The 72,089-nt window shown below is 38.1% G+C and overlaps 1 non-coding gene across 1 annotated transcript; it reads left to right on the forward strand.

Moving 5' to 3' along the window:
* The first annotated feature begins 16,256 nt into the window (after positions 1–16,256).
* Positions 16,257–16,420, forward strand: LOC113837725. The gene has a single exon (XR_003488448.1). It is a non-coding gene; the product is annotated as a U1 spliceosomal RNA (small nuclear RNA).
* The last annotated feature ends 55,669 nt before the right edge of the window (positions 16,421–72,089 follow it).

The raw sequence follows: 72,089 nt of genomic DNA on the forward strand, positions 1-72,089 counted from the left end.
TCTCACCAATTTATAGGACATAAGCTTTTTGGCAATTATTTTCAAGATATCTTTACCCATTGTTCACTGTCTTCTGACTTCATTTCCTTTTTCTCTTTCAAAACTACCAACTAGTTGAATGAAAACTATAATAAATATGTGCCTGCTTTTTACCCAACTATAAAAACTGATTATCAGTCTGCCATGTTGTTTCAGAGACTTTGTATCCAAGGGAAATGGATTTTCATGAAAAACAGACTAGTGGTGTGGGAGTAGAAAAGGAAAGCAAACTATCTGTGGGTTTTTTGTTTTCTTTTCTTTTCTTTTCTTTTCTTTTCTTTTCTTTTCTTTTCTTTTCTTTTGTTTTTTGAGACAGGGTTTCTCTGTGGCTTTGGAGGCTGTCCTGGATCTAGCTCTTGTAGACCAGGCTGGTCTTAAACTCACAGAAATATGCCTGCCTCTGCCTCCCGAGTGCTGGGATTAAAGGCGTGTGCCACCAATGCCCGGCTCTTTATCTGTTTTATGAATTGTATAAAATGATAGGCATTGTTGTGGCATCGTCAAAGATGCGTATAAACTCATCAAATCTTAAATTTTAGAAACTTATTATTGTGTGTGTGTGTGTGTGTGTGTGTGTGTGTGTGTGTGTGTGTGTGTGTGTGTGTACATGAAGTGGGTGTTGAGGGTGGGGTTCCACATATGCTTCCCTATGTATATGGAAATCAGAGGACAGCTCTGTGGAGTCAATTGTCCACCTTTTTGTGTGCCCTGTGGATGGAACTCAGGTCACCAGGCTTAAAGTGCCTTTTCCAGCTGAGCCATCCCGAGTGTGTCAATATAATTCCTAGAAAGAAGTTGTGTCTACAGAGACTGACTTATAAGAACTGCAGAGATGTGGAGAGGTTGGAATATTGCAAGTCCAGAGCCCAAATACCTTATCTTGAGGTAGCTTCAGCCTCCTGCCTTGCCTACTTCTCTGTGGGAATTAATGTCCTGTGACTAACAGATCAGAACCTTTTAGAATATACTAACTTAGAAGACACCTAACTTCCACCAACCCAAAAGCTAAGAATATTACAGATAGTATCTGAGGCCTAGAAAAATAACTCCCCTATCTTGCCGGATCTGCCTCTCTGATGCACCCTCCAAGAGTATTTTAAACTTGGTTTATGACTTTCTTTGTTCTGTAAGTTTATAAAAGTTCATGAAACTGCTCCCAGGTTAGAATATAGAATTTGGGGTAACCTAATTCTGTGTTCCCCGGACTGTGACCACCCAAAATGGCTCCCAGAATAAACTATTTCTTATTCTCTTTAAGATGGCAGAGGGGGTTTGTGTTGTTTGGTGTGAACACCAGCAAAGATAATTTTTAACAATAAAAGAATACTAATAGACTTGAACGTCCTGTATTAGCTAAGCTCATTACAAGCCTTTCCTAAAGCTATCTCCCTGCTGATTTTTATGTTTACTGCTGCCATGCTCACTTTTACACTGCTTCTGTGAGGGATTCTGCTTGGATAAATGATGCTATGTATACACTTTTCTGTCTTCTTAACAAATATGTCATTTGGGGTGGTAAATGTAGAGTTTTATATGCATCCATTTGCTGAAACAGCTCGCTATTCAAGTCATATATCCCCTTATTAATTCTTTGTTTAGTCAAAGCATCAGTCACCAAGAACCTTGTTAAAAAACTTCCCATTGTGAGCAGGCTCTATCTCCCTTTTAAACTCTGTCACCTTCTATTTATATAGTTTGAAACTTGGCTAACAAGTTCACGCAAGTGTAGAGTGGTTAATTAGAAGTTTTCTCGTGCAGTGCTTTCAAGCTCCTGTTGGAGTGTCTTAGGTGTGCTCCTCTGGGCAAGCCTGACCTTTCCTTTGTTTTTTGTTAGCACTCTCACAAATGAGAGCATTTTTTGTATCCTTTTACTTTCAACCTACTTCCTAAAGTTTTAGTGTCACTCAAAAACAGCATTTTGCTGAATTTGTTCCTGTCCCTCGTGTATATCTGAGCATGTCTGTTTTATATTTGGCAGATCTGGTTCATTGAAAATTCTGTGGTTTCAAGTGAATCAGTATTTACTGTTAATGCTTTGGTTTGCATTTTATGCTTACTAGGGCTTTATTTTCCCCGTAGGCTTATTTTTCCTTTCCTGAGTTCTGTTCTCTCTGCTGGCTTGAAGTCTTTCTTCTCCAGAATGGTTTTCCATTCGATCTTGTCATCTGGTCGGGAGCCTCAGAGTCATCACCAGCCTGTTATTGCCCTGTCTGTGGTGAGTGTGGGGGAATGGGTTATTCTGTAGTTGCCTAATTGAAACTCAAACCATAAATTCATCATTTAAAAGCTTGTAGATTCTTAGAGGAGACTCCTTACTGCCCCGCCCAGCCACAGAAAATATGGCCATGCAGACAATTATCATCATTCCCTTTATGTCCGAGACTCTTCCATTTCAATATCACACTTATCATGTACTCTGCTCAAATTGTAAATATTTAAATTTTTTAAACTGTTGTGACTTGCAAACAGTCCCTAACTCTTCTGAAGTATCAATTATTTTTATTGCATTTAGTATTTCTCTCTCTCTCTCTCTCTCTCCCTCCCTCCCTCCCTCCCCCTCTCTCCCTCTCTCCTCTCTCTCTCTCTGTCTGTTGTCTGTTCTCTCTCTCTCTCTCTCTCTCCTCTCTCTCTCTCTTCTCTCTCTCACACACACACACACACACACACACACACACACACACACACGTGCTCATGCATGCGCATACCATGGTAGATGTATAGAAGTCAGAGAACACCCAGGAGTCAGTTTTTTCATTTCCAAATTTTGGGTCTTGGGGACCAAACTCGGTTCATGAGGCTTGGTGACAAGCACCTTTATTGACTGAGTTATCTTGCTGGCTTTCAACGTGTTCTTAATTCATTGCCACTACTGATTGCTTGCACTGGAATATATTTCAGCACTTGAAAGGATAGTGTTTATGTTATCCAGAACTTCTGTTTATTGTTTGTAGATTGTTAGGTTATTTAGCCCGACATGATTGTAAATATGGAAGGTCAACTTTAATTTTTCTTCCTTAATAGTTTACCAAGCCTGTATTAGTATTGTCATATCACAATTGTTTAAACCCAGAAGTAGTTAATATTTTAATTTATATAAATTGAATCTGCTTTAGTGACAATTTGTTCACTATTTGGTTTTCTCCCTGATGCTTTCCTTCTGTGTTCTATTTTCTTCTTTCTCCCAGTTTCTTGCTTCCCCCTTCTCTCTTTCTCATCCTTTCTTCTCTTCAGTGGTTGGTTTAAGTTTGATTGACACTATTTGACTCTTCTCCCAATAAAATCCAGTATTTTAATGTTCCCTGGTTTTTATTATTTCGAGGGAAAAACCTACTCAGTTTAATTCTGTTCCTCTTAAGATGGACTAAATCTTTTCTTATAGCATTCGTGATTTTATCTTTTTAAATTACTGTGTCTAGAGGTATATGTTTATTTATGGTAGTGTGTGTGGATTTTTGGAAAAACTTTGGAAATACACTCAAGAAATGTCACTTTTGCATCATTCCTTTCATTTATTGTATGTGTGTGTGCAGGTGCACTTGTCTTAAGGTTCACGTATGTATAAATGCATGTGCATGAAGGCCAGAGGTCTACCTCTGCTGTTTCCCAGAAGCCTTGTTTTTTGTTTTGTTTTGTTTTGTTTTTTTGTTTTTTGTTTTTTGTTTTGTTTTTGAGAGATAGGGTCTCTCACTGGGGCCAGGGACTCACTGAAAACAGACTGGTGGCTAGAGAGCCTCAGCCATCCACAGTCTATGCCAACTCTGTGCTGGTTACCATCTTTGCTTTTTACATGGGTTTGGGGGGTTGAGCTTGGATCCTCAAACTTGCAAGGCAAACACTTTACTGCCTGAAACTACCTCCCCAGACCTTTGTTTTAATTTTTTAAATTCTGAAATTCCTTTTCAAAGGGTGTTATGGTATATCAGTCTTCTTATTTTTTCTCTTGTCTTTGTATATTGCTTTCAATATTGAGGATTTACTCTCCGATCCAGGGCCCTTTACATACTAGGTCTGCAGTCTACCTCTGAGTTACCCACACAAATCGCTTTGCACATTTGTGTCTCATTCTAGTTGATGACATTTTGCTATTAATTTCCAAGTCACTAGTTTTTTGAAACTGTATCCTGTTTCTCTTATAGAAACATAAAATCATTTCTAGAATTTGTGGTTTCTGACATATTGCTACCTGTTTTAGTTCTTTTTGTTTCTATGCCACAATTTACTTGTTTCTGTAGAAGGCAACACACTTCAATTTTCTAAAGGTACCTGACTTTGTTTACACTACTTTCTAGGATGACACGAACAAAATTAAACAACTATTTTGAGCAACAAAAAACTGTTACATTGACCTCTTGCCTCACTAGACTTGTGTTTTCTTTGAGCTATGCCTATAAAGATAGTTGGTTTTATTTTGTCTCCCCATAGTCTTCTTTAGACCAGGACAAACCCATTCCAGATGTTGGCTTTGTCCATTACCCTTCTTCATTCATTCATTTTGGTACTGTTCCCCAACCAGGGTAAACTCCTTGCCATCCTCTTTTTGCTTCTAAGAACAGAAACCATTAGGCCTGTGACTTTGGGACTGTGTCTTAAATTGTATATCATATTCTGTTAAATTTCCAAGTCATAGAACTTTTTTTCATGCTTTCGAGCCAACTTTTGTCTTACTTTGATCTTTATATACTTAATCTATGACTTCAATGATAGATATGCACTGAATTGGAGCTTTCCTATGCAATTTCACCAGTCAGTTTTTTTTTAAATGGGAATTTGTAGTTAAACATTTAAAAATAAAATCAGTGACTAATTATTTAGAATGTAAAAGAGTGAGTCTTGGACTTTATATGACCTCTGCAAAATTGTTTTTTTCTTGCAATATCTTAAAACAAAGTTTTGAATAGGAGAGAGATTCTGCTGTGTGTCACAGTTCCAAGAGTAAACATTAAACTCTGTATTCTGTAATTATTTTGGGCTTATGAATAAAATATAATATACTTAATGTTTAATGAACTTTTCACTATGAAATTTTCAGATAGAAGGGCTTAGAGCTATGTGTAGATGAGTCTTCATGTATCTATCAACTAGCTACAACTATTATCATCTTGCTACCATGCTTGTATCATCAATTTGTCTCCATCATTTCATTCTGTGTTTCAACGTGTCAAAACCAATCCCATTAATGATCACACTTCAATAGTATATGTTTTTAGTTAATCTTATACAGAGAAAAGCATTAAAGTTACTCCAATATTATCAACCTAACAAAAGTAACAATTCACTAATGCTCTCAGATATGTTCCTGTTCGATTTCATCCAATTAAATATGCCTTAATTTTTAATGTGTACTTGTGTTTAGCTTGCATTGTTTACTGTATGCATGTCTGATACTCAAGAACACCATTCTGGAACTGGAGTTACATATGGTTGAGAGCTGCATGTGGGTACTGACCCTCAAAGCCTATTCTTGAAGAATAGCAAGTGCTCTTACCCACTAAATCATCTTTCCAGCCCCTAAGGTACAAATTTTCGAAGTTAGTTTGTGATCAGAATGCAATCAAAGTCATATATTAACATTGTCATATTTTGAGCTTATCATAATAATAATTTCCCTTTGCTGTTTTTAGTCCCCTATGCTATTTATTTGTTGAATAATCTCGATCAATTTTAGACCATGGTAATTTTATTTGTAACATTTAAAAATGATTATATGTCTTTAGAAGAGGCTTACCACCATTCTGTGTTGATACATTATGAAGGACATTGCAAGAAGCCTGCTGAAAGATATTTTAAAGTATTTATTTAATATTAAGGTAGACAATTACTAGCTATCTTTCACTATGAATGTGATTATTCCAAAATCATACCTACTAAACATATGTGTCTGTCTTCAATATAGAAGGTAATTAACTTTTAGTCTTTCACTTCTGAAGTCCATTCTTCCATACAGTGATTCCAGGCACGATAATCTCAGACACAGAAGTCACATCATTAAGGTCCCATGACATTTCGGGTATGAGCTTAGTAACAAAAGTGAAAACACAATCATGAATTATTTCCAATGAATTTTTAGGCGATTGAACTTCTCATTAGCCCAACATAGTTAATATTCTAGGCATGTATTATTAATATTATTTTGTCATTATGGAAACAGAAAAAAGGAATACTTGTAGTAATACCATGGATTTCAAAAATGTTATCAGAACAAGAATTATGCATGCATGAATGAAGTGTTCATTAGTGTATTGCTTCTTATTTTAACTCTATTAACATGCACACTTAGTCACAGAAATCTAAGGCATGGCCAAAAGTGGAATATTGTAGATATGATAAAGGAATCATGAACATATTTCATCTGTAAGCAATAACTAGTTATTTTTAAATAATTCAAGCATTAAGATATTTTAAGTAGATGAGCCTTGAAGATGTATATAATTTTATTCATTCATTTTAAGGAAAACTCAAAAGGCAAGGAGTTGAATTCCTCTAACTAGAAATGGAGTCAAACTCTTGACTCTTATTTGACACTCTTTTCATTACACCTCACCACTCCCAAATAGTTATAAGACAACTTCAGTATCACAGACAAGATTATTATTATTGTATTATTGTTATTTAATGTGGTGGTTTTATGAGGCTAAACACTGCAGCAGAAGCACAAACCTAAATTTTAATATATTAGTTCTTGAAGTTTCGAGCATACATTTATAGTAGAAAGATAATCCCCTGGTTCTCATTAGCTGTGTATATATAGATATGAGCAAATTAAATATGCAAACCCTTGGATCACAAGGGGGTTCTGAGAAGCTACTATACCTCTCCTCACTTAGAAGCAAATGACATGAATCTGCTTTTTAAATTTTTAAATTTTGGACATCATATACCAACAAACCTGAAGTTTGGTGATTGACCCATGAGGTGAAATTTGGAGAAAATTCAGTTTCCATCTTGAATTCTCCCTCTTCAAAAAAAGAACTCCATTCTTCATTCTTTCTCATCTCTTTTGGCTAGTATATTGATAATGAGTAGAAGTACTCTCAAAAATGAATTAATAAACCATTATTCAGTTTAAAAGATGGTAGGTGTCATTCACTTTAAGACTGAATGACAAAGCAAAGACACAAAGACCTCAAGGAAATATCCAGTTTTCCATTCCTCAAAAAACCATGTAGTACAGCCTAGAGCTAGGACCTAGGTTTTAAGTTCCAGCCATCTTCTCTTTCTTTAACATTGTCAGAAGACAAAATTTACTTACAATATGGAGCAGGGGAGGGAGAATGATTAAGAAATATTCAAAATCTTTAAAGGTATCAAAACCAAACTCCATCCTGTACTGTACACAGACATCCCTTTTGACTCCCTGTCATTGTTTTGAAGTAGATAAGCGATGTCAGCTCTGGAATAGCCCCCTCACTGACTCTTGGATTTAGCTCTTCCTTCATAGTGGTCCTCTGTAAATTGTGGTGTCTAGTTAAAAATAACCAAATAATATGTGATAAGGAATTCCATTCAGTGGATTCCAGCCCACTTTGTGATGCCATATACCTTTCCATCCTCTGCCCAAATGTCTCCTCTCTCATTGGCTTGCAGTCATTATACTCCATGTAGTATCTGAAACTTAGATAACTGGTTCATATCAACCCTCTTGTCCTTTCCTTGGCATTGGCTAGCCATCATTATATTATTCTTTGCTTTCTTGAGGCTTGGACAGAAACTTATTCACTGAGTGGCCCATTTCATTCTCTGACAATTATTTCTTCTACTTCCTTCATCTTTCAAGTTTCTGAAAATGTGTCAAATAGCTGACGAAAACTTGAAGTCTCCTCAACCTGAGGATGATGATTTTTATTGATATAAACCTTTGCCACTAGCTGCCTATAGGTCTTCAGTGGACTGATGACATGGCTCCAGTTCCTGGCACATGAAAAGGCACCTGATTTTCTAGAAGACCAGTTAAGGAAAAAAAAAAGTCTAGTCACCTTTTTTCCATCTGGTTATAGGGCCACTAGCTACAAGTGTTTTACCCTGACTATTAATACTCTCTTAACTCCTACCAACCCACTGGATTAATTATAGCTGCTTTTATTACTTGCTAGCTCTCAGAAGAGTCAAGAAACACTTAAATTCTGGAAAATACAGCCAAGAAGAGAACCAGTTGCCTATACCTCCAGTCTATCAGGTTGCCTGGTCCCACCCCAAACCACCAACACAAGTGTATTCAGCTCCAAAAGACAGTCAGATCCAGAAATATGAAAACATACAGTAGCCTATGAAAGTGAATGAGTAGGCCTGCTCCACGGTAAATGCCGTGTGAGATAGATGGTCCTACACAGATATGTGGTTTTCAAATATTTTCTTCTATTCCACAAATCAGTGTTTCTTTTTGCTGATTATTCCCTTTGGTGTACAGCTTTTTGTTAGTTGTAGCTTTGCCTGATTACTTTTTTGCTTTGTTTCCTGTAATTTTGGAGTCATAGCTAGGAAATCATAATAAAGATGAATCTCAAGGAGCTTTTTCCTTTGGCTATTATTTAGAGCTTTAATGCATTCTAAGCCACTTTTATATATGGTATAAGTAAAACAAGCATGCGAAAGCACTCATGTATTTATCTACATGTGGATGTCCAACTTGCCCAATACTATTTACTGAAAAATGTTTTCACATTGTGTGGTCTTATCACCCCTATAAAATATTAATTGATCATCTATATGTGGATAGGTTTATTTCTGGGTTTCTTATTTTATTCCATTGGTACATGTGTCTGTATTTATTAAACAGTATTATACTATTTAGGTTATTTTAGCTATAAAACACAGTATAAAACCAGAAGGTATGATGCCTTTTAGGATTTGTTTTTCCTAATTCTGTTTTGTCAAAAAAGTCTGGATATTTGAGGTTGGAGTTGCCAAGGAAATTATGAAACATATTTCATAAGAAATGGAGAGCCTGTGGTGAAACCCACAGAATCAGCTGGCCTGAACAAGGGGGAGCACATGGACCGTAGACTGATGTCTGGGAGACCAGCAAGGGACTGATCCAGACCCCTGAACCTGGATATCAATGAGGAGGCCTTGGCACCCTATGGGGCCCCTGGTAGTGGATCAGTATTTTCCTGGTGGAAGAAGGTACTTTGAGAGCCCATCCCACATGGAGGGATGATCTCTCAGCCTGGACACATGGGGGAGGGCCTAGGCCCTGCCCAGGATGATATGACAGACTTTGGGGAACTCCCAGGGAGGGCCTGGGGAGCAGAGGGGGGCCTGGGGGCGGTGGGAGGGGAGGGAGAAGGGATTGATATGTGAAGCAAGCTTGTTTCTAATTTGAACTAATAAAAAATAATAAAAAAAAGAGAAATGGAGAGCCTGGCTGTCTTGTTGACCGTATCTATAGAAGAAATCAATTTATGAACAAATACAAATGTCCATTTATGCTTTCAGCAACTTTCAGCTTTAGATTATGTAAGACTTTGAAGAAACACAAGTAACATAGATTCATACTCACAGTTGGGATCCATAAGGAAAAATTGACAGTATTTGTATAGTTTGTTTATCAAATTTTAAATTATCTTTATTAGAACAGACAGGCCCTGCCTGAGGAGCTACTATTAAAATCAAAACTACTAACAGCATTTATTAGGGTGAGCTAAAGTAACATTATGAACACTAAGTCAAGATTTAAAAAAAAAAAAAACCTGGGACATGAGAACCTGTGCAATCCAGAAACAGAGTTTGAAATTGAATCTTGAACTTCTTAGAAATTAAAAGCAAAAAAGAAACAGTCAATTTTAGGATCTTTCAAGCAACTTCTCTGAGGCTGTAATGATGGTTCAGTGGTTAAAAGCACTCAGTGCTGTTACAAGGGACTTGGATTTGATACCCAGCATTCACATACCAGCTCACAATCATCCATAACTACAGTTCCAATGGATCTGACAACTCTTTTAGCTTCTGTGGGCACTACATGAAAATGGTGCATTTGTGACCTGGTTGTACCTGAGTATACACATAAAATGAAATAAAGATTTAACAGAATATAATAGAAAGTTCTCCAAGTTTCTTTTAGATTCTAGAAGAAGTTCCACAGGTAACAGTTCTTACAGAAAGTGCACAACCACTTCTATTTACAGCCCAATCTGTAGAAAATTTTCATTGTGCTTTCATTTGCACATTATTTTGATATTAACTCATATTTAAGTAGGCAAAGGCCATTTCTAGAGTTCTAAAGTAGCTATGCACATACCATCTCAATACTATAGTTTAATCCAAGAACAAAACTTGCAATGTGAAGGAAAGTTATAGGCTTGAATGCCATTTGAATAATTTACTAATATCATCATAAAATATGGTTCTGAGTGTTTTGATCAGAAAAACCACACAATTAACTTATGAATAATCATTATTGATTTGTTTCTGAGATAATTTAAGAGTAATTCCAAAATAATTACCAAAGGATTAATTATATAATGAAAAGATTTAGAGATCTTAAATCTTGTTATTTCAGCAAAACATTAGATTTGGTGGTGGTGCATATTAATTCACTGTGTATATATAGAGATCCAATTTATTTTTAGCTTGCAGGGCATGATGTGTGTGTGTAGGCATATATGTGAATGTCAGAAGACAACTCTGTGGAGTCAGTCCTCTCCTTTCACTTTTATATGGTTCCAGAGATCAAACTTAGGTTGTCAAGCTTGTGTGGCAAGCACCTTTACCTGTTGAGCCACTCTGCTGTAACAGAGATCAAAAATTTAAAGCAAATGTTAGTAAAAATAAATCCAGTGTGTTAGAGTCAGCTTTTGACTGTTACTTTGCAAATCTCCTCCTATCTCTTCAAATTATCATTGATAAGACTTTTTGCTATCTATATCAGTAATGGGTATATACTACAAAACCACTATAATTATAACTCGCTTGAAAGACTAGCATATCACACATTAAAACTATCCTATGCAACTTTCATATCAATATAGTGAAATGAGAAAGATAGTGAGCCCAAGAAAAACTAGAGTATTGGGAAAGTAAATTTCAAAGGCAATGACATAGTAAGCCTTGGAATATTAAGTACACCAAATGGCATGCCAAAGTTAAGGCCAAATATATTACTCATTATGATAAATGTGAATGGATTAAATTCTCAAGATACAAGACTAATATTCTAAGACTAGGTTAAAGAAAGGTTAAAACTAAAGTAAAGAACAAAGCTATCCCAGGCAAATGCAAATGGGAAGAAAGAAAAGGTCACCATTTCAACACCAGGAAAAGTAGAATTAAATTTAAAAAGCATACAAGTACATTGAGAAATCTGTCTTTTATTGATAAAGCAACATTTAGGAATTAGATAACACAAAAGTTGTTGGAACAGAGAGAAAGTAAAAAAAATCATAAGCATTAAGGAAGACTTTAATACAACTCTCCTAATTGAAGATAAATTAAATAAAGGAGGAGAACAAATAAAGAGACTAATCTATTAGTGTTATCAGTCTGACACATTCATTAATACTACAGCAAAAAACAGTTCTGTCTTTTCAAATCTTTGTAGATAATTAACAACCCTTAAAATATTTTAATTCACAAAAGGGTCTTACTGCATTCATCAAAACAAGAGACATCAACCTAGTTTTTTTTTAGCAAGAATTATAAGACCATCCATTAGCAAAAGGTTGTGACTCAGAAAGCAAACCATTAAGCATCTAAGACACTCCTGAAATAACTGTGGGATCTAAGAGAAAAGAAAGCATATCTTAAATCAGTATTTAGAAAATAATGCAAGCATAAAAATTATTATGGAAAGTATAGGGCCTACCAGGTATGGTGGTGCACAGCTTTAATCCTAGCTCCTCCCACCCAAGAGGGAGAGGCAGGTGGATCTTTGTATATTTGAGGCTAGACTCTGTCTACATAACACATTGCAAGTTAGCCAGAGCTACGGAATGAGAGCCTTTCTCAAAAAAAATTTTTTTTTAATTATGGAAGCTGAACTACATCCAAAGAAAACTTATTAGATTAAAGAGTATATAAACTATTTATCTAATACTAATTGCAAAAAATGATGTTGAATTTCTAAATGTGAAATTACAAAATTGAATTCAGTAACATATTTAAAGAATTTTATGCTGTAAACTCAGCAACAGCTTAGCATAGTAATTCTTAATAACAGGTCAAGGGAAAGATATGCTTTACTAGATGCTTTAATATTTTCTTTAAACAGGTCCTGCTTCAAGTTTATTTGTAGAAACAGCACAGGACACCAACCATCTGCACACAGTTTTAGGGGTGGAGGAAGGTCACACCAGTCCATCTGTCTTCTTATTAGCAGAGAGGTCGTTACTATTTGGCCTTCACAAAGGTCTTGGGACCTTTGGGTACCAAGCTGGAGTTGGAGCTGGAACAAGAGCTGAAGCCTGAGGCTGAGTCAACATCATCAGCCTCGGTTTGAGCTTTGCCCTTTGCTTGGCAGAACGAGTGACCTCCTGGATGGTTTCTGCATGTACATTTATTGCTTTTGCATTGCTTGCCTGCATCTTCTTTAGACCTTGTTGTTCTTGAAAAACTCATGCTCCTCGGTAACTTAGAGTTGAACTCCTTAGGAGACTCGTATCTTTGTCAGCTGAGGTTTCTTAATGGCATTTCCATGCCACTTTTGTGTCCCTGACTATGTGTGGTATCTTTGTTGGCCTTGTCTGTATAGTGATGACAGTTTACCTCTGTACATTTTTGATGGGGAAGTATTCAACAGATGTCACTATAAGGAACCTTTAAAACAGAATTATAAATAAAACTTCTAATGAGACCTAATCTGGTCCTAGATAATTCCTTTATACTTAAAGAAAATTAAATTGAATTAGACATTAGCTTCATACTTTATGAGGAAACAATAAACGAGTTCTCATTAAAATTTACAAAAATAGAGTTATCTACTTATATTGTTGTTGTGAGCCTAGCCTTTAAAAGCTGAGCCTTCTCTCCAGCCCTTGTCTACTTATTTTTATTACAGATACTAATATTATTAAGATAATACAGATAATGGTATATCATTATTATATGTCAAAGCATTCAGAAGATGTAAATATATAAATCAGTCATACCAGGGTGTGGTGGCACATATAATTATTATATATCAAAGTATTCAGAATATGTAAATACATAAATCAACCATAAATTAGGGTATGGTGTGGTATATCATTATTATATATCAGAGCATTCAGAAGATATAAATATATAAGTCAACCATAAAGTAGGGTGTAATGAGGCATATCATTGTTATATATCAAAGCACTGAGAATATATAAATATATAAGTCAATCATGAAGTAGGATGTGGTGGTACAATCTGTAATCTCAGTACTTGAGAAGCAGAGCCAGAAATCACAGCAATTTTGAGCCCAGCTTGATCTGCATAGCAAGTTCCATGTCAGCCAGAGTTACACAGAGAGCCCTGTCATTTAAAAAATTCTCCTTGTCTCTGTCTCTGTCTCTCTCTCTCTGTCTGTCTCTGTCTCTTTCTCTCTGTGTGTGTGTATGTGGAGAGAGAGAGAGAGAGAGAGAGAAGAAATAACTCACTGGATAAGAGCGCTGGCTGGTCTTCCAGAAGACTGGAACTCAGTTCCCAGCACCTGCATGTTGGCTCCCAACTAGAGTCTGTAACTCCAGTCCCAAGAGATCTGACCTCCTCAGGCACCAGGCTCACACAAAGTGCTTGGACACACATTCAGGATAAACACCCACAAACATTTCAAAAAGCTCAAGAGAAAGAAGTACAAAAAGCACAATATTAATTTGCTAAAATCATTTTCTTTGATTTCACTTATCACCTACTTGATAACATTTTTTAAAGAAAACTTTCATTGTGTTAGTTACATCTATCTGACAGAAACAACATAATGGGTTCAGAGGCATCTCCGGTATGAGAAAGCAGAGTAGACCCTCAGTTCGTGGGGTATGAGGCAGTGGATGTTTATATCCCTGAGAACCGAGCAGCAGAGAAATGGCTAGAACTTGGGTGTGTTTGAATCTAGGAATCCACTGCCTGCCTCCTAAAGGCTCCGCAGCCTTTCAGTATGGTGCAGCAGTTGTGGAACAAACACTCAAAATCCGAGACTACTGGAGACAGACAGTTCAGATTCAAACCATCACATTCCTAAGAACACCAAGTACTAAGATGAACAAAATCACGAAAATTAAAACACTAAAAATGTAATATATGACAGAAAGTGTTATAGAACTGCATCTATACATGCAATGCACTTTCAGCATGTCACATCACCGTGTATATATCTCTGTACATACTAAGTATCTGTATATATGGAGGCAGATATGAGGGTGGCCAGGACACTTTACAGTTCATATGAGAGAATAAATGTGAGAATATCCAATTGCTTTTTAATAAAGATGAGTAAAGGGTCACAGGGAGATGACTTGTCTACAAGATAGAGCAACATATTTCAAGATAGAGAACAGGAAAGGGGGAGATGCTGGAGCCCAAATTGAAAGATGAATGGCATAGATAATACAGTGCATTTTAAATCAGTGGAGAAAGCACCAATATTCAATAAACAACTCTGGACAACTAGAGAACCAATTACACAAGAACAAATTGTAGATAAATTGAAGGATAAAATGCACCAAATGCAATAAACTCAACACATATGCTATGCTAATGTATAATAAAAATGGTATTTCAAATTCAGTGACAAAGGATGGAACATTTAATATGTGGTTTGGGGACAACTGGCTATCCATATGGAAGAAAACAAAATTAGGATCTTCATTCATGGTAAAAAAATACAAAAAAAGATGGGTTAAATACTAAGTGTAAACAAATAAAAAATAAAATCCTGGAAGAAAAACAAAGGGTAAGAAAAGAGATTGGCAGGGCAATGGGACCAGAAGTTATTTTTTTAATCAAACATATTTCTCTATATAAAGTGAAAATATTTGCTTTGACAAAAGATACAATAAATCAATGATAAATTGAAAGCTTGTATAAATTCTAGTGCTAAAGATGTTACATCCTTGATTTCTATTGTATGTATATGAACTATCACAGAAGGACAAGGAAAAGAAAGTCACAAGAGAAAGATCAGTGGAAGTACATCCTTAAAAAATACATGAAGATTAAAGCTAACAAGATGTTTTTTAAGCCCAAGGAAAGAATGGTCATGTTCTATTAATTACCAAACAGACATTTCCCTTCACATTTGTTTTGTTTCCTTCCTGTTATTGTGATGTGCTTTGGGATTAATTGTGTGTTACAATCACAATGTGCCAGTTAGTATCTGTGTCATCATTTTACCCAATGCACATGTGAGAACATGGCTGTTGCTTCTGGAATCGTTTCTGGGAAACTTCGATCCACCTCTCATTCAGTTAATTCTCGAGAGTAAAGAACATGAGAATCAATTATTATCTGAAATTTTGCATTGACCCTGTCACACATGATCCAAGAAGTCCCCACAAAACAAGATTTAGTCCTTTCCCATAGCTGAACAAGTGTTCTGTGTATACATAGACAACAGTTGTTTTAACGAAGACAAGATTTCACTGTGTAGTTTAGGATTGCCTGGATGAGCTCATGACATTCCATGGTGTGTGTCATGATGACAGGGTTTACCCATTTTGTTAAGAAAACTCTGGAAGGACCAATTTCAGGAAACTTCTGTTGATTCCCTATCTGGATACTTGTGAATAATGCTGCAGTAAACATGAGAGGTGAAAATCCCCATTTGACACTTGTTTCATTTTCATTGGGAAAAGGATGACTTCCTGTCAACTTATGCCACATAAATGAAACTGGAAAACATTTTATTAATAGCAATAAGCCAGGCAGAGGAAGGTAAACAGCACACAGTTTCCCACATACACAGAACCTAAATATACTGATTTCATAGAGAGTAGAATAGACATTATGAGAGTCTAGAGAAGGTAGAAGAGAGAGGTAGATGAGAAGGGATAGATCAAAGGGAAAGTAAGTTCTATGGTGCCATTAAGCAGTCTGTTAGATGACTAGAGTTACCAATAGTGTACATTTCAAAAAGACATTGACTGTTATCACTGCAAAAATGATAGTATTTCAGGAGATCTATATACCAATTAAAATGATTTGATCGCTATATAATGTATGCATGTATCAAGATGTCACACAGTACTCACATATGAAAAATTATGCAACATGTAAGAATAAATATAAATAACAAACGGTTCCAGCTTCAAAAATTGCACAGTTGTATATTTACCTGGCAGGGGAGATACCATGATCATGAAGGTGGTTTTCCCAGGGTGAGGCTTATCCATTGCACTCTGGACATGCTGACCCTGGGATTTCCCCCAAATATGGGAAAGCTGACTGCATAATTTGTGGTAATGGGGGCCTACATTCATGCTCTTCCATGTGAAAAAAATAAAATAAAAATTAAAATGTTGCACTGTTGCATTACATAAAATCTTGGTATCAATAAGAAAGAAATGCAGGCCAGTGAGATGGCTCAGTAGCTAAAGTGCTTGCTGTACAAGGCTGATAGCCTGAGTTTGATCCCTACAATCCCCAAAGTTGGGGCATTGTTTTCTCCATTCCATTACATGGTAACCCCATTTAAATTCCTTTTATATATGTATGTATTTTAGGAACATTCTACAGTAGTAGGTTTTGATATTGCTTTTCAAAAGGCATCCAGTGTTACCTATACTTCTCCAAAGTCCCATCTCTACCCTGCCCCCTATCGCCCTCTGCATTTAATCTTCCAATTCTAGTTTCCCCTTAACCCTTTATAACAATATATTCTCTTTCCATTTCCCTGGAATATCTGCTCCCGACTCCCTGGCACTTATTACCTAACCTAACCTAACCATTCTGAACATCTTGTGTCTTAATGAGCACCCTTTGAGATGGAAGGTTTTTAATTTTAGAAGACTGCTACACATCATAAATAATTTGGTTATGGGGATGGCTCAATGAGCCTCCCTCCCTGTTCTCCCTCCTTTCTGCCTTCTTTCTCCTCTTTCTTCTCTTTTGTATATCTCTTCTTTTCTAGTGGAATCAACTACCCGGCCCTCTCTCTCTAACTGCTGACTGCTTTTAAAAGGTCTTTACATTCCTGAGGCTCAGCATATGATTCTCTGTAAAAGGTCCAGGATGAATATAGCTTCTCTAAGCAAAAGAAATGGAATCGATTTTGTTCCAGAGATTTCAGTTGTGCTGTTAATTCTCTCATGTGACTATTTTCCAGTTTCTTCATGTGGGCACTTAGTGCTATGAACTTTCCTCCTAGCACTGCTTTCAGAGTGTCCCATAAGTTTGGGTATGTTGTGTCTTCATTCTCATTGAATTCTGGGAAGTCTTTAATTTCTTTCTTTATTACTTCCTTGACTCAGGAATGGTGCAATTACGCATTGTTCAATTTCCATGAGTTTGTAGGGTTTCTACAATTTGTGTTGTTGAATTCTAACTTTAAAGGATGGTGATCTGATAAGATACAGGTGGTTATTCCATTTTTTTTGTATCTGTTGGGTTTCGAAGTTGCCAAGTATGTGGTCGATTTTACAGAGAGGTTCCATGTGGTCCTGAGAAGAAAATATATTCTTTTGTGTTTGGATGGAATGTTCTACAGATGTCTGTTAAAACCAATTGGGTCGTAACTTCTGCTAGTTCTCTTGTTTGTTCGTTAAGTTTCTGTCTGGAGGTCCTGTCTAGTAGTGAGAGTGGGGTGTTGAAGTCTCCCACTATAAGTGTGAGAGGTTTTATGTGTGATTTGAGCTTTAGTAATGTTTCTTTTACAAATGTGTGTGCCTTTGTATTTGGGGAATAAATGTTCAGAATTGAGATTCTATCCTGATGGATTTTTTTCCTTTGATGAATAGTAAATGACCTTCTTCATCTCTTTTGATTGATTTTAGTTTGAAGTCTAATTTGTTAGATATTAGGATAGCTACACGAGCTTGTTTCTAGGAAATAATCAAATTGAGGGCTAAAATCAATAAAGTAGAAGCAAAGAAAACAATACAAAGAATCAATGTAACAAAGAGTTGGTTCTTCGAGAAAATCAACAAGATAGACAAACAAACCTTGATCTAAACTAACCAAAGGCAGAGAGTGAACATGTAAATTAACAAAATCAGAAATGAAAAGGGGACATAACAACAGACACTGAGGAAATCAAGAGACTCGTCTGGTAATACGTTGAAAACCTATATTCCTCAAATTTTGAAAATCTAAAGGAAATGGACAATTTTCTGGATGGATATCACCCACCAAAATTAAATCAAGAACAGATAAGCAATTCAAATAAACCTAAACCCCAAATGAACTAGAAACAGTCATCAAAAGTCTCCCAACCAGAAATGCTCTGGGCCAGATGGTTTCAGTGCAGAATTCTACCAGATATTCAAAGAACAGCTAATACCAATTCTCCTCAAAGTTTTCCACACAATAGAAGCAGAAGAGACATTGCCAATCTCTTTTTATGAGGCTTTAATAACCTTGTTACCCAAGGCACACAAAGACACAACTAAGAAGAAAACAACAGACCAATATCTCTCATGAACATTGATGCAGAAATACTCAATAAAATACTGGCAAATAGAATCCAAGAACACATCAGGGCTAGCATCCAACATGATCAAGTACACTTCATCCCAGAGATGTGGGGATGGTTCAACATACAAAAATCCATCAATATAATCCACCATATAAACAAACTGAAAAAAAAAAAAACATGATCATCTCACTAGATGCTGAAAAAGCCTTTGACAAAATCCAACACCCCTTCAGGATAAAGGTCTTGGAGAGATCAGGGATAACAGGAATATACCTAAACATAATAAAAGCAATATACATTAAACAAATAGCCAACATCAAACTAAATGGAGAGAAACTCAGTGTTATTTCTCTAAACTCAGTAACAAGACAAGGCTGTCCACTCTCTCCATATTTCTTCAATATTGTACTTGAAGTTCTAGCTAGAGAAATAAGACAACCAAAGGAGATCAAAGGGGATACAAATTGGAAAGGAAGAAGTTTCAAAATTTCACTATTTGCAGATGATATGATTGTTTACATAAGTGACCTGAAAAATTCTAACAGGGAACTCTCAAAGCTGATAAACACCTTCAGCAATGTGGCAGGATACAAGATTAACTCAAAAAAATCAGTAGCCCTACTATATACAGATAATAAATGGGCTAAGAAAGAAATCAGAGAAACATCACCCTTTAGAATTAGCACAGACAACATTAAATACCTTGAGGCAATGCTAACCAAACAAGTGAAAGACCTGTATATCAAGAACTTTGAGTCTTTACAGAAAGAAATTAAAGAAGATACCAGAAAATGGAAAGATCTCCCATCATCTTGGATAGGTAGGATCAACATAATAAAAATGGCAATCTTGCCAAATGCAATCTATAGATTCAATGCAATCCCCATCAAAATCCCAGCACAATTCTTCACAGACCTTGAAAGAACAATACTCAATACTCAACTTTATATGAAAAAATAAAAGACCCTAGATAGCCAAAACTACCCTATACAATAAAGGAATTTCTGGAGGCATCACCATCCCTGACTTCAAGCTCTATTATAGAACTATAGTTCTATAAAAGTAGACTAATGGAATCCAATTGAAAACACTGATATGGACCCAAAGGCTTACGAACACCTGATTTTTGACAAAGAAGCTAGAATTGTGCAGTGGAAAAAGGAAAGCTTCTTCAACATATGCTGCTGGCATAACTGGATGCTGGCATGTAGAAGATGGCAAATAGATCCATATCTATCCCCATGCACAAAACTTTAGTCCAAATGGATTTAAGAACTCAACATAAACCCAGCCACATTGAACCTTTTAGAAGAGACAGTGGCAAGTAGCCTTGAATGAATTGGTACAGGACACCTTTCCTGAACATAACATCAGTAGCACAGACATTGAAATCGACATTTAATAAATGGGATCTCCTGAAACTGAGAAGCTTTTGTAAGGCAAAGGACACAGTCAACAAGACAAAACAGCAGCCCACAGAATGGGAAACGTTCTTCACCAACCCCACATCTGACAGAGGGCTGATTTCCAAACTATACAAAGAATTCAAGAAGCTAGCCACCAATACACCAAACAATCTAATTTAAAATGGGTCCAGAACTAAATAGAGGATTCTCAATAGAGGAATCTAAAATGGCTGAAAGATACTTAAGAAAATGCTCAACATCCTTAGCCATCAGGGAAATGCAAATCAAACAACACTGAGATACTATTTTACTCCTGTCTGAATGGCTGAAATCAAAACCACCAATGACAGTCTATCCTGGAGAGGATGTGGAGAAAGAGGAACACTCCTCCAATGCTAGATGGAGTGCAAACTTGTACAGCCACTTTGGAAATCAGTATGGAGGTTCCTCAGGAAAATGGGAATCAGTCTACCACAAGATCTAGCAGTTCCTTTCTTAGGCATATACCCAAAAGATGCACATTCATGCAAGGACATCTGTTCAACTATCTTCATAGCAGCATTATTTGTAATAGCCAGAACCTGGAAACAACCTAGATGCCCCTCAACTGAAGAATGGATAAAGGAAATGTGGTACATTTACACAATGGAGTACTACTCAGAGGAAAAAAGCAATGGTAACTTGAAATCTTCAGGCAAATGGATGGAACTAGAAGAAACCATCCTGAGTGAGGTTATCCAGTGATCAAAAGACAAACATGGTATGAACTCACTCATATATGAAGTTTAGACATAGAGCAAAGGATTACCAGCCTACAATCCACACCACAAGAGAAGCTAAGAAACAAGGAAGACCCTAAAAGGGACATACATGGTGTCCCAGAGAAGGAGAAAGGGACAAGATCTCCTGAGCTAATCGGGAGTATGTGGGGAGGGGAGATGGAGTTATGAGAAAAAGAAGGGGAGAAGAAGAAGGGAGAAGAGGACATGAGGGAACAGGAAGATTGAATCAGGGGGAAACAGAAGAGAGTAAGAAAAGAGACCTCATAATAGAGGGAGCCATTATAGGTTTAAAGAGGAATCTGGAATTGGGGAAATGTCCAGATATCTATAATGATGACACCACCTAACAATCTAAGCAATATTGTTGATGCTACCTTAAATGACCTTCTCCGATAATGAGATTGATGACTACCTTCTATGCCATTCTACAGCCTTCATCCAGTAGCTGTTGGAAACAGAAGCCGAGATGCACAGGTAAACACTGAGCTGAACTCCGGAATCCAGTTGCAGAGAGGGACGAGTGATGAGCAAAGGGGTCCAGACCAGGCTGGAGAAACCCACAGAATCAGCTGACCTGAACAATGGGGAGCTCATGGACCCCAGACTAATAGCTGGGTAACCAGGGTAAAACTGACCCAGAACCGCTGATCATGGGTGTCAGTTAGGAGGCCTGGCAAATCTATGGGGCCTCTGGCAATGGATAATTATTTATTCCTAGTATACGAATGGACTTTGGGAGCCTACTCCACATAGAGGGATACTCTCTCAGCCTAGACACATGGGGGAGGTCCTAGGTAGGTCCTGCTCCAAATGATATGACAGACTTTGAAGATCCCCCATGGAAAGCCTAACCTTCCCTGGCGAGCAGAAAGGGGATGGGAGAGGAGGTTGGTGGGGACCAGGGGAGTAGGGGAGTGAGAGGGAACTGGGATTGACATGCAAAACAAGCTTGTTTCTAATTTAAATAAAAAAGAAAGGAATGGAATCTATGGCCAACAGAAGGCAGCATAGTAGAAGAAGGACCCATCAGAATCTGTGCAGCTGAAGGGAGTGTGCATCGTTGGAGAGGAACACTTTGGCAAGAATCAAATCCCAGTGTTTTATGAGTCCTGATGGTTCCTTGTTCCACTATAGTTTCTTCCCTTGCACATGCGTTTCATTCTCGTGTGCCTTGAAATTCACTCAAGACTAGCAGCTTTGGGGGTACTTGGGAGACTTGCCAGAGCACTATATCTAAGGGATGGTAAATTCTAGTCTGTCTGAGGTCAAAGGCTGAAGAAGATGGATGTGTCCTGGAAGACAGGAAAAGATGTCAATGTTAATGTAATGCTAATCTCATCCAATGTCGCCCTAAAGTTTAATCAAATTTATGACCATTCCATAGTGCAGTCAAATTAACCATTGCAGTTGCCTTTGTCACAAGTCTGCCACAATTCAAGGCAGAGTATTTTCTTCCCTCTCACCAATCAAATATAAGTCTTAAGCAGGGAAAAAAATCATATGCCATTTCATAATATCAACTCTGTCTTTAAAGGTGTTTCAGGTGAAAGCATGTCTGTGAAGTTGAAGATTTGGTTGAGCATAAACCACCCAAGCATATAAATCTATTTGGGCTAGCATAACAAAACAGAAATGGAGTTTCCAAGATTAAGGTGTCAGTCAGGTCAGTAAGTTTAGTTAATTTTTTAGGCCTATTTTGTTTTGTTTGGATTGGTTTGGTTTAGGTTTTTTTGAGACAATGTTTCTCTGTAGTCCCTGCTGTCTTGGCACTCACTCTGTAGACCAGACTGGCCTTGAACACATAGAGATCCACCTGCCTCTGCCTCCCAAGTGCTGGGATTGAAGACGTGTGCCAGCACCAGCTTGCTTCTTCGGCCTTTTTTAAGCTTGCATGTGATCATCTTCACATTGTATGCTGATGTGGCCTTTCCTATCTGTGAAATCCTGTATCTCCTCATTTTCTTATAAGGACACCCGTCCTGTCACCCTAGAGCTCTCTCTTTATGATCTCATTTAACATTAATTATCTCCATAAAAGCACTATCTCCAAATACATTCTTCTTAATGATTACAATTTCAATATATGGTATTTTGTGGAGGGTGGAAGATATGATCTATGTATGACATACATCGTCATTACATTTTTCAAAAATTAATAAGTTAGATGCAGTTTTCAAAGTTTTATAACACTTTATGTATCTGTAAGCATTATGCTTCAGTTAATTGAAGAATATTTTTATATGTATAATTTTCAAAAAATATTTTATTTTCATTTATATGTATAAATGTGTATGTGCTCTTTCTGTCCTCTCTCTCTCTCTCTCTCTCTCTCTCTCTCTCTCTCTCTCTCTGTGTGTGTGTGTGTGTGTGTGTGTGTGTGTGTGTGTGTGTGTGTTTATGTGTGTGCCCTAAGAGGCCACAGAGAGTGTCAGATTCCTACATGAGTGCAGGGAATCAAACTCCAGTCCTCTGTAAGAGCAGCAAATGCTGTTAACTGCTAAAGCCATTTCTCCGAACCCTACATATCCAAGTTTTCCCCTTCGTTATTGCTCATAAAATTGGGCTTTTAGTGAAAGGAAAAAACTTAAGACTGGCTAAACCAAATAAAATGATTTCACCATGTATTGTATTTTCTCCTTTCAAAACCAATATAGTTTCATCAGTCACATGCATTTACTTAAATACACAAATTATGTCAGAGAGTGCTCATAATCCACCATAACCAGAAACATTGAGAAGTGTTAACACTTGGGTGAATGTCTTTTCCTCCTGCCTAGTATTTTTTGTTTACTACCATTTTCTGTATAAGATGCCACTGTGATTCTTCATCCTTTGTAACACACGAGAGAAATCACCCATTTTACCACTGGCTCGAATGCTTTTCTCTTTTCCAGTCTTGTCCAGATCTACATTTCTAAGATTTTCTCTCATTCCCCCCTTCCTATTCCCACAGCATTCACCATAAACTAGAAAGTATTGAGAATATGTTACGAAGAAATTCCAGATGCTGTTCCTCCTAAGTATGTATCAAGGCTCCTTTTCTACCTTGTCTAAGACCAAGATAGTTTGCCTCTTTTCTGTGCAGTAACATTTCTTTAAATTGGTATACAAAGTAGCATATTTCCTTGGAATTTCATACATACTTACTTTGAGTTGACAGTTTTTCCTCCCTTCCTACTTCCTTAAGACATTTTTTCCTCTTCCCATTGATCTCTAGTTTCCTAAGCTCCATGTACACTTGTTCCCACATAAATGCAAATATATGAAAATTAGAAGGTAGGTGCCATGTATGAGGGAGAACATATAGGATTTGTCTTTCTGATGCTGGGTTACCTGTTTGTAAGTGGTCCTGTAGCTCCCCTGCTTTTTTGTAGTAATTAGCACAATTCATTATGGATGCTTGTTCAATGGCCTCTCTTGCTAGACTGTATGCTTCCTGATTATCTAGTTGGATGATGTATCTTCAGCCATCAGCATTTTAGTTGGTAAAGTTGGCATGTAAACTGCTCTTTGTATATTACAGTCTTGTTGGCATATTCAGATAAGTCATTTCGTATGAATAAGGCAAACATATATAAAATACTTTCACAAATACAAGGCTTTGAGTAGCTTGTATATAACCTTGTGCAAGGTTAATAAATCTTAATAGTTCAGGAATTGTAATCTGATTTTAATGGGCAAATGTTAATGTGCATTCACCACCAATATTTAGTAATTATAAAAAAAGAAGACATTTATAGCAGCCAAGAACTTTATAGTGTATTTGAATACATGATAAATTCATGAACAATTCTTATCTCCTTGAACAGTTGTATATCTTAAGAACTCATCATCATAAGCATTCTCTGGATTTTCACAGAATTAATCCTGAATAATTAATGAATCTAAAGGAGTTAGACAAGTACTGTAGCATGCTAATCATTTCTTTCAATGTCAATTAGGAAAAATAGTCTCTTTGGCCTTCTATCTCGGAATACATATTATACAGTTACCTTTGAATATACAAATATGAAATGTCTCTAATTATTGAATGAATATATTGAGATACATATCAATGTCACTGGTGAAAGTTAAAGCTTGTAGGAAAATGAAAACACTTTGATTTCACAGAATTATTAACTATATTGTGATTCTTCTTGCAAATAAGTATGTTTGGCTTGTGGATCTGTATTTACACAATATTTACATATTTTGACAAATGGAATCATATCACAAACACTAATGACTTAGGGATAATGTCAAATGCAATTCTTAAATCATTTTAGGTTAAATGGATATTTATTTAGTACAAATGGAATTGAAAATACAGGTAGCATTCATGCAAACTGTACAGGTTTCTCAAATGAATACTATTCTTCAATATTCTATTTATATCAAGCCTGCTGTTATTTTTTAAATTTTGAATTGTGTGTGGGTATATGTGTGGGCTGTACATTCATGTACCATGGCATGTATATTGAGGTGAGGACAATTTGAAAATCAGTTCTCTTCTTTAAACCATATGGAAAAGTCAATTCTTTCCTTCTACCACATGTGATGTTCAAGGGGGATACCAAGTAGGACTGTTCTATTTGGTAAGAGATTTACTAAGAGTTATTAAGATCATAGACAGAGCACTCTTCCTTCCCTCTCTGCCTCCCTGACCTCTCCTGAGTCCTACTCCTGCCCAAGGTCCCCATCACCCCAGGATCTCTCTGGGCCTGCAGCTGCAGAGATCAAATCTGCCTGCATAATGTGGACCCACCCAGACAGGAAGGACCTCGTGAGTCTGGAAATACCTCACTCTTCCTTCCCTCTCTGCCTTCTTGACCTCTCCTGAGTCCCTAAGAAGGGACTTTGAGAGCCCATCCCACATGAAGGGATGCACTCTTGTCCTAGACACATGGGGGAGGGACTAGACCCAGCCCAGGATGATGTGGTGGACTTTGGGGAGCCCCGTAGAGGGCCCTACCCTACCTGGGGAGTGGAGGGTGGATGGGGTGGGGGACAGGTGGGGGTTAGGGGGAGGGGAGGAGGAGGGGAAGGAGGGGGAAGGGATTGGCATGTGAAGCAAGCTTGTTCCTAATTTGAACTAAAAAAAATTTTTTTTAAAGATAAAATAAGATCATAGACAGAAAGATCGATGTCTCAGTCATTGTTCTATTGCTATGAAGAGATACCATGATCATGGCAACTCATAAAATAAAGCATTTAATTGGGGTTTGCTTACAGTTTCAGATATTTAGTCCATTGTCATGGTGTGGAGTATGATGGCACACAGGCAGACAAGACATGGTGCTGGATAAGCAGCATGGAGTTCTACACCTGGATTTGTAGGCAGCAGGGAGAGAGAGCCACTGGACCTGGCTTGGGCTTTCAAACACCTCAAAGCCCACCCCCAGTAACACACTTCCTCCAACAAGGCCATACCTCCTAATCCTTTCAAATAGTGCCTCTCTCTGGTGGCTAAAAATTCAAATTTATTAGCCTATGGGAGCCAATCTCATTCAAATCAGGACAATAGACAACAGACAATAGTGTTATTCTAGTTTGTTCATGGATAAATGTATTTTGCTTGGTATTTCAGCATTTTCACTTCTGTAGACACTATAATAATTTTAGCAGATGAATTATTTTTTTAAAAACACCTCCACTTCTTAGGAAAACTATATGTACATACAAAAACAATGATTTTCAGTTAATTTTGGATGTGTTTTTTAATGTTAAAGAAGCATGAACTTGTAATTGAGAGTTAAATTTAGTGTTTTCCAATTTCAATTTTCTCTGTGTGTTCATGTATATGGCTTGTATGCACGTGTCTGTTAGTGCATGTGTACACACAGATGAATACATGAGATGTCTTTTTTTACTACTCTCTGTGTTATCTTTTGAGACAAAGAGTCACTCACAGAATCTCGCACTTAGCATTTCTGCTAGACTGATAGGCCTGGGAATCTATCTTTCTTTACCTTCTTGTATTAGGGTTACAGACATGGGTGATTATTTCCTGCTTTTGACACAGGAGCCATGGACAAGAACATGGGTCCTCAGGCTTATGAGGCACTTAACTGACTTGAAGCTCTCCCTCAACCCTATTTGTTACGTTTTAAAAATACACTTATTTAATTTGGTAACATTCAATAATTTACATATGCTTTAAGTCTGTATTAGGAGGAATTTTAATTCTCATCTAGTACCTATAATAACTGTAGGCTTGTTTTCCCCCTTGTAAGATTAAACCATGCAAATTCCCTTTCACTATAATATTACCCTCAAAGCTGTGATACACACCATTATTGACTTTTCCTTACGGAGCCTGTTTATGCTGTGTTCTGTATGCCTATTACACCTTCATAGGGATCTCTTTCTTTAGATTTAAAAGATTTTCTATGATTTTGTTGAAAACATTTTCTGTGCCTTTGACCTGAGTTCTTCTCTTTCTTCTATACACATTATTCATAGATTTTTATCATTTCAAAGCCTGGATGCTTTGATGATGATGATGATGATGATGATGATGATGATGATTATTATTATTATTATTATTATTATTATTATTATCATTTGATTTGAAATATTTTTTCCTGAACAATTCTTTTCTTCTATGTTATCTTTGATACTTGAAATTCTCACTTCCTCTGGATCCAATCTGCTGGTGGAACTTTCCTTTTTTTACTTCCTGGGTTTTATATTTTTTTGAGTTTTACTTTAGTTTGGCTTTTCTTTAGAGATTCTATCCTTTCATTAAATTTATTTTCATATCCTGAGTTACTTTTATTATTTCATTCAACTGTCTTTCTGTGTCTTTGTGCTCTTATTTCAGACATTTATTCATGTCCTCTTTGAGCTCCTTGAACATATTTATGATTGCTATTTTGATGTCTTGTCATATGTGTCAGTTAAATTACTTTTATTGGGGAATATTATGATGGAGGTGCTGGTTAATAGAGGAGACACATAATCTTGGTTGCTCATGATGTTTGTATTTTTATGGTGGGTTCTAGGTATGTGGAGTTAGCTTGTTTGTGGTATTTCTTCGTATGAATATCTGGTTTTGCCTTTGTTGGGTGAACGTTTGGATCTTTGTTTGTTGTTACATCAACGTGTTAGGTTAAGCACCAGATGAATGATGCATAGTTTTCAATCTTGGCTAGCATTCTAGGTTCAGTATCCATGTGATCACAGGTAGGCATGGTCTTTGGGATGACTGATACATGAAGAGATGGGCAAAGGGAATGTGTTCTGGATGTCCTCAACTAAAGTTCCATTTCCAAGTCCATGCAGGCTTGGGGTGCAGTGCTGGGTGAGGTGGCTAACATCCCCAGATCCTAGTCATCAGTGAGTGGCTGACATGGAGCATGAAGGTGAGCTGCTCTGGGAGTTTTATCTGAAGTTCTATTTGGAATCTGGGTTCAGATTCCAAGCTGTCCAAGATGGCATGATGGATCGGGTAACTTGTCTTTTCAGGAATCAAATTGATTATTTTGACTAGTTAAGCCCTGCGTCATGAGTAGTGCTGTTGTACTGGCTAGTTTTATGTCAACTTGAAATAAACTAGCATTATATAAGAGCCATAACTAAGAAAATTCCTCCATAAAATTGGGCTATCAGTAGGTATTGATTAATGATTTATGTGAGAGGGACCATCCCATAGTGGGAGGTGCCACTCCTGGTGTTATACAAAAGCAAAGTGAACAAATTATGGGGAGCAAACCAGTGAGCAGCACTCCTCTGTGGCCTTTGCATCAGCTCCTGCTTCTAGATTCTTGCCATGTATAAGTAGCTCAGTGGTGGACTGTGATGTGGGACTGCAAGTTGAAATAAACCCTTTCCTCTCCAAATTGAATTTGGTCATGATATTTTATCACAGCAATAAAATCCCTAACTAACACAGCTGTTATTAGAAAAGTTAATCAGACATGGGTAATTTAAATTACATTAATTCAATACTATGATAAAATCAGATGTATTCACTATAAGATTCTTTTTCTTAATCCTTAAATTTTTAATGATGCAAGTATGATGGTTATGTGTTCATTGTAATATAAGAAGTTGAAAATAAATATATGTTATAGTAATGTACTACATAAATTGTTGTACACTGTATTTTTTCAGTGGCATGTGGGAGATTTGTTACTGGTACTCTTATATTTAATTATATCAAACAATGATCTGCTTTAGTACAATGCCTATTGTTTCTAAAATAGACATTGAGGATTGATATGTAAACATATATTTTCAGAAATAGACACAATCATTGCCTGGATTGTCTTTGTGTTCCATGGTATTTAGAGAATAGTAAATGATAATTTTTTTCATCTTTTAAACTCAAATGGAGCTAGGCTAGAAAACAAAACCAAACAATTAAAATTACAATAATGAAGCCTTCACTCAAATCAAATTGGTTACTATAGTAACTTAAAATTGAAGCATTGCAATAAAAGTAGAATAAAAAGACAATTTCAAATGCCATATTAGTCTTTTGAATATGGAAACTGGAGTTTCTATTTGATATAAAAAAAGACTAGGATACTATTAAACCTTCTAAGATGACTGATTTTTGTGTTGTGTCTTCTCTTCATAATAAAAAAAAAAATGTGGAAGCTTCCGACTGCAGGCATTCACTACACCAGAAGGGAGCTGTTACTTTTGTTTATATTAATCTCCATAAGACTGATGACTATCACTTTATTCAAGCAATTCATAATTATCTGTGGGAACAGAGGCCAAACTGATGAAGCGGCACATTTATAAATGACTTAACACATCATATTTAGATGTTTATTTTTCTACTTTCTCCCTCACCAAAGTAGAGGTGAAGAATTCTGCACTTCCAAGAGCTTTTAGTAAATATGAAAGGAAGAGATATCCAGGAGTTTGGGATGCATGTAGAATTACCTCTTTAGGAAGTCCTCGATTAAAATCACACATGCTGTAATCTGTTGAGATTATTATCAATTTCATGCTATAGGTACTATCCTCAGAAAGTGATTGGATTTAGCACATTGTTTGGGGTCTGGAAATCCTAGACTCCTGTTCTTAGTCAGGAAGGGAGTGAGAGAGAAGCTAGGAATAATAACGAAGGAAGAAACCTTAAAAGTTGGTATTCCTCCAAAGTCTTTGGACTTTCATATACTCCTAATGCACATATAGACAATTTCCCCCTCCCTTCTTTTTTCTTTCCCTTGATTTCTTTCCATCTTCCCTCCTCCATGCCTGTCCCCATTCCTGCTTGTCTCCCTCTCCTCTTCCCTTGTCCCTCATTTCCCACCTTCCTCTCTTTTCTCCATAAATGCATGTCTTAGGCATGGTGCTTGCCAGAGGGTTATACTAGTGAACAGTACAGATGTAATTTTACCTTCATGGAGTTCTAGAGATAGTCAATTACAGTTGAAATCAGAGATCAAATGGAAACATATAGGGCACACTGAGAATATCACAGAAAGAAAACTTAATCTGAGGGGCCAGGAATAGTTTCTCTGATGAACCAGTATTCATACTGATTACAATAAGTAAATTGGGCTTAACTAGCTTATTTATGCAAAGAAGACATGAGTAATTATATTATCAAAGGCTCTAAAATGAAAGTTTAAAACATGTGGGTAAAGAGAAGACCAACACTCGAACAAGAGTCATGGGAATCAATGGAACAGGATAGAAGACCCAAACATAAACTGACATAATTACAGGTATAGGATAATTGGAAATGCCAAACTTACACACATTGGAGGAAAGAAAACATCTTTAGGGAATTGAGCCTGGAAAACTAGATACCCACATGAAATTAGACTGGTATCTATTGCTCTGCACAAAACTCAACTCCAAATGGATCAGTGACGTGAATGTGAATGTGAAGCCTGACATGGTGAAACTTATAGAAAAAAAACATGGGCAGTGTTCTACAAAATATAAGTGTAGGACATTACTTTCTGAATAGGACATCATTTGCCCAGGAATTAAAGCCAACAATGGACAAATATGACCTCATAACACTAAAATGCTTCTGTATAGGCAAAAAAATAAAATAAAATAAATCAAGTAAAGGGGAAATCCAGAATTGGAGAAAATCTTTGAAAGAAGATTAATATCAAGAATATACAATGAACTCAAAGAGCCTGGGAAACCCATGACCCAATGAAAACATGTCCAATGACCATGGACAACTCAGTCCCAAACGATACACTTGCATTACAGCCTCTATACTTAAGACTCAGGGAAGGACATGGATGGAGGAAGATTGTAGCAGTCACTAGACCCACCAGCTAAGAGATTTATGAGTTATGGGTAGAAAAAGAGAGTTCTCAAATAGAAGAAATAAAAATAGCTAAGAGATTTCTCTAAAAGTGTTCATAATCATTAATAATTAGGAAAATGTAGTCCAGTCAGAATGGCTAAGCTCAAGACAACATCTGACAACAAACACTCTTGAGGTTGTTGAAAAAAAAGGAAGAGGTGAGGAAGGGTAATATATAGAAGGATAGATATATAGCTCTAAGGGTGTTTGAAAAAGCCACAAGGAAACATTATTTACAACAATTTAAAAACAATACTATCACCACCCCCCACACACACACTTAATGGAGTTAACCCCACATAGAGTGTTAATGCTTCCCCAAGAGCCATACACGAACGAAATCTCCAGTGCAAGAAAAGGTCTGGGTTGTCCGAAGAACTCCTAAAATAATACATTCCATTTCTGTTGTCCTTCATTACCTCATAGAACTTGGAGATAATACCATATTGCTGAAGATATCACATACTTTAGATGCAGGCCTTGGAAGAACTGAGTTTAAACTGAGCTGGAAGGCTTCTCATTGAGGACTGTCTCGAGTAGTTTCAGAAGGTGATGTGCCAAGACAGAAAAATCAACCAGCTACAAATCCTGTGAACCCCATAACTTATTCTTCTGGGAACGATATCCCCAATGGTTTAATTGTGGCACTTTTACCTTTTAACCAACAGCTATCTGTTTGCATGCTTAATAGGTGGGAATTCATGCCTAGTGCTGTGAACTCAGCACCCTACCTGTAACTGCAGAGGGCATAGACCCTAGAAGAGATTCTAATACTATTTCTTCTAAATCAGTAAAATTTCTCCCTGTACACACAGATAAATATAGCTCTTCCCCTCATAAAAGAAGCTTCTTTTTGCAGAAGATGGAAGATACTACAGAGATCTACAAATGTCCATAAAGCAGAGAATAAATGACCATGGACAACTCAGTCCCAAATGATACATATGTAATGCAGCCTCTACACCTAAGACTCAGTGAAGAAGTGAAGAACATGGATGGAGGGAGATTGCAACAGTCACAAGACCCACCAGCTAGGAGATGATTCTTCTAGGCATGCGATCTCAGCAATATGGTTGCATAAACAGGACCTGCATAATAACCACATCAGTTGACATCCCAACTGTTCCGACCTGCAGGACATCACCTGGGGCAAGAGAGTCAGGGATAGGGAATGGGGACAAGAGATGCAGAAAGAACGACCACAAGACAGGATTCTGATCAAGTGGCAAACTTTACTTTGCTCAGGCTAGCTTATATATTCAGCTATATGGGGAGGGGCTGAATGGGTTGTTTGTGTACCAGGTGTTAGTATAGGCAGGATATTAGGAGGCCACAATGAGGATGTTTGGCAGGGTAAAGAGTTCATGAGTAAGAAGTCCAGGAAGGGTTGCCTAGGTGACTGAGCCTGTGGATGGAGGACTGGGTCAAGTTGTTTCTTTTCTTGAGCTGAGGTTCTAAGGAGCTGCTATGTAAAGGTTAACTATGTGGCCTGCCAAGCATGGCCTAGGATCTCATGCCAAGCCCTGAGATTTGGCTTCCAACACCAACATATATGGAAAAAATTTTCACAGGGCCCCATCTCTAGATTAGTAGCTATAGGCAATTAGTGACTGCTAAGAGAGGAGAAGACAGTCTTTTCCAGGGATAATCTTCTTGCTAGGTTATCTAATCACAAGAAGTTGGGCTGCAAACATGCACATATGAGTATCATTAAATGAATTCAGTAGGGTGTGTGTGTGTGTGTGTGTGTGTGTGTGAGAGAGAGAGAGAGAGAGAGAGAGAGAGAGACAGAGACAGAGACAGAGACAGAGACAGAGACACAGAAAGACAGAGACAGAGAATAAGAATAATAAAATTGAGGTCAGAGGAGGAATTGGAATTAGGAGAGGGCAGGGTGGAAATGATGGGACTCAGATATGAAATTCTCAAAAACATTTAAAAATTTAATTAATAAAAAAATAAGGCCAAAGAAAGAAATGACACTGATCAATGTGTCCAGGACAGTATGCAAGAGTCTTAGGCCAAGTAAGACATGTGGACATTTTTATGGTGTTAATGCCATCCTACTATAATTATTTATGTACATGATCTAAGAAACCTTTTCCCCTTTTTGTTCTTATTTTATGATTGTCTACCATAGTGTTTGACACATACTAAGCACCCAATAAATGCTTGTTGAATTAAAGATGAAAAGAAAAAAGACTCCCTTAAAATTGGAAGGTCACAACAGCACAGAGAACAGGTCATCTTGTATATAGCTATTACTTTTCTTATCATGTAATAGCATAAATAAACCACATTCATTTAAATTTACAAGAAGATTTTTCTATAAGCAAAGATACTAGAGTGGGACTTGTTAGTGAAATGGAATTGCTGAACAGTACTAAGAGGGAAGCAATTTTTCAAGGCAAATATACTTTCGTTTGTACAGTTAAAATTTATACCATGGGGAAAAAAACCTCTGAAAGTTAGGGGATCTCTGTGAACTTTTGAAACAAAAGTAAGTAAAATTTAATTATTCCTACTCTTAAGTAATTAAGGTCAAACTTGTGATATTTAGATATTCTAATTTCTTTATACTTTGTTTCAACTATATTTGTATGGTAATTAGAAATTAAGACCATATGGTATTTAGGTACTTTAATTTCTTTAAACTTTGCCCCTGTTGTATTTCTTAATATGGTCATATATAGTTAAGGATTTTGATAATCTATGAAAACACTACAACTAAATTAATTAATTAACAACCCCCAGGGTTTTGAAAACAATAACCAATAAGCTATTGTCTATTTACATAGTATTGTGACTCTAATTGAAACCAGACTGCACAGATTGAAGAGCACCTTTGGAAAATCTATTCTTATATGGTCAGATCTGTCACAGCAATACCCCAAGTCTGAACTTCTGTCTTAGTCAGTGTTCTAATGCTATAAAAAGACACCATGATCAATCAAGCAACTCTTATAAAAGGAAGCATTTAATTGGAGGCCTGTTAACAATTTCAGAGGTTTAGTCCATTATCATCATGGTGGAGAGCATTTGGGCACTCAGCAAGCACTGGAGCAGTAGCTGAGAGGTACATTGAGATCCACAGGCAGCAAAAAGAGAAATAGGTTAGGCCTGGCATGGACTTTTGAAACCTCAAAGCTCATCCTTAGTGACACACTTCCTCCAACAAGGGGACTCCTCCCAGTCCTTCTAATTCTTTCAAATAGTAAAACTACCCTAGTGACTAAGTATTCAAATCCATGAGCCTATGGTGGCTATTATTATTCACCACATAGCCATAGGGAAGCAGAGGCATCACACCCTTGTCTGAATTTTTGTAGCTATTATGATGTGTGCTCTCATGTGACTCAGTAGCCTTGTCCTGTCTTGATCATTTTGTTTGTGTGAGTCTGATGTCTTCAACCTGGGCAGTGTGGTTCTTTAACAAAAGGGTTTGAGACTTCCTATCTCTGGCAATTCTTCATGATAGGGATAATTCGGAGTTCCACTTGAAATGTATAATTTGCAGATTTTATTTTAAATAAAGAATTACTTTTAAGGCCTAACAATAGAAGAGTGCCTGGGTGATATTACTCTCAGGACTCAAGAATAGCTTAAAATTAAAGAGACTGAAAATGAAACATTAGTGATTACTTTCGTTTGGTGTAGAACTTTGGTAGTGTTTAATTCTAATAATAACATGCTTTTGATAATCTCATCACAAAGAGGCTACACATAATGCATGTGCCTTCATATTTAAGAATTCTTGAAATTTTGTTCCTGTGTTACAACAGTTTTCATTTATAAGCTTTGAAGTATTGCCACAGTTAAATTGAATTGGAAGAGAAAAGCCATGGAAATGTTTCATTTTAATCTGTTTACTGAGTTGCAGAGTTGCTGTGACTCCCACCACCTCCACACTGTGATTTTTAAAGAAATCACATTTGGTAGTGTACTCAGAACTTGCTATAGGTTATTTAGCCATACCAATGCAGCTTTTGTTTTCTACCTAAGGAAACTTAGATTTGTAGAAATCCTGATGGGTTATTTAAACTGCTAATTTAAGACATTGTAAAAGAATCATGAAAGGAAGTGGGAAGTACCCTTAAACGAATTAATACAGGAGACCACTTCCTGAACATAGCACCAGTAGCAAAGATACTGAGATCAACAATTAATAAATGGGACCTCCTGAAACTGAGAGGCTTTTGTAAGGCAAAGGATACTGTCAACAAGACAAAATGGCAGCCCACAGAATGGGAAAAGATATTCACCAATCCCACAGCTGACAGAGGGCTGATCTCCAAAATTTACAAAGAACTCAAGAAGCTAGTCTCTATAACACCAAATACTTCAATTAAAAAGTGGGGTACCAAACTACATAGAGAATTCTCAATAGAGGAATCTAAAATGGCTAAAAGACACTTAAGAAAGTGCTCAACTGCCATAGCCATCAGGGAAATGCAAGTCAAAACAACTCTGAGATACCATCTCATTCCTGTCAGAATGGCTAAAATCAAAAACACCAATGGTAGTTTATGCTGGAGAGGACATGGAGAAAGGGGAACACTCCTCCACTGCTGGTGGGAGTGCCAACTTGTACAGCCACTTTGGAATTCAGTATGGAGATTCCTCAGGAAAATGGGAATCAGTCTACCTCAAGACCCAGCAATTCCTCTCTTGGGCATATACCCAAAAGATGCACATTCATACAATAAGGACATCTGTTCAACTATGTTCACCAAAGCTTTATTTGTAATAGCCAAAACCTGGAAGCAACCTAGATGCCCCTCAACTGAAGAATGGATGGAGAAAATGTGGTGCATTTACATAATGGAGTATTACTCCTGGGTGGGGGGAGCAACAATGAAATCTTTAAATTCGAAGATAAATGGATGGAACTGGAAGAAACCATCCTGAGTGAGGTACCCAGTCTCAGTATGAACTCACTCATATATGGATTTTAGACATGGATCAGGGGATTGCCAGCCTACAATCCAACTGCCAGTGGGTCTGGGAAACAGGGAGGACCTTAAGAGAGACATTCCTGGTACCCTGGAGAAGGAGAATCTTGCAGGATCTCCTGAGCAAATTGGGAGCATGTGGGGAGGGGAGAGGACATAGAAGTAAGAGAGGAAGTAAGAGCTGGGAGAACAGAGGAGGAGAAGAGGATGGGAGAGGAGGACATGGGGGAGCAGGAAGTTTGAGTCAGGGGTAGAATAGAGGAGAACAAGACAAGAGAGATACCATAATAGAGGGAGCCATTATAGGTTTAAAGAGAAATCTGGCACTAGGAGATTTCCAGAGATCTACAAGGATGACACCTGCGGGCAATCTAACCAATAGTGGAGAGGCTATCTTAAATACCCCTCCTCAAAAATGAGAATGATGACTACCTTATATGTCACCCTAGAGCCTTCATCCAGTAGCTGATGGAAGCAGAGGCAGACAGCTAAACTGAACTGAACTCCTGGAACCCATTTGCAGAGAAGGACAAGTGATGAGCAATGGGGTCAAGACTGGGCTGGTGAAACCCACAGAAATAGCTGACATGAACAAGGGGGATCTCAGGGACCCAGACTGATGGCTGAGAGGCCAACATGGGACTGATCCAGACCCCCTAAACATGGGTGTCAGTGAGGAGGTCTCAGAAATTTATGGGGCCTCAGGTAGTAGACCAGTACTTAACCCTGGCACAGAAATGGACTTTGGGAGCCCATTCCGCATGGAGGGATGCTCTCTCAGTCTGGACACATGGGGGAGGGCCTAGGCCCTGTCTGGGATGATATGACAGACTTTGGAGATCCCCATGGAAGGCCTCACCCTCCCTGGGGAGCAGAGGGGGGATGGGGTGGGGGCTTGGGATGTTGGGGGATGGGGTTGGGGCAGGGGAGGAGGAGAGGGAGAGGGAGCTGGGATTGACATGTGAAGCATGCTTGTTACTAATTTTTTAAAAAAAATAGAAAAATAAATAAGAGAATCATGAAAAGTAACAAAAGCAACAAGAAAACCCCCAAAAACCAAAAACCAAACAAAAAACCTTTATAATAGAACCATAGTATCTAGTCCATGGACTCTTTCAGGACATTTTGATGGGAAAGTGTGTAATGCAGTAGAAAACATTGACACCCTGAGCAGCACTTTTTGTCTCTCTTTGGGTGAATGGAGTGTTATAAGTATAAATGCTATGTGAAGCACAGAATTTGCAATGCTCACTTCCTGCCTTCATTGTATGTCAAATTACTAGACAATTGCATTAATGAAGAAACACCTCTAAGCTGCTGACCAATTTTCAGAGTCTCTCCAGTCTTCAGAATCTTCAGAGATTTTTAACTGCTCTAAATTTACATGACAAAGCAGATGTTATAAATAAGCAAGATGTTTATTGAGCCTCAGAGGTTCCTAATAGCTGCGTAATTACCTCTTAAATGGGAGGAGGGAGTTGATGGCATCTTTGATTCCTTAGAATTCTAGTGTTTTAATTATTGCAACACTTTGTAGAACTAGTTCTACTCTTGCTGTTGTGGTCACATAGCAGGGTTCTCTCTAAGTGCATGCATATGCAGCTATACAAAGTGAAAACACAAGGTGCACATTAACTGGATTCTCGTAATAACCTTGGGAGTGTCTGCTTCTTTGTACATCCCATCAGCTCTCATCTGATATGTCCTTCAGATCTTTGCTCAGTAGAGTAAATACCTTGCATTCCTCTAAGGCACAAGTAAAAGATACCTTCTACTTTAAGGTCATTTGAGCAGCTGCAGAAGGATTGGATACTTTGTCCTTGTTTACCTTTTCTCTAGACCTCAATAGACTGTGCACATCTTGTAAGTAGCAATACCACAAATCACTTCCTCATACCCCTATCTGTATGGCACATAACTGAAGGTTTCAGTAAAGATTCTCCCCTCAGGGACTTCCAGAAGTTATCAAGTGGATACCTTTGCTCATGTGGATTGGATCCCTGAGCAAGTAGCAGCTCCCACGAGCATACTTGTTGCTTTTCCTTGTTTGTATCTGACTCATATCATTCTGTGTTACACAGGAGGAGGCCATACAATTATGCTTTAAGACACAGACTTAAATTTGAGTCAAATTGAGGTCACAGAACTGTATCCAATACCACTCTACCTCTGAAGTGACTCCTGGATTCTTCTCTTAACAGAGTGATTGCAATAATTTCTTCAGCACTCATTTACATGGCCTTTAATTAGGCTTGTTTGCTATAGTGCTAAATGCGTCACTTCTTGTCTGAATCATGCACAAACTCATATTGACACTTCTATAATTTTCTTTTCAAGGGATAGGAAGCAGCTTCAAGATGCTTTGGTGTAAGATCTGTCAGGTGGAAGAGCCACTGAAAGACAGGACAGCATTTTGTGCATTAGGTTTCTTCAAGAAGTAGGGTGTGGTGAGAATGGGAAAGTCAGGGTATATGAACTAAGAGAGCCAAAGACAGGAAAGAGGATGTGTCACAGAATGAAATTATTCCTTAAAAATATGGATTATTGCCTTCTGACCTTGAGTCATAGAAGAGATAGTGATTACAAATGTCCCTTTCTCAATCTGTCTATCCCATTTCTATTTTACTGTGTGCAATTGCTTTTTTGCTGCTGTGATAAAAAGCAATAACCAAAAGTGACCTATGAAAGAAAGAGTTTATTTTGGCTTATGATTGCAGAGGGGAAGTTCATCGGATTGGAGTAGTCATGGCAGCAGGTAGCCAGAGCACAGAGCTGAGAGATCATATCTTCAAAAACAAAGACAGTAAATTGCAAATGGGTCAAGGCTGTAGACACTTAAAGCCCACCCCCAGAATCATACTTCCTCCAGGAAGGCTCCTAAACACTCCATAACTTTCCCAAATGCTGCAAGTAACCAGAAAGCAACTGCTCAAATACCTGAGCCTGTGGGAGACGGGGGCACTTCTCATTCAAACCTTCACAATCAGTATATAACTTATTCCACGCTATTATAATTATTCAATACTGTCAGTTCTGTCTCAAGTTCAAATAATGTTGGTAATGATGATTGTCAGGTATTATTTTCATGACCAATTTTCCCAGGCCTGTATTTAGCTTCTTTGTTGTCTGTGTTAAGATGATTGTCACAAGCAAACTGACAATTGTCAGAGAAATTACCATTAGATACTGTGTTTTTCTTGGACTACTAGCAAGAAGACTCAGTGGACAAAAGAGCTTGGAGTGCAAACCTGATGCTGTTTCTATTTAATCCTCAGAGCCCATGTAAAAGTACAAGCTGAGGGTTCACTCCTGGAAGCTGTCCTTGACCTCCACACACATTCCTTGCAACAGCATAAGCACGCCTCTCTCTCTCTCTCTCTCTCTCTCTCTCTCTCTCTCTCTCTCTCTCTCTCTCTCTGTCTCTGTCTCTCTGTCTCTTTCTCTCTCATACACACACACACTAATAAATAAAATCAAATGTTAAAATCTGTGTTTTGAATGATGTTAATGAATTAGAAAGCATATATGAACTTCATTTTTATATTTTCGAAGAAATTAGCTCTCTGTGTTACAGCTTTATTAAAGTACAGTTCACATATCATACATGTATTTCTGCATTTTAAAGCATATATGTTAGCTTTTTATCATGTTAACAGCTATGTATATTTAATCTCCATAATGAATTTTGGAAATTTTTATGATTCCCCAAATAAAAATGCCACCCATATCCTTTAGCAGCTATTTTCATTTACCTGCCCTAAGCAACCACTAATTTGCTATCTCTATAGTTTTACCTCTTCTGAACATTTCATGTAAATAAAACTATACTGTATGTGGTCTTTTGTCCCTGGCTTTTTTCATCTAGCATAAAGTTTTCAAAGTTCACCGGGCGTTGGTTGTGAACACCTTTAATCCCAGCACTCGGGAGGCAGAGGTAGGTGGATTTCTGTGAGTTCAAGACCAGCCTGGTCTACAGAGCAAGTACCAGGAAAGGCTCCAAAGCTACACAGAGAAACCCTGCCTCGAAAAACCAAAAAAAAAAAAAAGTTTTCAAAGTTCACCTATGTGGCAACATATATCACTCCATTGCTTTCTATGACTAAATGGTATTTTATTCTATGTTATGCCAGAATTTGTTTATCCATCCATGCATTGCTGGGCAATTTTTTCTGTTGGGACATAATGCCTATTGTGAATGATACTGTGATACAGACACTGCCACATCATTGTTCTACAGTTTCACGGTTTCCCTGACTGTTTTTTTTTTTGTTATTGTTTTTGTTTTTGTTTTTAGGAAAGTGTCTTCTGATTTGGACAATTTGGTCATAACGTGTCTTGGTCTGTATTCCCCTGGTTTGGGATGTTTTCTGTCATTATTTCTTTGTTTATTACAGGTGCATAGTAACACCATTGATTGTTATGTATTGACCCCATATTGTGTGCCTTTGCCAATCTTGTTTATTAGTTCTAGTGAATATCCATTCAGAGATTTTTCTACACTTAAGATCATGTCATGCACTGATGGAGATAGATTTCCTTCTTTTCTAACAAGGATACATTTCATTTCTTTCTAGGCCTTTTCTCCTTTTCTTATGTTTCAACTATATCATGTACCTAGTGTCTAAGGTCTCTAGCACCTCACCTTTGACAGTGTCTTGTCCCTGTTTTTCATTCTGCTATATTTGGTATGCTGCTTCTCTAAGCTAGCTGAGTGTAGCCATAATCCAAAGAAGGTTTTCCAAATACATTTATACAAGTAAGTTGTTTTGTTGCTCAGTTGTTCACTCTAAGGCTAGAAATTTTGTGGAACCTCACAGCCAGAGTTAATGATGCACACAGGGGTCACTTAAGACTTAAGGCTGCTCTCCCGCTGTGTGCTCAGCCTGTTTGTTTAACCTTCCCTTATGAGAACAAGGTAACAACTTACCTGCCTTGCATTTCCTGTGTAATCAAGTTTTACAACCTAAAGTTTAGGTGTAATCCCTAGAAAACAGTAATGGCTGTGTGTTTGTATGTGTGTGTTATGATAATTATTTGCTGAAAATAGCAAATGCAGTTTGAAAGTCATCTTAGAAAATGAATACCCACCACAAATTTTGAATTGGACATATGGATATTGTTTGATTAAAAAATGTTTGTAATACTATTTGTTATCTTGGACAGTTGATATTGATGACTTAATTCCTTCTTAAACTCTTTTACAGATTTCTGTAAAGTATCCTTCATGCCTTCCTCCATGTGATGCTCTTTGAAATGTTAAATAAACACAGAGCAAAAACCCTCTGCCACAGACAGATACAGATAGATATGAAGACACACAGAGACAAGGACAGATTCACAAGACAGTCTTCAGGCAGGCACAGATTCAGACTCATACAGCAGATATGGACACTTAAAGCACAGAGAGAGCAAAGTAGAAAATTCAAATCTGGGTTCACTCTTGGTCAAATGACACCAAAGGGAAGTGCTTTATTGATTTCTGCCTTTAATGCGACAGTGATGCATTATTGGTGACTATGAGTTTATTATTAATGAGTTCAAAATGGCACACTCAATAAATTTAATAATTGAAGATTCATATTCCATAAATTAAATCTTGAGATGCATTTCAAAGCTAGGTAGGTTGCTTGCATTTTGAGGATTTCTTAACTTTGTTTGAGGGATCTACGGCATATAGACTGTATATGCCATCAGAAAATTGGCAGTGGATGTAGACAAGTGAAGTCCATGGCGCTGTAAATGATATAGACTGAATTAAAAAGATAACTGGAAGACTTTTTTCTGTAAGCAGAATCGGAAGAGCATGTATCAAGAATGCTTTTAGTCCCAGGTAACTGAAAATCTCTTTAAGAAATAAGGAGTTGTTTGTCTCATGTAAGTCTCTGTGGTTCTCAGAGTATGAGTCCCTAAGAATCTTATCACAATAATTATTATTATTAAAAGATATTGTTGGCCTCTTTTACTCTGCTGACATTTATACCACTGGGTACAAAGCGATGGAGTCTGAGAGTACTGGCAATCAAAGCACAAATCAAAGGAGTGCCCCCCTCCAAATATGCTGACAGGAGTCACAAAGACTTTCATGAGACAATCAATGGTAGTATTAACAGATTGTGGTTTAATTTAGATTGTTTCATGAAATGCACAGATTAGAAGCCCTGCATAGCTCAGTGAACCAGTATTTGCAAACAATCAGTGACTGGCTCATAGTATAGAACCATTAGTGGGCCCAAGGTCCAATCAAACTACAAGAAATATGAATGGATTTTAATATACTAGAGTATGAAGAACTAATCACTATGATTTCTGATTTTATATGGTAATTGACCTTTTTAAAAACTGCCACCTGCTCAATTTCAGTGAACTATTAAATAGGCTTATTTATAATTATGTGAGAAAGCATTAATATACTCTTTTAAGCTAAATACTGATATACAGCTAGATGTTCCTCGTATGACTGATCCAGGGCGAGACATCCCAATAGAATGAATGCAGGCAATGACAATGCAGTCTGTTGTGCCAGACACTGAACAGTCTTGAATAACTGTGAAGTATCGATACTCTTCTCACTAAAGTGTTGGTGCTTTGGCAAATGTAACTAGAATGAAGATATGTTTCTTATGTTCACAGGTAATAGGCATTATTATTAGTATTTTAGTGGCACTGGGAATGGAATTCAGTGCCTTATACACAAGCACAATAGATATTTTCACCGTCTAATAAATAAATGCAAATTTCTAAAATCTTTTCACTTTAACATATAAAAATATTGATAGAAGTTAAAATTTTATAGAAGTAAAGCTTTAGGGGTTTACAAGAGTTACAGAAATAAAGAAAAAAATACAAAAAGTTCCCCATATAACTTTTGTCCAGTTTCTGGCAATGCCAACATCTTATCTGACCACAAGTCGTTTTGCAAAGCTAAGAAATTAATATTGCTCATTAATGCTTCTATGTAATGGTTCTGAGACTAAGAAGTCTGTGATAACAGTCTAGGGGAAACAGTTGCTGCTGTTGGCGAGAGTGCTCAACACCAAAATCAAATACTTAGACATTGGCTTTCATTATTGTCTAGTGCCTTTTTGTCTTCCTAACTGTCATAACATGGTTGTTAGATTGCTAAGAAGGCTAAGGTTCTCTTCTTAGTCTAAGGCAGGAGGAAAGGAGGAGGGAGGAGATGGGACTGTCAACAAATACCTAGTTCATGCCCTGACCCTTTTATCAGGAAGCAAACTTGTTCCTAGGAATAGAACCCATACTCTGTTTGTTATCTTACAGGATATACTGAATGATTATATTACCTCTGAACTGTAAAACAGCACAGAACCTTGTTATCTTATTGGTTATAGGTCAAACTCTAGCTAAATCCACTTATTGAGGAAAACAGAATCAAAATGAGTAGAGCAATTAGTTTGTCTCCTAGGGTTTATTAGTTACCTTTCTCTTTGCTTTGTTAAAATACCCTGGCAAAAGCAACTCAGGGGAGAAAGGGTTTCTTTTGGTTTACTTTTTTTTTATAGTGGGAACATCTTGGCAGCAGGAGTTGGAGGCATGTAGTTCCATTTTACGTATATTCAGGAAACAGAGACAGATGAGTGCTTGTACTGAACTTGCTTTCTGCATTTTATGCTGTCCAGGACCCCAGCTCTGGGGAATAGTGCTACTCTTTTTTAGGATGCATTTTCCCATTTCAATTAATCTAATCAAGATAATCCCTCACAGGCATGCCTAGAGGCTAAACCAACCTGTTCTCTCCCAGGTGTGCCCTGAGGTTTGCCTCTCCTGGGTAATTCCCATTCTGTTAAATTGACAACACCAGCTACCACAAGGACTGCTCAACTCTGAAATTAAAAGATCCTGAAACAAAAGCCAGGTCCTATTATTCATCAAGAGCAAAGCTAATGGCTCATATGTAAATAGCCGGTGCTGTAAAATCTTGACTTGGAATTTGTAAATGAAACAATAGGAATGAATGACAAAGACACCTGCCTACTGAAGATGCCCTGAGTGTGGAGGGGTGGTGGCATTATTTGAGGCTGTCTCTAGCCACTTTAAACACCTGGCACATGCATCTCATCAAGGAGTTGTGAATTGCTATTTGCCAGCAACATTCTACACAACTCATACTAATTTCTAGGATGATAGGGGCAGATAAAAGAGCAACTCCCACTCGTAATTTGTTTCACTTGACAATCATTCCAGTAAACCCCAAAACATGAATCAAAAATGACTTTCATTTGGAGACTTGCCAGGATTGTCTAGTACAGTTAAGTGGTAGAGGACCTTTAGGCAGAGGACCTAGGTGTTTCTTTCTTTGCATAAGGAAGAGAGAGAGAGAGAGAGAGAGAGAGAGAGAGAGAGAGAGAGAGAGAGAGAGAGAGAGACGCATGAAGGATCAGCATGCCATAAACTGACCAGCCAAATATTCTGAGGATAACATAAGCAGAATGCTGTGGAGTCACGATCCTGGATGTTTTGGAGACAGCCATTACCACGCCCGACTGTCATTGTGCCTGTAATCAATCACAATGGTCAGAAATCTGAAAAGGTTTCAGTACTTGTGGATTAGTATGCTTTTCATCTGCACATAGAGAACACACAGAACCTCGCATGGAGAGTGCCTTGCACTGGTTGGCAGGAAGCTGGTATCTCGTGGCCTTACATATATCAAAAATACTATTAAGTATCTGACCCATGAGATCAGCAAACTATGCATTTGAAACAGGAAGCAAAGCAAGGGAAATGCAGTTTTCTTCAAAATTGAATGTGAGTGTGTGTCTGGACACCTGTAAACCTAGACTTCTTTTGTTTGTAGCTCCTTGATCCACATCTCTTGCCTGGAATTTGCCTGCAAAGCTTCAGTAGAATAAGGCTTCTCTTCAAGCCTAGTATATGCTACAGTGGTAAATCCAGATGTAGATTTTGTGACTAGAGAGAGCATCTTGTAACAAAGGAAAGCTCCGTGGGCTTGGTTATTGTATAACTACTTAGCACAGCACTTCTTTTCTTCCAGCCACAGAAAGCACAGATTTACTAAGAAATCAGGAGGAACTACTCTTTTAACAGACAGCCACAATCTTCTCTGGAATTGAAATCTGTTTTCTTGTATCTTCCAGGGGAATTACTTCTATACCTAGCTTACTCTATTCCCACTCAAGAGCATTAACTGGGACTGCTTTAAAACAGCCTGTTACCACGGATGGTGCGAATCTCCTGTCCTTTATGCATCCCTGGCAAGCTCTCAAGGTAATTATGGCCCTGCCCACAGGAGCGAATGATTTTTGGTACTGAGTTCTGTTCTAACAAACTGATTTATTGACACTGGTGAGAGACACTTAAGCACAAAGGCTTAGTTTGTTATATTATACTATAATTGAAACACTACTTTCTTAAAAATTTCCCCATTACTCAATATTCTGCCCAGCATGTCCTACAGTGTTACTCATTTAAGACCACAGTGCACCTGTATTTCAGGGTGTTAGAGTGTTCTCCCTACCCTTGGAAGAAGAATATTTCAAAGGTAACAGGTAAGAATTAGGAAAATGTCTCTACTCTTACTTAATGGTAGAGTTTTATAAGATTTAAAATTTTTTCCAATCAACTTTTTTTGGTAAAATTATCAGGTTGGAGAGAAGTATGGAAACTTTCCTTTCTAAAGAAGGCAAAAAGCACTGCAAAAAGCACTCAATCCAAGGTGGGCTGACCAATAGTTAATGTGCTTGTTTTAGCCACACTCAAGTGTGCTCTTCAGCCAAGGGATATGTGAGTGGCCAGTGTCGGAGATGGCAACTGTGCTGAATCAGACAAATTGCTTGAGATGCGTAAATGAGTGATGGAGAGAATGGAGCACTGTCACAGTCTTTTCGCTCCCTTCTGTTTGGAGATGGAAGAATGAAAAGAAGAAGCATAAAGATCCTCAGAACAAAGCAGCTCAGAGGCTTCCTTTCATCTGTACAGTTTGCCATGGGGAAGGAAAGGAAATGGTTGTGGAATGTCTCATCTACAATGGGACAAGAAACATCATAAACCTACACATGCTCCAAAAGAGGCATAGAGAAATAAAAAAAAAACATTCTAGTGGTCCATGTTGGTAGTGAACAGTAGTTCCTCTGTTGGATGATATGAGGAAGCACACAGGCAGCCCCTATGAGTTGATAAGCCTTGGGATGCAGAAAACTTGATGGAAGGGCTGAGGAGATGGCTCAGTAGTCAAGAGCATATACTGGTCTTGCTGAGGATCTGAATTTAGTTCTCAGCACCCATATGTGGGGGCTTAAACTTGCTTATAATACAAGCTACAGGGGTATCTGATGCCTCTAGCTTCCACAGGCACCTGTACTTATGTGCACATCCTTCTCCCACACAAACATATATACATTTTTTAAAGAAAAATGTCTAATGTGAAGGAGTATCAATTTTTCCATCTTTCTGAGAAGAGCATTTTACTTGGTAAAGAGACAATAAGAACCGCATTCTACTCTAATTCTAGTACTTGAATGTCAGAGGCAAGAGACTGTGTTAGAGAAGAGCATCAGGTATATTTAAAGAATTAGATAGGAGAATGTATGACAGTAGGAAACAAAGGATCCACAGAGTATTATATTCACAAAGGTAATAGGGTCTAAATGCTCATTTGGTAAAGGATTTTAGGTTTCAGATCAAGATGATCAAATTAACTGTCAAAAAACAGTGTTTGAAAGGCAGAGAAGAAATAGACAGCATGCATCAGATGGCATACAAGACCAGGGCCAAGAATTGTGAGCCTGAATCCTGTATCAAAGAAGCTTCAGTTAACAAGAATAAATCTAGAAACTTCTAGATTCAAAGCTGTAGAGGGGAAACTTTTCTCCGTCTAGTCTGGTCCCACTGGACCAGTTTCTCTCTGCCTAACTGCTCTCTGAAGCCACTTATAAGATAACCACTCAGAGACTTAATTTATATTTATAATTGTTTGGCCAAGGCTTAGGTTTCTTATTGGTCAGCTCACTCTTAAAATGGTAACCCATTTTCATTAATCTGTGTATATCCATGTGGTTTTGGCTCACTGGTGATACCCCTGCATCTTGCTTCCCTGGAGGCTACATGTTGTCTCCTCACTCTAACTTCCTCCTCTCCACCTCTTTGTTCAGATTTCCTGCCTGGTTAATTCTGTCTGTCCATTGGCTGAAATAACTGTATTATTCATCAACCAATAAAGGCAACACATTTATGCAATCTACGCAAAGCACCAGTAGTACTCATGCCAACAGTTGGTATGGATTGGAACCAGTATCTTTGGTGCAATATTTATGAATTATTTTCCATAGACTACCACAATCAATTGCCACAAACAAGGTCTCTCTCCAACTTCTGGTGGCTGCAGACAGACTTTGGTTTATGGTAGCTATTGTAATACTAATTTCTGCTTCTGTCTTCATGGGGACTTTTTCTCTCTGTGTCCCCTCTGTCTCTTGGAAAGACACTTCAAGGATGGCTTTCGAAATATGGTCATGTTCTGAGATTCCAGGTGAGGATGAATTTGGGAGAATAGTACTCAGATCCTTTCAATATCAGCATAGACACGTGGCAAGCCACTACAAAGAAGCATTCATTCATTAGCTCTACTACTGCCTTGGTCCAATAAAAGGCATCAGACATTGGTGTAATGGGTAATGGCAGAAGCATTCTCAAGCCTCCTGTAAAGGGCAGCCATGGGAAATAGCTTTAAGGCGACAATCTAGGAAATCACTGAGAGCCTAAGATTGTCATAAAGGCTACATCTGGGTGTATTAGCCCACAGGAGCTCATTAAAATCTTGTTTAGCCAGGTGTGGTGGCTTAAGTCTGTAATGCCAGAACTTGGGAAGCAGAGAGTAGCAGATTACAAATCTGAGGCCAGCCTGGATTATGGTACAAGGCAGGGGAATAGGAAAAAGAAGAGGAAGAGGAAAAAATTTTGCTTAGCTGATTTGATTGTATTTAGCTATTGCTAAACCTTATCATTTTGAGCAAGTAAAATAGGACTAAGTTTATGACATGTACACTGACTGATGCATGACAGTAAGATAATTTGGAGAATAAAAAGGCAGATTAGGTAGCACACACCTGAAATCGAAGTACAAGAAGGTGGAAACAGGAGAATCCCTGGTGTTTTCTGGCCACGCAGCCTATATGAATTAGTGAGCTCTAGGTTCTGTGAGAGACCCTGCCTCAAAAGAGAGTTGATTGGAGGAGGTACCTGACATCTACCACTGGCTTCTACATGTGTGTACTCAGGTTGCCTCACAATTTAAGGGTATAATCTATCAGAAGTATATAGGCATATAGACACTGAAACACAAATGCAAGGCAGCTTGTCATGTGGCATCTGTAGTCAGGAGGAACAAAGATGAATGCTCATTTCTCCTTTTATTTAGTCTAGTGGTGCCCATGTAATGGTGCTGCCCACATTTAGTGTGGGTCATCCTACCTTGTTTAACCTATTCTAGGTGATCCCTCCCAGATGTGTGCAGATGTCTGAGTGTAGGTGATTCTAGAAACCATCAAGCTGACAAGATCAACAGTCTTCCCATTGGTTAACAGGAAGATAGAAGAAAGTGAACCAGTTAGCAAGCATAAACAATGTCACAGGAAAGGAGCATGAAGCAATGAGCCACTTAAAAGAGAAAAAGAAAGAATTTCATTAAGAAGCATTTGTACCACTTCTCTGAGGAAAGATAGACCAAGAAAACTGATTTTTTTAATTATTATTATGGTGTCTAGTATTGTCTTAAGCTGGGTGTATAGCAGAAATACTCAAATAATTAGAAATGTTGGTCCATTCCCACTTTAGACAGTGGTTCCATATTGAAGTCTGTAATCCCAGTATGGCAGAGGATGAGACAGGAGGATACTGGATTCTAGGCTAACCTGTGCTACATAGTGAGTCAATCTCTCTCTCTCTCTCTCTCTCTCTCTCTCTCTCTCTCTCTCTCTCTCTCTCTCTCTCTGTGTGTGTGTGTGTGTGTGTGTGTGTAGTAAAACCCCATAAAAATATCAGCTGTACTTACACTCTAGGATTTTGGTACTTTTTGCTTCATATTTCTAAAATTAAGGAGAAATAAGATTAATATGAATCAGACATTTACAAATATTGCTTTAGATGAGTCACAAAAATCTCAAATTAAAGAGCTGTTTTTCTTAAGTCATTGTTTTCCTTGACATTATTATCTCACAACAAAACCCATATGAACTTTTTAAGGCTTGGCCAAGACCATAGCATAGTATTTTTGTCCAAATAACAAATGAGGCAGATGATTTATTTATCAATTATTTTTCCATATTTCCTTATGTACTATAAACATTCTTCTAAAAATTAGACTATTTTCAGTCTTGCTCTTCAGATTCTTTTATTAGAAATAAAATATTATATTATTAGAGATCTCCTAAAATATTTTTGTCTTATTTGTACAATTAACATTTTGTTAAGTATTTAATCTATATTTCAACTAGTTCCTAGCTCTGTCACTCCTTGACTGTACTCTCCATGTACCTTGCCAATAGACAGCATTAGATAAGCCCAAACATCTGTTTTGTTTGCTTGTGTTGAGTTCTGCTACAGAAAGTTGGATAACTCTGCCAATTGGCAGTACTACAAATTTATGCCATTTAATCTCAGCTGGGCTTTCAATACTGCTTGGCAATTCTTTATTTGTCCCTGTGATGATGCTCCCAGCAGCTGTTCAAAACCTTTTTTTCCTTTCTACTTACACTCAATCCCCAAAGAAGAAAATCATACGAACAACAGGAAACAAATTATAAAAAGTACAATGCAATGAAACTTCCCTGGAATACATTTTAACAACACATATTAGAAGAATAATACAATTGTGTACCTGGGGAAACTGACCTGGGGCAATCAATAGAGAAATACATTCTAGGAATAAAATCACTGAAGTTTAAAGAGAGAAGTCCTTCTTGTTAAGAGGATCAAAATTACTTATAAACAAGGGAAAATCAGATTATCATCAGACTTTGACAGCAAAACTCTCTTAGCGGAAAAGAAGTTTCGTATTTTATAGAGCTTACTAAATAAAGAAAATATGGGACAAAGACTTTATATCCAGCTTGACGTCCAAATAAAAGGCCACAGAACAATTTATCGATGTCCAAGAACTCACAGAATATTGCTCCCATGAGTCCCTTTCCATTTGAGAGAACACACTTCTGACAACAAAAATATCCACAGATGGCTTCAACCTCAAGCTTGATATCAGTGATGGGTAAAGAAGGTACCCTATAAAGAAAGACACCAAGCTTTTATAGGCCTCCAGATAGAGGTGTATGCCTTCATGTAGGCGGACAAATAAAAACCAAAATCAATTCAAATCTGATCAAGCCTGTGCAAGCAAATACTAATTTATAGGAAATTTGGGGCCGAGCAAAATCAACACCTCAGAAGACTCTAGAAGACAAAAGACAGTCTCTGCAGAAACAAGTAAATTGCAAAGTGAAAAGGGATAAAGTGGGAAATCAAGGATTTTAAAGGATTTAAGCATTATTAAGGGGGAAGCTGGGCATGATGGCAGATGCCTATAATTCAAGCACTTGGGAGGCTGAGACTCCCAGGAGACTCCCAAGTTGAAGGCCAGGTTGCTTTAAATAGGGAGACCTTCTCTGAACAGCAACAAAGGAATAAACAACAGAAGGATGATGACATGGGCGCTTCACTAAGGTTGTCTTATAAACATGCATTTTGGTGAGCAACTTGTTAAGTGAAAAACTGAGTGCTGGAAATTTTAGGACAGAGACCACTTTCAATTATTTATTTTTATTGCATGAGTGTACACTTGATGTGTGTTCTTGTGGGGATGTGTGCCAAACGTGTACATCAGAGGACAACTTCTCTTTACATGAGTTCCAGGATGTAGGTCACTAGGCTTGTGTAAGCAAGCACCTTTACTCTCTGAGCTACCCTGCCAACTTGATGGCTCCTTTTGATAGTGTAGTTGTGATTAGGATAGTGCATGAGACATGTTCTAATTGTGTAGCCTTGGTGTCTCAGTCCATGGGTAGCTTATCTCATCATAATTGCTTAAGATAGATATATGTTTGCTTCCTTTAGCTTTCTAAATCTGTTTTATTTTACCATAAAACCTTGACAAAATTACCCACCACTGTCTGTTATTTGATGTTGGTTACCTTTTCATTTTACAGCAGTGAGGCATTAATGCCCAGCTTGAATGTGGTTATTTTTACAGCAGAGCCAGAAAGGGCACAGCCAGGACCACCTAATTGCTTAGGAAATATGCAGCAACTCCCTGGTTTTTCAGTGTTGGGCAGGCAAAACTGCAAATCATAAAATCTATTTCGCTGCTTATGTCCACTACAAGGCTCATCATTTCCATTATTTATTTTACGAATGTGGTTTCCTTCCTAGTAATCAAAGTTCTGAAGAAAAATTATGGTGAATTTTATACTCATAGACTGAACAACAACTGATGAAAATTGGCACTTTTACATGAAATCTGCAATTTCCTCTTTCTACAATGCAGAACAGAAAGGTACATTTATATTTACCACTACTTCCTACTTATTTCTTACTTCTGGTGAGGGGACAGAGTCTTTTGGTATAACACAGGGTGGCCTTCATCTTGGACTCCTCTTGCCTCTACCATCTTGAGTACTGGGGTTGAAAGTGTGTACCACCATGCCCAAGTTAATCTCTGTTGCTTCAATTTCATGTAAATTTAAGTCACTCAAAACAAGTTCAGTTATATCCACATTTCCTAGTTTATAAGAAAATAAAATCTACCAGATGTGTAGATAAGCCCTGGGCTTTGATATTTTATATACTACCCAACTCCTATTACCTATCTGCCATGTCTTTAAAAGGAAGTAATCATGCTGGTAAACCTTTTATAATGGCAAAATCTAGGTATATGTAGAAACAGCTACAGCAGTATAATGAGCCTCAAAATACTTACTCATCCTGCAGTCTCAATAATTATCAACCCATGACCAATCCTTTTTATCTGTGCACATATCAAATCCCACTTGTAACTGGATTATTTTGAATCAGATCCAATACATTATGTTATTTTCATTCCAAAGCATGCTTTTGAGAAAACAAGCTAGAAAAATCATTTAAGAAACAGCATGCCCACAGATCTTGCCAAATCCTGCCAATTGAAACCAGTGTCTACATGAGTCAAACATCAACAAAAGCTCACAGCTCCAACCAAGAAACTTCTCATGTCTTGTTAAAGCTAAGTTTTCAGCTTTATGGTTGTACCAGTTTTTTCTCCATACCCATTGGAATCCAAACTCCACAAAAATAACAGTGCCATTCAGAAAATACCCAACAACTTACTTAAGTTTTCAATACACAGGATCTCATACATAAGCCGTAAGAGCAGGAGAGACCTGCCTCTGTCCTCCATCAACTGCAATATTAGGGCGAGCAGGCCCTGCAAATTGCCTTGGCAACACAAAAAAGCCAATCCTATTGGCAGAGGTATAGGTGAGCTAGAACAAAATTTGTGGGTGTGGGAGAGATGACCCCATTACTCATCTGTCATGTGGTGGCATCGGCAGAGGATAGATGCCCTTCTCCACCCCCACTCCATTCCATCAATGCCTGAGGCAGGTGGGAGAACAGGCCCTTAGGTCATAAGAGCAGGAGAGCCCCTACACCACACCTGAGCAACACAGTAGACCTGGCCCTCAAGGTGTAGGTGTCAGAGAATTGACCCTGAGGAGTTGAAAGCTAAACTGGCCCCACCCCTTGCTCTTTGCTACAAGGGGTAAACTAGCCTGGGAAATGTTGGAGAGCTCACCCTGGTAGTGAAGACAAGGCAGAGCTGGTGGGCTGATCAACCCTGCAATTACTCAGGCCCAGACCCAGGGTTATGAGTTGGCCTACCCAAAACATCCATTCCATCTATGATCAGCTGGACCATGTGAAGGGTCTCATCCTGTAGACACAAAACCTCAAGATTTCCACAACACAGGGCAACAACAGAATATCCAAGAGGAGTCCCAGTGAGGGCCCAGAATCCATAGTGTAGCAGAAACCAGAGGCCTCAAACCAGACCAATGACTCTTTGTAATGAACACTTGCAGGTAAATATGTATGGATAAAAAGTACAAGAAGTTTACCAAACACCAAATAGACTGGACCACAAAAATAAGTTCCCTTGCAACAAAATAACAAAAACACCAAACTTGCACAATAAAGAAAAATATTAAGAGCAGCAAAAGAAAAAGGCCAAGTAACATATAAAGGCAGACCTATCTGAATTACACACAACTTCTCAATGTAAACTTTGAAAGCCAGAAGATCCTGGATAGATGTTCTACAAATGCTAAGGGAACATGGATGCCAGCTCAGACTACTGTACCCAGCAAAGCTTTCAATCACTATGGATGGAGAAAACAAGATATTCCATGACAAAACCAGATTTAAAAAGTGGGATAAAGAACTAAATAAAGAATTTTCACTAGAGGATTCTAAAATGGCTGAAAGACACATAAGAAAGTGTTCAACATCCTTAGCCATCAGGGAAATGCAACTCAAAACAACTCTGACATACCATCTTTTTTCCAAACCAACTTTGTCATCTTTATTGATGGGTGACAACTTTATACCCTTAGGAATCACACTACACTGTGTACAGTTAGGGACACTGCATCAGAAAAGCACGGACAGGAGTTTACACAGCAGACATTGGGAAATGTCAATCTTCATTATTTTGCTCACTTTTCTTCATGTGTACACAGAGCATGAATTCGATTTGAAATCTTTTCATGGTAATAAAGTTACAATCACCCACCTCTATAGCCTGACGTCTGCACCCCAAATGTCTGACCTGCAGTGTATATGTCAGCAGTTTTCATCTCACAATTGTTAAAATGTGGTTCTATCTAGGAACCAGCGACATGTTTTGTGTATTTATTTCCTTTTGAAGTAAGAACTATCTCATCTCTGATAACTGGATCATTTTTATCGTTTATCAAAAACTAAAGGGTAAGGGAGGAAAGTGTGATGAAATAAAAAGAATATTTTTTAAGGATACATAAAATTCATTTTCACAAATTTGCAAGAGCTGCTGGTGTGGGACTTATTCCACTATGCAATCAGACTGGGACACAGTACAAGCTACCTCCTCCGTTAAGGAGCCAGCAGCTCTTCAGAAGCGCTGTGTCTTGTGTATTTCCTCAACCAAGTGACAGTCTCTGAAGTTTAGAGTCAGCATTAGCTGTGCTATGCAGACCCCCCCCAAGACATCTTTCATTCAAGCCCACTGTGACAGAGGAAGAGTTTCTCTCTAAAGAGCCACTAGAGTGGTGGGAAGTTACTAAGCTGGGAATTGTAGGAAGCAGCCTCAGGCACACACACAGGCACATGGACACCGCTACAGCAGGTCCACACGGTGGTAATACAGGAGGTAGGCTGTGTGGTCAGCAGTTGGGCTTCACCATCTGGTACTGGCCATCTTACACAGGCCAGAATGGCTAAACTCCAAAACACCAATGACAGTCTATGCTGGAGAGGATGTGGAGAAAGAGGAATACTCCTCCATTGCTGGTGGGAGTGCCAACTTGTACAACCACTTTGGAAATGGTTGCATGGAGGTTCCTCAGGAAAGTGGCAATCAGTCTACCTCAAAATCCAGCAATTCCTCTTTTGGGCATATACCCAAAGAATGCACAATCATACAACAAAGACATCTGTTCAACTATGTTCATAGCAGCACTGTTTGTAATAGCCAGAACCTGGAAGAAACCTAGATGCCCCTCAACTGAAGAATGTACAGAGAAAATATGGTGCATTTACACAGTGGAGTACTACTCAGTGGAAAAAAGCAATGGAATCTTGAAATTTGCAGGCAAATGGATGGAACTTGAAGAAACAATCCTGAGTGACAGTCACAAAATGACAAACATGGTATGTACTCACTCATATATGGATTTTAGAAATAGAGCAAAGGATTACCAGCCTACAATCCACACTGCCAGAGGAGCTAGGAAACAAGGAGGACCCCAAGAGAAGATTTCATGGTCCCTCGAAGAAGGGGAGGGGTTCAAGTACCCCTGAACAAGTTTTGAGCACAGGGGTGTTATGATAAATCTTTCTGCCAAAAGCCGCCGAGCCCCACCACCATGTGTGCACTTTATGCCAGCCACCCGCCAGAGTTAGGGCCCCAATTAGTGCACAAAGAGACTTGTATTAGGTTCAAAGCTGCTTGGCCAATGACTAGGATTCTCATCTGTTAGCTCAGTCTTAATTATCATAAATCTATATATTTTATAAGACTTATCTTATAGAGGATGCCTTTTGCTGGCACCCTCTCTTGCCAGTGGCTCACCTGGCACTGCTGGAGGAGGAAGGGGAAAAGGGGACACTTCCTGTTCCCTTTGCTTAAATATGAGTCTCCTTGCTATGTCACTTCCTTCCTGGATCACCACTTCTCTACTACATTTCCCAGAATCCTCTTTGACTCCAAGTCCTGTCTAACTTCCTGTCTCATTGGCCAAACAGTATTTTCTTCAATAATCAACAAGATAAACATACAAAGAAGTACATTCCCCATCACAGGGGTTGGGGGAGAGAGGAAGAAGGTGGAAGGGAGAGAGGGCGGAGGTGAACCGGAGGCCTCAGACAGGGGAGGAACAGATGAGGGCAAGAAAGGAAATGCCTTGACAGAGGGAGACAGTACAGGTTTGGAGAGAGGTCTGCAGGGGAAGTGTTAGGGGATCCACAGGGATGACCCCAAATAAGAATCTAGGCAGTGGTGGAGAGGCTACCTTTGATGTGCTTCCCCTATAATGAGACTGATGACTACCTTGGTTACCATTCCTAGAGCCTTCATCCAGTAGCTGTTCAAAGCAGAAACAGGCACCCACAGCTAAGCACTGAGCCATACTCCTGGAATCTAGTTGCAGAGAGGAAGGAGGGATGAGCAAAGGAGCCAAGACTGTGCTGGAGAAACCTGCAGAAATAGTTGACATGACCCAGTGAGAGCATGGAGACCTTATTCTGAAAGCTGGGGATCCAGCATTGGACCAAACTAAGCCCTCAGAATGTGGGTGCCAGTTAGGAGGCCAAGAAAGTCTATAGGACCCCTAACTATGGAGCCAGTTTTTATCTCTAGAGCACAAATGGACTTTGGAAGCCCATTCCCTATGGAGGGATACTATTGCAGCCCAGATACAGGAAGGGGGGCCTGGGGCCTCCCCTAAATGATGTGATGGACTTTGAGGGTCCCCCGTGGAGGGCCTCACTGTCCCTGGGGAGAGGGTGAGGGGTTGGTTGGGGCGGTTGGAGGAGACCATAAGAGGATGAGAGGGTGAGGGAATGGGGTCATGGATATGTAAATAAGAGTGCTTCTAAAAGAAAAAAAGAAAAAATATGTATGGATAAAAGGGTTTGCTGAAAAACAATTTAAGAAAGCGTTTACTGTGTGACTCACTGTGTCACACTTTTTGTTTTTTGTTTATTTTTTCTCTTACATTTTCTTTTCTTTGGGATGGGGGAAGGTTTGGAGGGCAGAGGGCAGATGTGAAGGGATGGGGAAATGAACAGATGGAGATGCATGAAGTGAAAGACACAAAGAAGAAATAAAGAAAAAAAATTAAAAAAATATTCCATCCATGCAGCTAATGGAAATAGAAGTGGCTGAAACAAGAGTGTGGTTCACCCTAGCTGTGCTCATTTATTGTACTTCTTGGCTAAAAAAGTCACTTCAAATTTTGGGTCTGTTCCTTCAGAGAATGAAAGTGATGTCTCTATTTTCTTCAAACTCTATTTCAAAATTGACTTCTAGAAGTACCATCTCCTTTGGGGTTACGAGATAAAGCCTTATAGCTCTTCTGGAAAAAAAAAAGTTAACCCTGGTTGAAAAATTCCTAAGAATGAAGTTAAGATAAAGAGGTAACTGAAGAAATACTGTGGAGATGGGCTGTGAAGGCGCAGGCCTTTAATCCCAGCCCTTGAGAGGCAGAGGCAGGCAGATTGTTGAGTTCCAAGCCCACCTGGTCTGCAGAGCGAATTTCTGGACAACGAGGGCTACACAGAGAAACCCTGTTTCAAAGAAACAAAACAACAACAGCAAGAGAAAGAGATATTTTGGAAATACAAACTTTAGCTAACACACAATAATCATTGTTTTAAGAAGCCTCTGCTCACAAGGAATTTTCTGATGTAGGTGTGTAGACACAAGCATAGAAAGACTCACCTAAGAAGTGTGTTAAACCAGAATTTATATGCAGAGAAATTTCAGGGCCAGGTTTTCACCCTTGTTTCAAGGCTTTTTAGAAGTAGTAATGTTTACTTACAAAATGTGATTAGCAATGACATTTATATAAAATAATGGAATATAAAAGTATATCCCAGTAGGTAAGGAATTCTTTGAATTGAAAATGCTTTTAGTTTGCATTAATGATGTTCTGAACCCAACTTCCAGCCCAGCACAAACCTTCTGATTCCTCTCCTTTAATGCAATGCAAATGCCATCTCATGGAGTTTGTGGCTTAAAAAGTGAAGCAAACTTCCTAGTTCCCACAACTATTCACTAAGGCCCCTGAAACAAGTTCAACGTCACATTTTGATGGCTCGTCTGTCTATAGCCTCTTCAGCTTCCAGTTCAGCTTCTGAGCCATCTTTTGCTCCTTTCACCTAGTGTTCAAAGGTTCAGGAACTTCTATCAAAAGTACAGCATGAACTGGCAGGATGGTTCAGTCAGTAAAAGTACTTGCGGTGGGAGATTGATGACCTGAGTTTGATCCCAGATTTCACATAAAACTGGAGAGAACCAACTCCATAAAGTTCTCCACAGACCCCCAAACACGTGTGTGCCTGTACCCTCCCCATCATTTTCACACACACACACACACACACACACACACACACACACACACACACACACACACTCAAAACACACATGCACACACACACACACTAAATAAATAAATAAATAAATAAATAAATAAATAAATAAAGCACTCATCTTTAAGGTCTCTGCCTCTGTTTTGTGGTTTTGTAGCCCACGTTTCTATGGCCAGTTTCTCCATGTATTTGTTTAGATCTCAAGATCTATTTAGTGGTTTCTGATTGCAGGGAATCCATCCTCTGGCATTGTTCTTTTGCTGTTTGTGATCTGGAATCCTCGGCTCTGTAGCTGCTCATTTTATTTTTCACTAAGATAGTGGTTGCTGTCTATTGAAGTTGAGCCTTAGTATCTACAGATGTACTTCATATTAACTAACCACCATCTATGGAGTGTCCTGACCACTGTAGTATTCACTTCATTTTCCTACAACCAGAATAACTGGCTCATTAGCCACTATACACTGGTTTCCTGCCCACTCAGAGACAAGACTTACACCCCTTTTGTCAATGATTACTTACTTCTTTTACAGGATAGTACTATCCTCACAGTGGTAGATTCTCTCACACTCATATACATTGTTTACATTATTCCTTACCAAAGTTGCACTTTAGAAAAACAAAACAAAAAATGGTACCTTGTGTGATTATGTAGACTTTTCAACAGACTTCTAGTTTCTCCTTGGACTCCTGTGAAGAGTTCTACTTACATGGAACAGACAAGACAAATATCTAGCCCAGAAACAGACACATTTGGAATCAATGTTCGCAATGATGTTTCCCCTTTTCTTCAGATATGTGTTTTTCTTACATGGACCATATCCTTTGACTAACTTATCTGGAATCACATAGCTCTGGAATTAATTTGAAGATAGAAGTCTTCCCTATGCCTTCAGATAAGCATTCACTCATGTTCAGGAACCAATGACACTAGAATTAATTAATTTTGGTGTGTCATTTGCCTTCTCTTGCTCCAGGTAAGCTTTTAAAACAGATTATAGAAGTATACAGCTGTGGGGAAAAACATTGGTTATAATTTTAGGGGTGATTTAATTTTTCCTGTTTTCTTCAGTGTGATTTCACTTACATGGATAATACCCCAAGATTAATGCACAGAGTATCTAGTATCACTGGAATTGATTTTTAATTATTTTTGTTTTTCTGCTCCTTAAGTCTGTCTTTAGATGGTTTGAGCCACTATCTAATTCTTCCAGGATCTAATATTTCATTAATTAATTTTAATGGTTACATATTTTGCTATCACCCTACAAATATATATTTACTTGCAAGAGTCAGACACCATGATTATCATACTTGGGATTAAACTGCTAAGTAATTAATTTTGGTGTTATTCTACAGGCTACACTTTCCACTAAGATTTTTTTTCAGCCATCTGTTAATATAAATCCAAACTTAAGCCCTCTCCTTATTCTGGTTCTATTCCCACTTTATCCTTCATCACCACTTTCCTCAATTCTATCTTGTGAAGTATATATTTTTTGATATGGCCTCCATAAATACCTTTACCACTTAAATTCATATGTGTCTAAACCCTGCATGATTCCTCTCAAACTTTGGCATATATATATATATATATATATATATATATATATATATATATGATCAGAAAGACTGGAAGGAGAAGCAAAGAATGTCAATGTAGCATATTGACATCGGCCCCATAATGTAGCTTAAAATCAGAAGGAGGTGAGTAACACCAACTTTGAAAAACAATTTACCTAATAAAAAGTTGGGCATCCAATACCAGGAACTTATTATATGTAACTTCATTAACATATGAATTGGTATCCATGAAAAACAACCCCTGATTGTCTTTTATTAAACAACTTTTTTAAAGAAAGGTTTCCTTTCACCTCTCAACCTGCATTGATACTTCAGAGAAATAGATTTAGTTCTTTATTCAATCATATATTGATCACACCTATGACTGTACTTCTTCAAGAAAGTTCTGTCCTTATACACACACCTACAATTGTTCCAAAACATTTAAACCAGTCCCTCACATAGAGAATGTACCAAGTCTCTCTTATGTTCTGTGCTCAGCCCAGCACAGTGACAGAAACATTCAGGAAAGAGAGCTGAATTCAGGTTCCCTTTGACACAACATGGTCAGACCCCCACCATCACATCATGAACTTTACTTTTCTGAGAATACTTTCCTCTTTAACCCACCCTCACAGAAATGCCCAGACACTTATTCAGTTATCCTTCGTCAAATTGCAATTTGAACCAGGCTATTGGTTGCTTCTTCCTGAAAATTCTGTCATAGTTTTTACACACACACACACACACACACACACACACACACACACACACACACACACACGTGCACGCACCTGTGCTGCACTAAAACAACAACAACAAAACAAAACAGGGTGTCAGAATTTGATTCAGACTTCTTCAAACCATATTGTAACTTTTCTGTGTTTATTGTATTTTCTAGAATATTCCTCTCACACACCTCCATCATAACAGAAATCACAAGACTTAAGTAATTGTTTAGCTCTTCCATATTTATTAATATTTTGAACCCACATCATTTTATCAGGAAAGTCCTGCTATTTACTTCTCTCCCACATCAATGCAAACCCTCAAAGAAACTGAGAGGGACAAAATGGTCTTCTTCCATCACTCATTGTTGGCACTTCAATACTTCTTCTATTCATACTCTCTATTTCAGAAACTTATGTGACAGGAACTCTATTTCTGTTTCTCCTTCAGTAGACCATGTTTTGACCTCTTCAGCTGTTTACATACACTAAAATCTTCTGTCCTCATCTATCTACTCTATGAGTAACCCCAGGAATGGAGACTTATTCAGTCATCCTTCATCTGACCATGGTCAAAGCATTCCTAGAAACTTTGCTTCTTCCAGAATGTTCTCTCTTTCTCTTCTTTATCCACTAACAAATATGCATACAGAACAGCTCAAGTCTCTTTCAATCAATCATCTTCAGACCTGGTTGTAGATTGTTAATTTTTAAAACTATGTTATGATCTATCTCCTCCCTACAGAAACTCATCCTTTTCGAAACTTATTCAGGGGAGAGAATGAAGATCAGGACTCCTTCCAAAAGAAAAAAAGTGAGCCCATATGTGTCTACTTTGTTTAAACATGGTGTGTGTGTGTGTGTGTGTGTGTGTGTGTGTGTGTGTGTGTGTGTGGTGTGTATGTGTCTATCTGTCTGTGTGTATTTCAAGTCCTATTTGTATGTTGGGATCAATAAGCTTTATGAACAAGCAAAAAAACAAAACAAAACAAAACAAAACAAAAAACCTTACATTTGATCAGATTTCTTGAACACGGTTTCCTTCAGAGGCCTGTATTTTTTACCCTTACCCAATCAGAAAGTCCCTGCAGAAGGAGTTTAGTTCACACATCTTTCAACCAACTATACTTGAACTTGCTCACAGATCTTCAGCCTTTGCAATACACTCTGTCCTCATCCTCCACTCTCAAAGAACTACAAAGGAGAGGGAACTTACCCAGCTCTCTTTCATCCAGTCATTTTCTGAGCTTTCTCTCTACTTTTGTAATTTACTCTAGAAAACTATCTCCTTGGGGTTTCAGGGAAAATGGGAGACTAGGTGCTGCTCCTGTGAAAGCTAGTGAAGACTTTGGAATATGAGAAAATAGGCCTATCCCAAAGAGAGAAATAGAAGGATATCTTGGGACTAATGAAAAAAAAAGTAAAGGGGGGATTAAAAAGAACAGAAAACACGGACTCTAAGTACAGAGAAGCAAGACCAACACAGTGTCAACTGCACAGTTTCCTCAGGGGAGAGGTGACAGAAACTGCTTCCAAAGGTAAGCCTGATATAAGCCAGGAGGTCTTGTGCTCAGGAACACCTCACAACCCTCACAAGCCTCAAATTCATTTGTAGATGTTGGTGAGACAGAAGAAAGGTTAGTGGTGTGATGAAATACCATTATGTCACATTAGAGGACTTGGAAAGAAGCAGTCAAATGCCATTTTGAGGTCAAATCTATTGTCGAAAACTAGCTAGGCTGTCTGGTAGCCTGAGATCAGGGGGCCTCAACATGGTCTCTCATAAGCCTTGGGAGAGTGACGGCCCAGGGAATCAGCTATGGAGAAGAAGTTGGAAAGAATCTGATGGGACAAAGGATACAGGTGGCAGGAAGATGACTCAGGCTAGAAAGGGCATAAGGAGAGACATCTCCACCCATTATGACTAGGAACACATGAAAGTAGAAACCCCATAAAACCCTTCTTATTACTATTTTTAGTTTATTTATTTTGTATGTGTATGTGTTGTCATGGACTGTTGTTTGTGGGGCTGCAGTCGGGACCAGCCGATCAGCCCCGGGTCTGCTCCTGAGTAGGGATGTGTGGATGAACTACAGACATTAACAGAAAGATGGAGACATAGTATAGTGTTAGGAGGGCAGTTTCAGTCCATACCGAATGCGCCTCTGTTTATTCATACATCATAAGTAACCAACCAAAGGTGGGGACAATGGCAAAGGACTTCTATTACTATGTATAAAGGGCAAATATCAATTACTTCCCTTAATCCTAAAGACACTCCCTACTATTTGGCCATCCGATGCTTCATAGCCGCATGTATCTCCTAGCCATCAGGATGAATGTAAATTCACCTGGGCCCAAGTCTATTGTTATTTAGATAGGAGCCATTTAGAGGCCAAGACATCCTGCAGCCTTTAACCTAATGTAGTAAGGACAATAGGAGTGATTTTGAGCTCTCAGAACTCATGGCTAGATGAAATGGATTCCATACAGGGTCCCAACAATGTGTGCGTGCATGCATATGTGTATGTGAGGGTTGGGGGAGAGTATGCATGCACTGAGGTAGTGTTCATGTGTGGAGCACATGTGTGGAGGTCAAAGGACAGTTTCAGCAGTTGGTTTTCTCTTTTCACCATGTGGGATCTGGGGGTTGAACTTAGTGCTTCAGATTTGGCAACAAGCACCTTTATCTGCTAAACCATCTCACCAGCCCCTCATTCTTGATTCTATACCCAAAAGTTTCTTAGTTAACATATTGCAGAGATACTTGCATATTCATGTTTATAACTGCATTATAGTCAAGACTTGGAACCAGTGTGTGTGTTCATCAGGAGATAAATGAATAAAAAATATGGTGCTTATGCACAATGGGATTTTATGCAGATACATGCAAAGAAAAATGAAATTAAGACATTTGTAAGAAATGGGTGCAATTGGAGATTTTATTTATTTTTATTTTATTTGAATGAGTGTTTACTCTCGTATGTGTCTATTATTATGTGTATTCAGTGCCTGAGAAGTCCAGAATAGTGTTTTGGATCCCCTGGGACTAGAGTTATAGATAGTTGTTAGCCACCATGTGGGTGGCGGGAATTGAACCCATGTCCTCTATAAAAGCAGCCAGTACATTTATCCCATGAGTCATCTCTCCAGCCTCTGGATACAATTTGAAATCATTATGTCAATAAAAATCTTCCAAAGTCAGAAAGATGAGTACTTTAGTTTTCTTTTTTATGTAGAACCTTACTTAAAATCTGTATGTCTGCCTACACACACACACACACACACACACACACACACACACACACATACACACACAAACACATGTACCTAGGTTATCTTCAGTTTAGCTATTGTGAATAGTGCTACAATAAACATGGACCTGCAGGTGTCATTTCGTTGCTGATTTAACTTATTTGGTCCTATGTCCATAAGTGGAATAGCATGAATATAGTAGTTCTATTTTTTATGTATATCTATTTTTCCCAAATGGTTATAATTTTCATTTCCACCAACAGTGTATGAATGTTCCTCTTTACCCACATCTTTATTTTTTGTTTTGTGTTATTTAGTGTCTTATGTCAATATGTATTATAACTGAGGTAAGATGGTATCTACTAATACTTTTGTTGTTCAGAACCCAGGAAACCTATGTTCTTAAGAGATTTGAATACAACTATCTGTGTGTGTGTGTGTGTGTGTGCGCGCGCGCGTGCGCGCGCGCACGCGCGCATGCATGTGCTATTTGTATTTCTCCTTTTAAGAAGTGTCTGATCAGATAACTCAGGTTATCATATTTGTATCATCATTCAGACCTTTACTTTTCTCAGAATATCTGGAAAAAATATTTCTGGTTTTATCTTTCTACCCTCATTCATACCTTTATTGAGGTCCTTCTGAGCCTATGGCAATCTGAAACTACCTCTTGACCTTCACTTTTCCCACCGAGCTCTGTTCTTACTCCAACTGTCCCATATAGTCTCTTAGGAATGTCAGGAGCCATAGTTAGTACTTCAACCAGTCACATTCTGGCCCTGCTGCCTGACCTTTATTTCAGTCCAGAGACTGATGAGATAGTCTTGACTTTGAGAGCCGACTGGACTATTTAGCAAGACCATGCCTGAAACAAAACAAACACTTTGCAAAAGCTAGCTGTGCTATGGTGCTGTTATTTATTTTACTTTACTTTTCAACTTAACATTTTGTTTTATATATGATACTGAGGACGGAAACTAGGATTTTGTGTATGTGAGTCACATACTCGACTACCAAGCCATATCCCAGTCTTAGCTCTGTAATTTTTTAATAAGGATCTAAAAAAACTTACTGATATTTAAGAAAAATTTCTCTGATTTTTAGAGTTGTAGATCTTGTACTTTTTAATAGCTACTAAACAATTTTACTCAATGCATCACTTCTGGATATATATTGGATAGCTTAAATGGCACACATGTAGATGAAGCAATAAAATTATTTTCAGATATGTAAGTGTTTAGTTGAGAAAATTTTAAATACAAAATAGTTCAGTAGCTGAGTATGGAGTTTAGTGGCACAGCATGCACTAGCATCCCCAGGGTTATGGACTTGATCTCCAGCACCCACCAAAAGATATTAGAAAAGAAAATACTACTAAAGAAGTATAGGCTGTAATTAGATTATAAGTGATTTATTTTTCATTACACTGTCCTTTGTGTTTTAGCAAAGTGTAAATGGCATTTTTGTTCAATTGGAAGGAAATGACCACCATATTAGATAAGATGAAATCTTACTGAAATTGCACAGGTACATATCATGGACTTAAGAAAAACAGGCATTAGCTGGGTGTTGGTGGCACATGCCTTTAATCCCAGCACTTGGAAGGCAGAGACAGGCAGATCTCTGTGAGTTTGAGGCCAGCCTGGTGTACAGAGTGAGTGTGAGGATAGACTCCAAAGCTACACAGAGAAACCCTGTCTCGAAAAACCAAAAACAAGACAAAACAAAACAAAAAAAACCCCAAAAAACAGAAAAACAGGCATTAAACAGTAAGGGTATGACTTATCAGTAGAACACTTGCTTAGCATGAGTGAGACCCTGAATTCCACCCTAGCACCATTCTAAAATTAAAAAGCACATGTATTATGATGGTTTTTAGGAAAATTATGCCCAAAGAGAGTGGCACTAGGAATTGTGGCCTTTTTGGGGAAGTGTGCCACTGTGGAGGCAGGCTTGGAGGTCTCCTTTGCTCAAGCTACATCCAGGGAGAGAAACCACTTCCTGTTGCCTGCACAAGATGTAAGCCTCTTGGCTACTTCTCCGGTACTATGTCTGTCTCACCATGTTGATAATGGACTAAACCTCTAAAAATGTAAGTGAGCCATCCCAATTAAATGTTTTCCTTTATAGGACTTTCCATGGTCTTGGAGTCTCTTCATAGCAATAGAAACTCTGAGACACATGCATACACAAACATATATGTAAGTTCCTCTGTTATATGTATCCATTCCTCAAGGAAGTTAAGGGGCATGTTCATTACAGTTCAACAAGGAGTCTTTGGGGGTGGCATTGTGAAGTCTTCCTTGTATTTTGCAATTTTCTGTAATGCATATCCTACATTTTGAAATGATGAATATATTTGTTACTGATTATGAGTGTAAATTTTTTTGCCACTGGGCTTATTTAGTTTCTTTCATTGAGAAAGAAAAACAAGTACAAAATTGTCAAGTTAAAAATGTGACTTCTTAAATTTGCTTTTTAAAACCCATCAAATCCACTTTGTGCTCTGGGGTGTGTGGCTTTCCACTAAACAAATAAACAAACAAATAAGTAATGCACAAAAATGATGGAAAGTTAGGTGGGTAGAGAGGGAGCAGAATTAGAGGAGGTGAATATGAACAAAATTGTATGGAATACTCAAAATATCTAATAAAAATGAGGAACAGTATGAGTTTTGAATAGAATGTATTGGTTTTCTCGTTTAACTGCTTTACTGTTAACAGTTGGAAATGTCCACTTTCATATGCTCATATGTAGGATAGAATTTTAGAAGCACTATTTTATTGTGACATTTTTATTTGCTGCTTTACATTTTCTTCTGGAGTGTGGGTTTGCTTTGTGTATACTGTAGGGCTTGTTGCAAGTAAATAGAAAATATAGCTGCATGATATGAATATGCCTACACTAGCTTTTAGCAAATTCCAGCAGTGGGGGTGAGAAAGTAGTGGCAATGGATAGCTTCTTTAACATATTATTAGCCTGAATTTGCTTGAAATAGTGCTTTATATACAACTACTTGAATTGTCTTTAACCTGAGTTCTGTTCAATAACATTTCATATGAGGTTATAAGAATATATACATAAATATATGAATATACATATGTATATGTGCATATTTGGTATTTTTACAGGATCTTGCTATTTAGTCCAAGCTGGCTTTTATCTTATGACTTACTTGCCAGCACCTCCTCCTGAGTGCTGGGACAACAGGTATGAACCAACATGGCTGGCAATGAAGAAACATTAAGTGCTAAGTCATTTTGAAGTACTTTTCTTAGTTCTTGGGATATATCAGAGTACAACACACACACACACACACACAAACACACACACACACACACACACACACACACACACACACACACACACACACACTGCCTTTATAGAGCTAAGAGAGACTGACAGTAAACATCACAGCAATAAATTGTGTTGTGTTCTCTAGAGCTGAGTTATCCAAAAATTAAGTAAAACAGGGGAGGGTGCAATTTTTAAACAGTGTAGTCATGGTGTTGTGCCTTACTGAGATGACTTATAAAGACTTGGGAGGAGATGAGAGTTGACCCATTCGGGAATTAAAACAAAAGTTGCAGGCGGATACCTTATATGGAGAACATTGCATGTAAATTAGAGCCACAACACAAAGGTTGGTGTGGCTGGGTGCAGTAAGCAAGATGTGGCCAAAGAGATAAGATATTGGGATGGAGGGGGATATCTGTTAGAGACCTGTGACCCAATGTAAAGCCCTTTACTCTGAGCCAAGAGCCATTGAAGTGAACAGGGAAGTGACATGACCTGACTTAGATTATGAAGGGGACACCACGGGACGCTCAAACAAAAAGACCAAATCATAAGCAGATAGATAGTTCTTGCAGGAATCTACAAATTCACTGGCAGTGATGGAAGAAAATAATGGCAACAGTAGTAGCAAGAATTGGCCAAGTTCTGAAAATATTTTGAAGATAAAATCAACAGGATTAATTCAGGGCAGAGAAGCTGATGGTGGGGCAAGTTTAGGAAATAAAAGGAAGATGTAGTAAGTGTGAACTGTCCATTAGGTATCAAATCTAATTCTTCTTTCCATCATCAGTCCCAATATGGGTTAGCATTAACCACTGGAAGGAAAGAGTTAAAAACTGTTGAAAACTTTGCGTGCAGCCACTAAAATCACAATCCAAGAGAACCAGGGCATATGCATGTACTGACCTTTTCTAAAATTCAACATTTATTAATTCACTTGGGAAGCGTTTATTGGAGTATTACTAGATGTTTTGTATCGGTGCTTTGGAAGATTGACTGGAGACTGATTACTTAATTGGAATTCTGGATTCACTACTTCTAGTTACTTCATCCCACTGTGCCTCAGATTAGCATCGAGATCTAGGAAGTAAGGGTAAGGAAAGCATGTACCCCACTGGGAGGCTGGGACAATTAAATGAGATCATTGCATGCAAAGGATGTAGAGTGGCAAGGGGTAGACACTATGTGCTATGTGTATTTATCATCAAGGTCTGTTGTTTTTTTCTTTTTAGTATATCGTTCCTACTAGCCAACACTAATAGAAACAAAACCTAACATTAGTAAAAGGAAAGAGTAAGATGCAATGTGCATGTTCATTTGATGGGCTGAAATAATCACAAACATATATATATATATATATATATATATATATATATATATATATATGTCAAGACAAGTATACAAAAGTGCTGTATATCTCGGATATATACTGTTAAAGTCAAATGTACAGTGATTAGCAAGATGAAAGCAAAGACCAACCTCAGGTCTGTTCCTGTGTTCTGTGCCTTACTTGAGCATGAATTAGATACTTCCAAACTAAATTTTCAGACTCATACACACATGTTAAAACAGGTAAGGGAACTAGTAGAAGCCTGGCTTGTTGTAGACTATTATTTTAAGATGTGTTACATTTGTTTATGCTGTGGAATATCTGTTTAATGATGTAAGGATGTGTTGCATTCCTTTATGTTGTGTTTGTTTATCTCTGTGATGCTGGGTTGCTGTGCCTGTCTGGGACACTTGACTAGTCTAATAAAGCGCTACATGGTCAATAGCAAGGTAGAAGAAAGGACAGACAGGGGTGGCAGGCAGAGAGAACAAATAGAAGGAGAAAAAGAGAGAAAAGAGGTCTAGGAGTGATGGGGAATGTTCTTCTGTGTATATGTTTATCTTATTGGTTGTTGAATAAAACACTGTTGGGGAACAAGTTAGGCGGGACTAGGAGTCAAGGAGGATTCTGGGAAATGTAGTAAAATGAAGTCTTGTGATATAGGCAGGAAGTGACATAACAGGCAGACTCATATAAGCAGGGACAAACAGAAAGTCGTCCCTTTTCTCTTGCTCTTCTTCTTCCTCCTGCTCTCTTCTCTGCTCTGGAGCTGCCATGTGATCCCAGAAAGAGGACACCAAAGGAAGGTGTCCTCCATAAGATCAGTCTTATGATTATAGTTGATAATTAAGACTGAGCTAGCTGATAAGAAATCTTAGTCATTGGCCAAGCAGCATTTGAAACTAATATATACAAATCTCTGTGTATTATTTGGGGCCCTAACGTGGCTGGTGGAACTCAGGCAGAAAGCACTCACATCGTGGCAGGGCTCAGGAGGCATGGAGTAAATACTTATTGTCACATAGTGAGAAAAGGAGGAGAGGAGGACTCCAGGGGTCAGCTACTCAGCCACACAGCAAGACACAGAATAAGAAGGAAAGAAATGATATACAGAAATTGAGAAAGGTAAAAAAAAAAAAAAAGCCCAGAGGCAAAAAGATAGACCAGACAATTTAAAGTTAAGAAAAGTTGGCAAGAAACAAGCCAAGCTAAGGTAGAGCATTCTCAAGAAAGAATAAGCCTCCATGTGTATTTATTTGGGAGATGGTGGCAGGCCCCTCAAAGAGCAAAGAGTAAAAACAACCAACAACACTGAATCCCTCGGGATCAAGGCACTCTTTTGTCACCACGAGTACCTGAAGAATGCCACACCCTTCATAACTACTGCATATTCCTGTAACTCCAGAAGCACTACATTCCGGAATGCAGAAGCCAAGAGAGCGAGCTGTTAGACAAGCACATTCATGTCTGCCTTCTGCTCCACGTCAGTGTGCGGCTCCTTTTTGTCATCTCCAGACTTAGGTTCTGCTGTTTGCTTTTTGAACTCAGCTTGAACCTCAAAGGGCAAACGTCGATGGGTGACAGCCTGATCAGATTTGCTGTGGTTTATACTTGACCACCTGTATCTACTAGGGGGGAATCCAAAGTTTGGTTGTATCTTTTAAATTGGCCTGTCAGTGTAAACTCAGACTTTGGCTTCTCTTTCAGGACAATGAAAACCACATGTGCTCTTTTAGGTCTTAACCAGCTTCCTTGCCATAATCACTTGCCAAGCTTTGCATTTCTGTGATCATTCTGGAAGACTTACAGCTGAGGTTGGGGTTGTTAAGAGGTACAGCTGTGGTTTGGGCGAAGTGTGAGAGGATTTATAAAGTCTATGATGTCTAAGTTTTTAATATGAATAATGTCCTGTAATGCAAGCACTTGAGAGGCTGGGACAAGAAGATCACAAGTTCCTGAATAGCCTGAGCTACATAATAAGAGCTTGTCTAAAAAATACTGTTACAATATCTGCATTTGTTAAGTATACTTGCCATATATACATGTTGTGCTAAATTTGTGTGAACACCTTATAGTCATCATTACCGCAATTAATAATTGTACTGTTTTTCTTTATATTGATGTGGAAGTACTGCATGCAGTTTGAATACCATTTGTCTCTCAAAGCTGCTCTGAGACAAGTTAAATTTTATTTATTTATTCATTCATTTATTCATTTATTTATTTATTTATTTATTTATTTATTTATTTATTATTTAATCTGCTCTGTTTTTAGAATGGCAATGATCATGTCATCATCCCCAGATGGCTGAGTTCCATGACAGCATACAAAGTAATGGCTTTCACTGTGGCATTTTCACACACATAATACATGTTATTATATCTGTTCTTATTCCTTTTTCTGTCCCCCTTCAACATCTGTTGCTAGTCTACTTCTTCCTTCCCAAATAGTGGTTTCTTCTGTTTTCATGCCTCATATAGTCCATTATCTTTTTTGTTCCTCTTTATACCTCTGTATCTCTCTCACACCACCCTTATTATATTTTCTTGTCACACCACACACACACACACACACACACACACACACACACACACACACACACACACAGAGAGAGAGAGACAGACAGAGAGAGAGAGACAGAGAGAGAGAATGCACATGTATATGAGATTAAGCTTGCAGTATTGGTGTTTCTAAAAAGGTTAATATCTTAAATGCTAGTTTTTCTTGCAGTTTTTGGTGTGTGCATTTCATCAATTTATAATTAGTCTTTAAAATTGATGAATATGGAGAGACAAATGACCCTTCTATAAACATTTAGCACTCCCAGTCCTTTGCTAAATCATAGGCTTTATGTTCTTACAAAGGTTGGCATCCTCAGAGTGCTGTCACACACTATCTCTTGATCTTCACCTGCAGTGATCAAGACAGGGCTTGTTCCTTCCTTGCTCTGGAAAAGTAAACAGAGCTATGACAGGTCCTGTGACCTGAATAATGATTTGTGATTCCCAAAAAGACTAAAATGGGTCATAAACAGGTGCTTATCTACTCATCACCTTTTTTTGTCAAAATGGGAGTCTCACTATGTAGCTTAGGCAGGTCTCAAAATTTTGATCTTCCTGCCTCAGCCTCAGCCTCTTGATCAACAGATAATAGGATTTTTACCATAATTCCCTGCCCATTGATTGATTTTTTAAAGATTTCAAGCTATAACTAGGCTTTGAACATTATATTGTTAGGCAACAGATTCATAGTACAAATCGAGGATGACCTTGTCTTTCTTTTCTAAGGAGGCAGCAAATGCCAAGAACAGTATATGAGCAATGTATCAAAACGCAACTTCTTTGGTTGGTTTTTCACAAGATGGTTTTCGACATTAAAGAAAGTATATTAGTTTTCTGGGGCAGCCCTAAAAACATACTAAAAAGTGAGAGTCTTAAAGCCACAAAACCACATTATTTCATACACTGGAGGTTAGAAGTCCTCCAGTTCAAAGTGATGGTTGCATTTTTTCCCCTGAGGACTCTCTCCTTGTCTTGTGGATGGCTGTTTTCTTGAATTCACATGGCATGCTCTCTCTTCTTTCTATTTCAAATAAGCACACATATTGAGTTGTGGCCCAGCCATACGACCTTACTTAACTTTAGTTGCTTTTTTTTTGAAGTATGATTTTTATTTTGAGACAGGATCTCACTAAGCTGGCCTCAACATTATGATCTTCTTGCCTTGGCCTCCCTGGGATTACAGGTGTACATTAGTACACCCAGCTCAATTACTTTCTAAAAGACCTTGTTTCCGAAGTTAGTGGCATTTGGAAATACTGAGGATGTCAGGGTATGAAATCTGATTTAATTCATAACAGGAGATTTCCTACTAAGTAAATGATTCTTCATCTGATGGATTTGAATACTACAATCAAAATAATTTCCTAATATCACCATGAACTCCTACATTAAGAAAGCAGAGAAATCAAAGGAATAATTTGGGGAATGAAGAGTCTTAATAAATAGATAAATTGAACCTTAAACCTATATCCATTGTTATTAGTAGAAGGAAGAAGAAGGCATAGAGAAATTAATAAGCATATAGAATATTTG

The sequence above is a fragment of the Cricetulus griseus genome, chromosome X (assembly GCF_003668045.3).
Source record: "Cricetulus griseus strain 17A/GY chromosome X, alternate assembly CriGri-PICRH-1.0, whole genome shotgun sequence".
In the NCBI taxonomy this organism is placed as follows: domain Eukaryota; kingdom Metazoa; phylum Chordata; class Mammalia; order Rodentia; family Cricetidae; genus Cricetulus; species Cricetulus griseus.